This window comes from Panthera tigris, chromosome D4 (genome assembly GCF_018350195.1).
Source record: "Panthera tigris isolate Pti1 chromosome D4, P.tigris_Pti1_mat1.1, whole genome shotgun sequence".
Lineage (NCBI taxonomy): Eukaryota > Metazoa > Chordata > Mammalia > Carnivora > Felidae > Panthera > Panthera tigris.
This window is the reverse complement of record NC_056672.1, coordinates 58,513,762-58,574,709: the sequence shown is the minus strand read 5'-3', so window position 1 is coordinate 58,574,709 and position 60,948 is coordinate 58,513,762. Positions and strand designations below refer to the sequence as shown.

At 47.6% G+C, this 60,948-nt stretch overlaps 3 protein-coding genes across 9 annotated transcripts; 1 reads left to right on the top strand and 2 right to left on the bottom strand.

The window, feature by feature from the left end:
• Positions 1 to 1,275: 1,275 nt before the first annotated feature.
• POLR1E (RNA polymerase I subunit E) lies at positions 1,276 to 16,647 on the bottom strand. The gene is made up of 12 exons (XM_015540733.2): positions 16,471 to 16,647; positions 15,807 to 15,910; positions 14,509 to 14,585; positions 12,739 to 12,824; positions 10,457 to 10,515; positions 9,529 to 9,673; positions 7,597 to 7,704; positions 6,903 to 6,999; positions 4,850 to 4,983; positions 3,878 to 3,959; positions 3,076 to 3,207; positions 1,276 to 1,751 (listed from the first exon to the last, which is right to left on the bottom strand). Exons 1-12 carry the CDS (start codon positions 16,544 to 16,546, stop codon positions 1,592 to 1,594), a joined length of 1,260 nt encoding a protein of 419 aa, XP_015396219.1. The 5' UTR covers positions 16,547 to 16,647; the 3' UTR covers positions 1,276 to 1,591.
• Positions 16,648 to 30,382: 13,735 nt separating this feature from the next.
• ZBTB5 (zinc finger and BTB domain containing 5) lies at positions 30,383 to 44,702 on the top strand. 3 transcript variants are annotated; one of them, XM_042963939.1, is made up of 3 exons: positions 30,383 to 30,465; positions 40,280 to 42,445; positions 44,023 to 44,702. In XM_042963939.1, the coding sequence occupies exon 2, from the start codon at positions 40,284 to 40,286 to the stop codon at positions 42,315 to 42,317; it is 2,034 nt and encodes a 677-aa protein (XP_042819873.1). In that variant the 5' UTR covers positions 30,383 to 30,465; positions 40,280 to 40,283; the 3' UTR covers positions 42,318 to 42,445; positions 44,023 to 44,702. The 3 variants fall into 3 exon arrangements, with proteins under 3 accessions (XP_042819873.1, XP_042819875.1, XP_042819874.1); XM_042963941.1 differs by lacking the exon at positions 30,383 to 30,465 and adding an exon at positions 30,611 to 30,640; XM_042963940.1 differs by lacking the exon at positions 30,383 to 30,465 and adding an exon at positions 31,657 to 31,844.
• GRHPR (glyoxylate and hydroxypyruvate reductase) lies at positions 30,605 to 57,506 on the bottom strand. Of its 5 annotated transcripts, XR_006210437.1 has the most exons (12): positions 57,345 to 57,506; positions 55,619 to 55,749; positions 54,637 to 54,709; positions 53,979 to 54,095; positions 52,173 to 52,261; positions 50,991 to 51,095; positions 50,071 to 50,206; positions 48,320 to 48,450; positions 45,673 to 45,984; positions 45,017 to 45,123; positions 31,493 to 31,632; positions 30,605 to 30,769 (listed from the first exon to the last, which is right to left on the bottom strand). XR_006210437.1 is itself a non-coding variant. In XM_042963942.1 (9 exons), the coding sequence occupies exons 1-9, from the start codon at positions 57,425 to 57,427 to the stop codon at positions 45,863 to 45,865; spliced, it is 987 nt and encodes a 328-aa protein (XP_042819876.1). In that variant the 5' UTR covers positions 57,428 to 57,506; the 3' UTR covers positions 45,642 to 45,862. The 5 variants fall into 5 exon arrangements, 1 of the variants encoding a protein (XP_042819876.1); XR_006210435.1 differs by lacking the exon at positions 30,605 to 30,769 and having other exon boundaries at positions 31,587 to 31,662; XR_006210438.1 differs by lacking the exons at positions 30,605 to 30,769; positions 31,493 to 31,632 and adding an exon at positions 38,628 to 38,712.
• Between the last annotated feature and the right edge of the window lie 3,442 nt (positions 57,507 to 60,948).

Here is a 60,948-nt window from a genome sequence, read left to right as displayed (position 1 = left end):
GGTGTCAAAAATTACACACGGGAGGCACTTGGGTGGTTCAGCTGGTTAAGCATCTGCCTCTTGATTTCGGCTCAGGCCATATCTCAGTTTGTGGGTCTAAGCCCCACAACGGGCTCTGCGTCGACAGTGTAGAGCCTGCTTGGGATTCTCTCTCTGCTTCCCTCTCTGCCCCTCCCCTGCTCGTGCACATGCTCTCTCTCAAAAATAAACTTAAAAAAAATTACACATGGATTTTTGACTGTGTGAGGGGTTGATGCCCCCTAACCCTGGATTATTCAAGGGTCAAATGCTCACAGAAAAAGGAAGCAAAATGGAGGCCAGCTTCTTGATCTTTTGGCTGTTAGTGCTGACAAGTAAAAGGGTGGAAACGGGGGGACTGAAAGCACTGGTGGCTGGACTCAGCATCGCAGTGTCGTCACCAGCCTCCGCAATCCAAGAAGCAGTCTGGGGCGGACGTGGCATCTTGATGCCCAGCTGGCAACCCCAGCGGTGCACTTTTTTAAAATGTTTATTTACTTTGAGAGAGAGAATCCCAAACAGGCTCCATACCATTGCGGGCCTCGATCCCACAAACCGTCTTGATCTGAGCCCAGATCAAGAGTCAGATGGCCTACTAAGCCACTCAGGTGCCCCCCAGCCATGTGTTCTTAAACTCAGCAGAGCCAGGGGCAATCTCCCGATTCCCACCTGTGGAGCCCTTTCACAATTTTATAGCATTCTATCCATGCATCAAATCCTCTTTTTAAAGAGGTCTAGGGGCGCCTGGGTGGCTCAGTCGGTTAAGCGTCCGACTTCAGCTCAGGTCACGATCTCGTGGTCCGTGAGTTCGAGCCCCGCGTCGGGCTCTGGGCTGATGGCTCAGAGCCTGGAGCCTGCTTCCAATTCTGTGTCTCCCTCTCTCTCTGCCCCTCCCCCGTTCATGCTCTGTCTCGGTCTCAAAAATAAATAAACGTTAAAAAAAAAAAAAATTTAAAGAGGTCTAGAACCATTTGTTTTCCGTACTTCACTTTGATTCATCTCTCTCAAAAACGTGCTTTCAGAGCTGACCCCTGCCCTCTGTGGGCCCGAGCCAGGCAGAGTAACCAGCTTTGTCAATCTCTTCCTCTGACCGGCTCCTCTGTTACGGCAGCCTCAAACTAAACCGGCCCCCTTCGGCAACCCCACGACACAGGTGACCCACAGCTACTGGGAAAGCCGGAGGCCTCCTCTTCCAGCCCAGCTGGGCTGCGTGGCCCTTCCAGACTAGGCATCACAGCTCTCTTCACAGCCCTCTTTACTAACACTGATCCATTAGATCTGGCCTAGGGTTCAGCCTGTGAGATCTGTTGGCTCGGACTTCCCCAGGCCCCACCCTCCCACAGGAACCGCCTGCCATTTATAATCACAGCGACACCAGAGGTGAGAGGTGAAGTCCAACATGGCAATCACTTTATCTTTCCACCGAACACAAGCACGACTTGAGATGCTGCTTCTGGCTTCGTACCCACACCAAAGCAAGGCTTCTTTTTCCTTCTCATTTTAAAAATAAAAATGGAAATGAACACAAGTAGTGGCTCCGTGTGGCCAAAATGCTCCATCTGGAAAGCACCCTCTAGGTGATCCTCCTCCGCTTTGACTGGTGGTCCGAGGTCTGGGCTGGAGGCAGCGGGATGGACAGAGTGCCCAGCTTGTGATCCTCCTCCCCGCCAGCTGCCAGAGACACCCTTCTTTTAGAGATCTTCAGCCTCATGGCCCTCGCTATCTCCATCATCCTAAGGAGCAAACACACAGAACAAAAGGGAGGGAGTGTCCTCAGCAGGTCTGCCCTTGGCAGGGGGAGCAGCATTCACACTCCGGCCCGTGAAGACAGAATCCCCAACGGCCACCAGGAGCAGAGCAGAGAAGCAGACAAGATCTGCTCCAGAGCCATCAAAAAGACAAGGTAATGTAATGTAATGTATCTTATTTATTTGTAAAAGATTTTTATTTTTAAGTAACCCCTACACCCAACGTGGGGCTCAAACTTACAACTCTGAGATCAAGAGCTGCACACTCCACTGAGCCAGCCAGGCGCCCCAAGACAATTTCATTTTAATGTGTTGCTATTAGCAAGTATCCATATAGGTGATGGAAAACCAGGTTATCTAGACACAATTAATAACTGTTTACTTCTGATAACCAGGATTGAGCACTTGCTAGAATTTTGCTAGAACTTTACAGGCTCTGAGCATCTTGTTTCTCTTTTATTTTCCACCTCAACGCCTATTAGAATGCCTTTTGTGGACGGCCCTCAGGATAATCCCTCCAGGGACTGCTAGAAGAGCCCAGACAAGGGTATTCTCGCTGGCTCTCCTGGAACACCATCGGGGGCCTTGGATACCAGACGCTCTTAAATCACCCAAAGGTCAGCATATCCCACAGTTCAGGATCCTGGAAAGTTCTGCCTGCTTTGTCCGAATCCTTCCTAGCAAGGCTGGAAAAGGCCCAAGATCACAACTCTGCCAACTCTCCCAGGACCCTCCGAGCCTGTCCCTGTTCCTCAGTAAGGCTGTGGGGTCATAGAAGCCCCAGTGTGATATCCCTGACAAACGGTGGCCTCACCATGTCTGGCAGCCCCTTCCATCCGACTCTGAGGACATTCTTTTTGCTAGGCTGAAATTGGGTTCTCTTACAACTTCCACCCCTGGGCTCCACCCCTCAGGACCATACAGACCCCCTCTCCCCAGTGACAGCAATTCAGAGACTGCTGGGTTATACAGGGACAGAATGCTATGGGAAGGCTCAGGCTCGAAGCCCAACTATTCCCCCCCCTCTTGGTCGTGTGACGCTGGGAGTCACTGACTTCTTTGAACTGAAGATTCTCCCATTGGTTTTTAGGAAAATCACTGAGATCGTGACAGATTTAATACTGTGCGTAGAATAGACAAGGCACTTGGTAATGTCTTGGTTGTGCATCCATTTAATCACTCATTCGCTGACAACTGTCCTCTGGCCCATATCAAATGTCCCCAGGTCCCTTGATGGTGCTTCCTGCTTTCCAGTAGTACCAGAAATACTAAGCACCCTACAGGGAGCTTATTACTCTGTTGCGCTCACCTTCTCTCGCTGAGCTTCAAGTCCCTCTGCAACAGTGTCAGGTCAATCTGGAAGTCGCTTATGTGCAAAGCCAGTATGATTACATACGCGGTGACCTTCGCCTTCATCGAATCCGAAATTAAGTTCCGCAGGCTACAAAATCAGTGGCAGTGAAGGAGAGACAGCGTTAAACTCTAAGATGATTATTCCAGAAGCGGAATAAAAACATCCAAGCCTGTTCTCATGCACACTCATGGTCTTCCCACCTTGGGGAGAAGAAATCTGAGCAACATTCCTTGTCCAGTCAAGGTACCCATGCCTTCACGCACAGTGGGGCAATGAGGCAATCCCAGTGTTCCCTCCGAGTGGGCCACAGCTACACTTTCCCCAGGCACAGCTAGGGCTTCTCAAGGACACGGACCCTCTGAGCGTGTCCCCACTGCTCAGCCGGGAGGCTGGGAAAACAGTCATCCCAAACGCAAAGGGCACTGGCCTGCCCTTTTCTGCAACACTGCCTTTCCATAGAACATTGGTTCTATGAGATATTAGGAAAGGCTCCTTGGAGAAGTGTATGAAGTGAAAGAAGTCTCCAGCTGCAGGACTTCCCAGAGCCTCTAATGTGAACTTCTCCAAGGGGGACAGAGCATGTAATACATAGTGTTTCCTCAACCAATTTGAGGAAGACCCTTGCAAAGGGCAGTGAGTGCTCTCCTCAGCAGTGTCCGTGGACATGGGATCCAACCCATGCGCTCATCCCCACTCTCACTGCCCTCCCCAGCCCGCTTTCTCCAAGGCAGGAGCCCCAGAAGCCAATCCCCCTGACCTGCCGTTGTTGTAGGTCAAGCAGGTGAAGTGCTTCAGCAGTTTGGCGCTGATGATGTGGGGGACCCCAGGTCCCAGGGCACCTACAACACAAAGCTGAGTTTGAGCATGTTTCCAAACCTGCATACCACAGCATCTCCATGAGGAGATGCTGGCCAGCAGTTGGGCCACTGCAATGAATGGAGCCATGTGGTAAGAGAAGCAGGGCCCATGAAACAGAAGAGCCACTTCCCAATGAAAACTGTACACGCCCGAGAGACGTTTGTGATGGGGCAGAGACAGGGAGGAAAACCAGACTCCAATGAGGCCTAAAGATCTAGAATTCATAAGATGTTACAAAGCAAAACAGATAGTGGAGAAAGCCCAAGGAGAGGGAAAGGAGGAGAGACTGAAATGTGAAAATAAGAAGCAGGCAAATCCTGAAAACTGTTACAGACTCTTGGGAGCTCAATCACAGTAACAAGACGGCATCACCTTGTGCCTAAAACCACAGGTGGGTTTCCAGCGCTGGGTGGATGTGGGGCATCCAGCATGGCCCTAGACATGTGACACGTGTTACCAGCGGGAATGGGCTCTCTTCCTTGTCAGTCAGAAATACGCGGACACACATAAACCTGCCATAAGCCGTCATATGAACAAAGCCAGTTTTTCTCCCCAGAGAGCTCACGTTTGCCCAACAGTCCCTTAAAATTTTCATAATTTGACTGGATACTATACTTTGCCCCATGCAGACGAGAAGTAGTGGATGCCAGCTCTGAACAAAGGTACAAGCCAGCCTATCCCCATTTTCAGAAGAGGAGAGAGCTGGGCTGGTCCTTTCAGTCTGCCGGCATGACTACAGGAACCTCACTTTTACACTGTCACAAATAAAGATCGAGACAATCATATCCATTTTCTTCTCTCATTACAGCTAGTCTAACAGACAAGTAACAGGCTACAAATAACTAGAATAAAATGTCTATCATGGACTTACTTTTCCGCTTAATCACTTTTTGTGCTCGAAATTTGATGAGCGTGTCCAGAAACCATATGCATCGGGCCTGGCGGTCTCGGCTCTCCTCATCTGATGGCAAAGACTTCAACGCTTCTATGACAAAGGAGCAGTGGCTAAAACGGGGGAGGAGACAATGGAGGGATGCATGAGACCGGCTCTGTCAGGAGCCATTCATGCTGTCAATGAAAACAGCAGGCATCCTTCACAGCTGATACACACTCAACAGTCGAGGAAGGGCCGTCCTATCAACATTCCTTATAACACAGTGAGCATGGTTTAGTGCCAAGGCAGTAAAGGACTAGACAGTAAATATTTGTGGTTTGTGGGCCATATGGTCTCTGTTCCATGTACTCAAAGCTGCCACTGCAAAAGCAGGCATTAATAATACATAAATGAATGACCATGGCTGTGTTCCAATAAAACTTTATTCACAGACAGCAGGCCAGACTTGGCACACAGGCCGTGGTCTGCCCCATCCTGATGTAGTGGTCTGGAGCACAGGATCTTGAGTTAAAATGCCTGGTTTTGAACCCCTGTCTGCCATTCAGTGGCCTGGGAAAGTTTCTGTACATCTTCTATACATCTCTGTACATCAACTCCACCTAAAAATTTAAGGCAATGATAGTAGCCTCAGAGTAGGGGCTTTCTGTGCATTAAATGAGACAATGCAAGTAAAGTGTATAGAACAGTACTTGGCACATGTAAGAGCTCCATCTATGTTAGCTATTATTTTTATGTACTATTCTACCACTATGAGGATCCTGGACTCAGAGAGATAACGAAGCTCTTTAAGAAAGTGGCCTCGTTTTACAGATAGGAAAACTGAGGCTCAGCGGAGGGAAGATCACACAGATCACACCATACCTTGGGCAGAGCTCAGGGACTTATTTCTTCAAACTCAGCCCAGAGCTCATTCCTGCACCTGCTGCTGAACCACAACTACATTAAGACAACCAAGAACCAGTAATAAACTTTTCTGGAAATGAATCTTTGGAGGGGAAAAAAAGAAAAAAAGCACTTTCAAAACTCAAGGAACTTGGGGCACTGGGTGGCTCAATCGTTTAAGCCTCTGACTCTTGATTTCAGCTCAGGTCATATCTCATGGTTCATGAGTTCAAACCCTGCATCAGGCTCTGCACTGAAAGTGTAGAGCCTGCTTGGGAGTCTCATTCTCTCTCTCTGCCCTTCCCTCCCCTTAAAAAAATCGGAGAACCAACCTAGGGTTTGTAATTTTTTATTTTCTCAAGATAAAATTATTAAAAGGAAAAACTCAAGAGCAAAAAAATTCCACTATCATCAAAAAAAAAAAGCTGCTTTTAAAGGCCCAAGGAGGGTGGAGAGATAATCTGAATTATTTAAAATATACAGTACTTTTTTTTTTTTTTAAGTTTATTTATTTTGAGAGAGAGAGAGAGAGAGCGGGCGAGCATATGTGGCATGAGTTGGGGAGGGGCAGAGAGAGAGAGAGAATCCGAAGCAGGCTCTGCACTCCTGATTTGGGGCTTGAACTCACGAACTGTGAGATCATGACTTGAGCCGAGATTAAGTGTTGGCCACTTAACCGACTGAGCCATCCAGGCACCCTTTAAAATATACAGTATTTAAATACATAAATTTAACTTTAAGTTAAAATGCTCACTCAGCACACCATCACTTCCACTGGCACCTACTTGCAGGCTCGCACTTGGGCCCCACCCCACTGGTGACAATCACTATCAGCATAACACTGGGGACATGGGCCAGCTCTAGTTCCAAGCCCCAGACCACAAGGCCCCACCACCCTCTGCCCAGCCACAGGCTCCAGGTACTCAGAGGCCACCTCTCTCTCCCTTGAATGCCACCCACAGCCTTGGGACAAGAAGCCTGAAGACCCAAACATTTTCAAGAAAACACTGGCTCGTTCACGTTGAAATGCTGAAAAGACATACACCCTCACTGACTGACATCCCTAAAAGTCCGCTTCACCTGACTACTGTCATGTTCTGACATCACTGCCCCAGACACTCCATCCACCCAGGGGGTTGAGGGGTACCTGTTCTCTTCGATCATCTTCAGGATCTCCTCTGATGAGACATTCCTGAAAGCTTCAGATGGGCTTTGAAGAGCTTCATACTCAGCAGGGGAGAGAACTAGTCACAGGTCAAGAACACAATCTGACCAAAATGGCAACATCCAACTGGCTAGCTCATCTCAGAGGGGCCTCGTTTTAGAGATGGGACAGCTGAGGCCCAGATGGGGGAAGATCACATAATACACTGGGGCTGAGCGCAGGGTCTCGGTCCTTCAGACTCCCAGCCCAGAGCCCATTCCCTGCCTGGGCTTTTCTGCCTCCCCGGCTTATCACAAAACTACCGCAGGCATTTTCCCTCTGACTAGACGCACAAGTAGGGAAATTCTATGCTCCAACCCTACCTTTTACAAATCAGTCTGTCTTAGACTTAAGGCATTAGTTGACTTAGAAGTCTTATCCTGACTACTGACAGAGAGTGACCTCAGCACTTTGCTGAGGAATGGGTTTGAATCTCAGAGGCGGAGGGCCAGTCCCACAGCTAGTGAGGAAGCCTAGCTGACTACCCAGCGACAGCGCTGGAGCGAGCGCAAAGGTCTGGATGTAGCTTCCGTGAGCATCACAGGACCACCAACACACCAGAGAGCCTGTCTGCCCACTCATGTATACACGTCCCAACCTGGGAAATAAAGCAGCGTTTCTACTGCAACAAGGATACGGTCTTCAAATTTATACACGTCTTCAGGCTTGGCTGCATCAGCGTGGCAGGGAGGAAGGTACAGGGAGTCATCTTGCAGTTCATCACGGATGGCATCACTGACCAGAGCTTTTTAATAAAGGAAGAGATGGTGTCGGTATCATCCATTTGGCTGCAGGTTCCCCAATACACTATAATTTATGTCCTCAAGATCGTAACTGGCCCGGAAAACTCCTCATTGGAATGCTTCTGCCAATGTGGCCTGACCTCCCCATCAGGCTGACAGCTCCAGCTATCATGACACAAACCTAACCAGGCACTGGAGAAGGTGCACACGGTGTGGTCCCCCTCAAGCGACTTGTAATATAGTTGGGAAAGGCAGGTGTACCGATAAATATTTACAATACAAGAGAAGCTAAAAGTGAGGGATATTCAAAAGAGTCTTTAATGGCTCCAGAAAACTTCCCCACATATTGTGAGTAAAAACAAAAAACCAGAATATAAAACTGTGAACTAGCCTACAAGGATAACCATTAAGAATTAAGTATGCATATAGATGTGGACAGATAGGAATATGGGAAAATTATAATAGTTGGTCTGGAAAAATGATGAGAAACGGGTGAATTATTTTTCTTTTTAGACGTCCTTTGATAGCTGACAGTAAACTCAACAAAAACATTAAAAAATTTACTCATGTAAATGCAACAAAAACATTAAAAAATGTCCTCATGTGGGGCACCTGAGTGCTCAGTCGGTTAAGTGTCCGACTTCGGCTCAGCTCATGATGTCATGGTTCGTGAGTTCGAGCCCTGCGTCAGGCTCTGTGCTGACAGCTCAAAGCCTGGAGCGTGCTTCAGATTTTGTGTCTCTTTCTCTCTGCCTCTTTTTCTCTCTCTCAAAAATAAACATTAAAAAAATATTTTTTTAATTTACTAATGCTTTCAAATAAATGGAGAGACATATTTTTATGTTCCTGGATAAGAAAACATAATATTATAAAGATGATGATTCTCTCCATATTAATCTCAATTGCGTTTTGAGGGAATTTGACAAAATAATTAAGATCACCTGGGGAAAAAGCATGTTACTCTAATGTTTGCAAAAAATAAAAGCAAGGAGTAGGAGGAACTTGCCCTATCAGAAAATAAACCGGATGATGAGGCTACTGAAATCAAAACAGCCTCATGCTGCCACGGGAACAGAATGGACAATGGAACAGAACACAGACAGAATGTGCTAAAGTGAGAAGGAGGACTTTCTAAATCATCTTCTACAAGAAAAGGATGGAGTTGGGGACAGCTGGTTAATCATTTAGAAAATATAAAATTAGGTCTCTACCATATGCCAAAATAAGTCTTAAGCTTTAAATGTAAAAAGTAAAATTATGAAAGTACTGCAAGAAAACATAGGAAAATATTTATATGATCAGAGGGTTTGGAAAGATTTTCTCAAAATTACTAAAATCCCACTCTAATAGAAAAACCGCTCTTATGTAAACCTTCTCTTACGTTCTTATAATGCATTTGAGCAATAAATACATTTTTAAATAATACAATTAAATACTCAAGCTGCTGACGAATTTAGGAACAGAAAAAGGTCCACTGGCACCAAAGTGAAGCCCTGTCTCCAGAGGGTTAATCAGCACCAACATCACCTTGGTCTTTTTCCCCAAAACCTCCCTGTGCCCAGAGCACCCTGCCAGCTGGAACCCTGGCACCAAGGACACGCATACACACATCCATTCCCGTGCCTGTCTCCTCTACTTGACTGGGAGCTCCCCAAGGGCAGATGTTTCTTACTACTTCCAGAGTCTGTTCCCAGGAAAGCACTCAGTGAGAGGAAGGAATCCAGCCTGAATGCCCATTATTTCCATCTGTGGGGCAGGTAAAAGATCTCAAGAGAAGAGAAAGTGGTCTCTATGAGCAGACTCTTACCCAGGTCCCAGCTGCTTACCAGTCACACCCTTTGCATCAATAATATTCTCTGCGGCTTTAGCTACTGCACAATTCAGAGATTCATTGCCAACTCTGTTCATTCTTCTGGAATTCAAAGCCCGCTTCTGTTTGGTGGTTCCAAAGGCTTCAATGCAAGAATCCATCTGTGCAGGGACAAATGTAGTCTGTCTAGGGACAGGTTGGGCACTACTATTCCTGTGTGACTATGGGGAAACCCTCGGCCTTTCTGAGCCATGATTATTACCTCACTTGCAAATTGGGCTGAACCATATGTATCTATCTCCCAGGCTTCTTGTATTAACACATCTGAAGTACTTGCTTTATAAACTGTCAGGGGGTATTTACAAATCAACAGTGTCTCCATTTGTAAAGTAAAAAGACCAGAATTAGGATTGCTAAATCTGTGGCATACAGCTTACTGTTTTCCAGCCCTGTACCCATAGCAGATGTTGCTAATCACTCATTCTTTCCCTCTGAGCCTGAAGACAGCCTCATACCCGCTCTCAACACTGCTCCAGGCAGTACTGAAGATTCAATCAATTGCCATCCTGGGGTGAGATGAGCTTTGCAGAAACCGCCTACCTTGAAAATCTTGAAGTTTACTTTTCTTTTAATGAGAAAGTTTCCAGGCTACAACCAGTATTTTCTGAAACTTGGATTAAATCCAAAACCAAGTATTATGCTACACCTATATCAGCCCAGAGAACCAGTTCCGCACACTGGCACAGAGCAGCGTATAGCTGTCCCACATGGAAGGATGGCTCTGTGAGGCCATGGAGGCCTCTGCAGGTGGCCTTGCCAGAGAACCACAGACTGAATGAGCTGGGAGCAGCCCTATGTTGGGCCAGCTCATTATACTGATGGGAAAACGCAAGGCCTAAAAGGAACGCATTTCGGGTCCCACATCTCAGTTCTGTCACACTTACCTTTTCTCTAAAAGTTTTGGCCTCATTATCTCGTGTCGAGTCACTCTCGACTGATTCATCTATCAAAACACAAAACAAACAAAAACAGAGAGGAAAAAAAAGTGAGCTGTAAGGCCCACAGATTATAATAGTGTTTAATATTTATTTTAACAGCCAATCTCAGAAAAACAGATTTCTTTACTTCAGGATTTCCCAGAGTTTAATATAATGGATCCTGAAAACAATTAGTCTGTGGCTTTAGTACGGTCAGAGGATTTGGAGAATAAATTAAGAAGTCAAATGAGGGGGTCATCTGGTCCAACTGTTCATTTTACAAATAAGGAAAAATGAAGCCTCCAGATGAAATAATTTGCCCCAAGTCTGTTGACCAGGCAGTGGCCAAGATGGGATTAGAAACTAAGTCCTTGGTTCTTTCCAGTAAATAGTTTTGCCCTCCTTATAAAAGACCTAAAAGTAGGTAAGCATAAATGTGAGGTATGTATTACTTACATAAAGCTCTCAAATCTCCCATAAAGTATTTATATATAAGGGGCAGTATAATCTAGTGGACACAGGAGCATAAGCTCTAGAGTGACCTTGCCCGAGTCTCAATCCCAGATCATATATACATACACGACATGATATGGTACTTTATATAGACATAGATAGCAGCATTGTGTCCCTGCCAAGTTGGTTCACTTCTGTGCCAGTTTTGTCATTGATAAAACAACCAGAGGGTTATGTGAAGTAAATGATGTAGTGCACTGAAAGTGCTTAGAACAGTGCCTAGCACACAGGCACTTAATAAATGTTGCATGTGTGTGCATGTATGTGTATACACATACATACGTGTGTATGTGTATATATTTATATATATAATATATATTATGCGTGTATATATATATATATATATATATATATACACTGTCCCAAATAAACCATTATTTACACATTTTTTTACATGTAAAAACAAAAATTTGTTTAATCAGCAAATTAATGAACAATTTCCTTTGCCTCTTGGGAAGTCAGTAGAGCATTTGGAGGATAATCTAAATGCAGTTACATATGTTTGCAAAGCAAGGAATTCTTTTTTTTTTTTTTTTTTTTTTAAGTTTGTTTGTTTATTTTTGAGAGAGAGAAAGAGAGAATCTCAAGCAGGCTCTGCACTGTCAGCACAGAGCCCGATACAGGGCTCAATCTCATGAACTGTGAGATCATGACCTGAGCCAAAGTTGGACACTTAACCTACTGAGCCACCTAGGTGCCCCCAAAGCAAGGAATTCTTAACCTATAGACTATGGATCCCTGAAATTCACAGATGGGTTTCAGGACTCAAATGCCCTTTACAACTGTATGCAAAATCTCATACATATTCTTGTATATTGTGTATGTTTCCAGGAGGTAGGTCCAGGTCCCTCAGATTCTCGAAAGGACTGGCACCGCTGCTCTGCGGGAATGAAGTTGGAACCACTGTCTCTGAAGGTATCTGGCAGATCCACCAAGACCCTAGCAATCCTTCCTCATCTCTACCCTCCTCACCATGGTTCGCAGTATTTAAGATTTAGAGAACAGGAACCCCTTGAGTCTGACCCCCCCAACCTTCTGGAAGATCCCACTCCAGTCTGGAGCATTCTGAGATGCCAAAGCAGAGAAACAGTACAAGTTCTCCCTCTGGATTAGGGTGAAAATGGATCTCCGCCTAAATTAGAAAGCATAAAGGGGCACCTGGGTGGCTCAGTCGGTTAAACATCTGACTCCTGATTTCAGCTCAGGTCATGATATCACAGTTTGTCACGGAGCCCACTTGGGATTCTCTCTCTACCTCTCCATTGTTCTCTCTCTCAAAATAAAATAAATAAATAAATAAACAAATAAATAAATAAATAAATAAATAAAAATGAAAAGTTACTGTCCAACCCATAAGTAACTCCCATCACCTGCTAGAGACCCTAAAACCTCTACTCCAACCAGAACAGTTAAGAGTTTTAAAAAAGGCCTTTGAATGAAAAAAAATATTGGACAGGCCCTCCAATATTCTGCTCCGATCATTGCTCAACTGACTTTAACTAAAATTATTTTCTGATCTCAAATCTGTAAACACTGAAGGGACAGGATCTGTGTCTGTTTTGCTATACCCCCAGCCCCTAACTTGTGCCTGGAACATAGTAGGTCATCAATAAATATTTGCAGAAAGGCACCCTTTTAAAAATAAGTACAAAATACGTTTTACAAATCGACAACTAACTCGTCCAGCAAACCTAAAATATACAGTGTTTTTGTGAGCCTTCATGACTGGGACCTACCTGAAAACAGTGGCTGCATGTTGAACAATTCAGCATCATACACCTCCATCTGGCCGGAGGTCTTGTTCAGGACTCCCACAAAGTGCCTGAATAAAGAAGGAGTAATACCAATGGTAATGGATTATGCAAAAGGTATTGTTTATACAACTTCCTTTTTCCTGCTTAAAAGTACTCAAGGGTCTTTCTGCCCCAATGCACTTGAGGAATACATCACTTGTTGCTGAGTAACCATGATCCCCAAGAGCAGCAATTCTTAGCATGAGAGGGAAAGGAGCGAAGGAAGGAGGGAATTCAAGAGGTGGTTCTGGAAGAAAAAAAAAAATGCTACCAGGTGATTCTGGTAGCCAATCACACTTGTGCTCATTGCTGTAGTGGGAAACTATTTGGAGATATAAGAATCTAGAATTACACTAGAATTTGCTGCACACGTAAATTTTATGGAGGCAAAGACAAGTAAAACCTTGGTAATTATGGGGAGAAGACCAATCTGAACTAGAGAATCTTTGTAAGGGCATGATGTGGTGTTAATGGTTTTAAGTACATACACATTAATCTAGCCTCTAGCAGGGTGGTTTGATGGGGGCTTTGAAAAGGCCTTTTTTGTGCTTCACGGTTGGACACTATCAGAGGAACACTGCCTGTGTTATGCCAGCGCCTGACGGTTATAGTCTGTTCGGGTGAACAATCTTCATTGCACCCGGGGAGAGAGCGGGGGTCAGTGAAGGACAGAGCTGCCCAAAGTCAGTTGATCAGTAGTAGAGCTGGATAGAAACCCTGGAGTCTTTGACACTACCAAATGCTTTTCTTGGAGTTAGTTCCAGGAAAAATTTCTGGCAAGCTTTGGCCTATTGATCACATATTCCAAATAAGTGGAGACGGCTGCCTTTTGGAAACAAGACAATTATAAAGGATACCGCAAATTAATGAGGTGGTCAAAAGGTACTTTCAGTTACAAAATAAATAAGCCCTGGGAATGTAATGTACAGCATGGTGACTGTAGCTAATAATACTATATTGTATATTTAAAAGTTGTTGAGAATAAATCTTAAAAGTTCTGATCATAAGAAAAAAATTCTAACTATGTGTGGTAACAGATGACTATACTTACTGTGGTGACCATTGTGCAATATATACAAATATCTAATCATTATGCTATATACCAAAACTATTATGTTGTATTATATCTCAATTTTTTTAATTATTATTTTTAAGATTTTATTTTATTTTTTAAAAATGTTTATTTATTTAGTCTGGCCAAGGTTTGGGGGGGGGGGCGGTTAGGGAGGGGCAGAGAGAGGGAGAGAGAGAATCCCAGGCAGGCTCTGCACTGTCAGCCCAGAGCCCAGTGTGAGGCTCGATCCCCCGAACCTCAAGATCATGACCTGAGCCAAAATTAAGAGTTGGACACTTAACCAAGTGAGCCACCCAAGCACCCCTAAGATTTTATTTTAAAGTAATCTCTATATTCAATGTGGGACTCAAAATCACAACCCCGAGATCAAGAGTCACACACTCCACTGACTGAGCCAGCCAGGCACCCCTAAAAAATTGTAAATGAATGAGATTTGTTAGGAAATCCAACAAATGTAACTCGTTTTCCCTTCTCAGCATATCCACATGCTGCTGTGAGGACCTCTGGATCTGGGAACAAGGGACATGGTAAACCTCTCCAGATTTCCCCCACTGTCCCTAAAATAAAGAGCAAACACAGTAGTGCCAGGCTCACCACCACTATCTTCCTCCTCCTGCTGTCCCTTCCCCTATCCCTACCTGCACAGAGTGTTGCATTTGAGGGCTCCAGTCCCAAAATTATTTCCCACATAGGAAAGTCTGTCTGTTTCAGCTGCCTAAAATGTAAAGGGAAAAAAACATCACTACAACCAATATTGAAAGGTATTAAGCATCTTGTCTCCCTTTCCCACATTTGTAAAAGCTTTAGAATCCAGAACCAGTGGATTAGAAGCAGAGAGCCTCTGGGAGATGATCTAGTCCCACCGTCCAAGTGAATCTGGGTGTCCCTAGGAGAAAGGCAAGAGGACTTTTGAAAGGGAAGCCCCAGACAGTGCTGGCTTCTATATGGTCTGAAAAGTTCTCAGGGGAATTGCACCACAGGACTTGGGAGAGAGGTCCTGGAGTCCCAGCGCTTAGAGACATGCTACAAAGTGGTTCTGCCAGCAACCTCTGGGCCCAAAGTCCAAGCCCTTCCTGAGCTTCTTGGCCCATTTCTCCCAGGACTATTCCTTATATATTCACAGGACTATGGAAACAGCTGATTCATTCCTCAATCACAGTCAAGCTTTCCTGCTTCCCTGTTTGTCCTTGCCATCCTCTCCACTTGGAATACTAAACCTCAGCTGTCAAACCCTCCTCTATCCTTCAGAGCTCAGCTCCAATGCACTTTCTCCCGGGGAAGGCCTTCTGGCAAGCAGAGACTTCTCTGACTGAGCTCACTCTCCCTCCGCCAGGCTCTGAGCTCGTCTGCTTGTAGAAGTTACTGAACTCAAAACCAGTTCTCATCTCTCTACATCAGTGGTTCTCAACCGAGGGAAATCCTCTTCCGGGGATATCTGGGAATGTTTGATATTCTGACTGTCACAACTACAAGGTGCTACTGGTATCTAGTGGTTAGAGACCAGGGAAGCCGTTGAATGTCCTGCAATGCACAGGATGGGCCAACAACAAAGAATTATCTGGATCCAAATGTCAATGGTGCCAAGGTTGAAAAACCGTGCTCTAGAGTATGAGCTCCCTCAGAGCGGGGCCAGGTCCTACCTAGCTGTTTCCCTTGCAGCTTACAGCATAGGGCCATGTGGGTGTTCAACCAATGCTTGTCAAATGAATCACTGATGTAGAGAAATCAATGAAAGGCCATCACTTCACCAAAAGTACATAACTGAATGGAGCCTGTCCCCACACCCCTGACCTGCTGGGACTCACAGGAGTTCTTCAAAGGCCCGTTTGCTATCCACCACCACCCCTTTCTCCTCCTGCTTTGACCCACATCCACCCGCACTCAAGCGCCTCCAGAGGCCTGCAGAGTGGAGCCAAGTGGCCACTGTAGCACTTACCAGGATCCGCTGACCTCTCTTCCTGGGGTTTGTGGAGTCATTGCTCTTGTACAAGGTAAAGCGCATGTTGCCTGGATTCTGCAGCTGCCCATTGGAGAACTGGACTGTAAGATTGCAGCCCGAGAATGAGATGGAAGTAGAAGGACCCACAGTGTATGCTGGGGAGGACCTGGACTGTCCTTGGGAGGGAGCGACTGAAGGAACGGGGATGGTAAGGAAGCCCAGGTCCTGACCTAAAGGGGGGCTGAAGGAGGTCCTGGTCCAGTTGGGAAGAGATGGAGAAGTGAGGGCAGTGCTGGGGAAGGGCTGTGGTAGAAGGGAATAACTAGGGGAACAGAGCTGAGGAGACCTGGGCCAGAGCTAGAGAGAAAGGGGAATTTCTGCCCAATAGAGAGGAGGAGATGGGGCAGGTGAGTGGGGAGGAGACGACAGGTACAGCTTTGGAGAAGAGGGTGGCTGGGATATCCTCATCCAGAGGAAGTGGTGACAGAAAGATGGTGGGATGGCAGAGGAGCCCAGGCCAAGTCCCAATTAGTGGAGGAGACTAAAGGGGGTCTCGGTCCAGCGGGGAAAGGGGCCCGACAGGGGCGGGAGGACTGTAGAGGCACCCAGACGGAAGGGGAGAGAGCTACGGGGAACTCCGCTCCGGCGCCGCAGTCTTTACCCAGTACTGCTCTATGGCTGTCGTCGGGCTCCCCACAGTACAGCCACCTCGCACTCGACAACACCTCCGCCGCCATCTCGCCAGTCCGGTCGCCAAGGTTAGGCGTTTACACGAACACCCCCGGGCCGTGTTTGCCACTCCACATGCGACAGCAGGGCGACAGGACGGAAGAGGCGTGGCCTCACCCGCCCCGCCCCGCGCGTGCGGAGCCGGCGTGGCTCCTCCCCCCCGGCACAGCCCCCTACTCGCTCTTCCCGGGAATGCGAAGGCGCCGTTCCCGCCCACTCTTCGCCCCGCCCCGGAGAGGCGGGACTTCTGCCCACTACAGGCACCAGTCCTCTTTGCTGAACTAGCGCTCTGCCTGCGCGTTGAGGTTTGTGTGGGACTAGGAATTGCCAGAGCCGAAGGGCCAAAGAAGCTCCTGTAAGCGTGGACCCAAAGAAGGGCATTTTTGAAGGGCAAGAAGTCAGGTCGTCTCGTCTGTTATCCAAGTTGCTTTCTTTCAAGATTCCACAAACGAGGTCACTAATCGTCCCAATAGTTTTTGCAGCAGAAAGAACCTGTCGGAAAACACAGGTTGCATTTAGTTGCCATAGCCCTTTAGTTTCCTTCAACCCAGAACAGTCCCTCACTCTGACTATAAACTTTAAATTTTAAAGATTACAGGCCAGTTATTTTGTGGAATGCCCCTCAATCTGGATTTGTCTAATGTTTCCAAGTGATTAGTTACAGGTTATGCATCTTTGGCAGGAATATTACAGATACGATGCTGTTCTTCTCACTGTATTCTATTAAGTGGCACACAATTTCGATTTGTCTCATTACTGGTTATAGTAACTTTGACCACTTAAACCGCTTACAGGTTTCTCTGCTATAAAGGTATTCTTTTCCTTTTATTATTTCACTTTGTGCCTGCCCCTTATTTTGTGGGCAGGTATTTAGAAACTAAGTAAAAATCCTGTGCATCACACTACCAATTTATTCATTTATTTATTTGCATCAGTCTGGACTTGTAGATTCCTATCTTATTCATTAGATTAGAATCTGCTACTATCATTTATTTTCAGGTTCAAATTATATCAGATTGGGCCAATGGGAACCCCATTAGGCCAGTTTCTGTGTTCTAGTAACACGTCCACATCATTTTTTTTTTAACATGTCCTTACTTTCTGGCACAAAATATTTCAGCTTATCTTGTAGTTTCCCTGCCCCAGCCCTGGAATCACTCATTTCTCCAAAGAGTTCTGGTTTCTTTTGGTAGGGAATGGTATTTAGAAACCAAGATCTATGTAGCAGGTATGGACTGCTTTGGGGATGTCACTGCTCCCAGGCCTCAATGAACTGAATTAGGGAATAGATGTAAATAAACACACTTTTACAACTAAAAGTGATTTATTTCTAAAATTTAGAATTTCCAAATCCATATATATTGAAAGCCATCAGATCATACTGACCTCTAATTCCAATTCAGCACCTCAGGGTTTATTCTGATTTTCCTTCCTCCCATATTTGTAACTTCCTTCCCTGGCAGTGAGAAACCTGGTTCCCACTAGCCTTAATATATTAATTATTTGATCAGCACCTCCTGTAGTATATCTCCTATCACTACCACCACTACCGTCACCTGACATGGAGGCCTATTACCCCATTCAGGTTCCAACACCTTAAACCAAGCCTTAGTCCCTATGTGGATACTGTATTAGTTCAGGGTTCTCCAGAGAAACAGAATCAGTAGGAGATCTGTATCTATCTATATATTTAGAGAGAGAGAGAGAGAGAGAGAGGTTTATTATTATGAGTAATTGGCTCACACAATTATGAAAGCTGAGAAGTTCCACAATTTGCCATCTGTAAGCTGGCAGGAAAGCTGATGGTGTAAGTCTGAATGCCTGAGAACTAGGGAAGACAATGTTGTAACTCCAAGTCCAATGGCCAAAGATGAGATGTCCCTGCTTACAGAGCAGGCAAGAAAAAAAAAATGGGCAAACTCCTTCCTCTACCTTTTGATCTATTCAGACCCTCAAGGGATTAGATGATGCTCATGCATATTGGGGAGTGCAAGCTACTTTACTGAATCCACTAATTAAAGTGTTAATCTCATCCAGAAATACCCTCATAAACACACACAGAAATAATGTTTAATCTGGGCACCTAGAAGCCAGTCAAGTTGACACATGAAATTAACCATTATAGGCGCCCTCCTTTCTCTGCTCAGGCTCTGACAACCCTCACCAGGTTGTCCCTCTGCCCAGATGCCCTTCTCGCCCTGCTTGGGCTCAGTTTGTACCAGGCCACACTTTCACATGGATAACCTTCTCACTGCAAGCTCCCCTTCCTTCTGGGTGGAAAGCTACCTTGCGTGACCCCACCGGCTTTTGGATTGAGTCATTTAGGAAAAGAAAAGGAAAAAGGGAGAGAAAGGAGCTTAAATGCCTAATTATTTGCCTCTCTCCCCTACTGGAGACAGACTTATTTGAGGCTAACAATAAACAAGTTGGGGGTTAAACAATAAACAGATTTATGTTTACCACTGTGTTTCCAGCTCCTGGAGCAGTGCCTGGCACAGTAGACCCTCAATAACTGTTGAATGAATGAGTGACATAGCAAGGAATGAATCCAAACCATCACTAACCCTAGGGACCTTGGTACTGGAGCTCAACGATGATTGCTAATGTTGCTTAAAATTAACTGGTGATTTTTACAGATTCTCTGTAAATGTTGATCAGTTGAATGAAAATATGAACAGTTAAGTCAAAGTTAAGGGGTGACAAAGAAGACAGCATGGCTACAAAGAGTTAATTGTATTTTTTAAATGTTTGTTTATTTTTGAGAGAGAGAGAGAGAGACAAAAACAGAGCATGAGTCAGAGAGGGGGCAGAGAGAGAGGCAGACACAGAATCTGAAGCAGGCTCCAGGCTACAAGCTGTCAGCACAGAGCCCAATGTGGGGTTTGAACCCACGAACTGTGAGATCATGACCTGTGCCGAAGTCGGACTTAACTGATCGAGCCACCCAGGATCATCAATTGTATTTCTTGAGAGGTGTCCTGACCCCTCCTGATAAAAGGACCTATGTATAGCCTTGCTACTCAAAGTGTGGTCCTTGGGCCAGTAGCATCAATGTTATCTGGGACCTCATTAGCAGTGCAGAATCTCTAGCCCTACCAGATCTGAATCAGGGGCACCTGGGTGGCTCAGTTGGTTGAACGACTGACTTTGGCTCAGGTCATGATCTCACAGTTCGTGAGTTCGAGTCCCGCATCGGGCTCTGTGCTGACAGCTCAGAGCCTGGAGCTTGCTTCGGAGTCTGTGTCTCCCCCTCTCTCTGCCCCTCCCCTGCTCGTGCTCTGTGTCTCTCTGTCTCTCAATAATAAATAAACATTAAAAAAAACTCTTTAAAAAAAATCTTCTGAATCAGAATCTGCACTTTAACAAGATCCCTGGGTAATTAGTGTGCACTTCAAAGTTGGGAAGCGCTGTTGAAAAAAACTGTTTCCCTTTTAGGTACATCTTTACTAGTGAGACCAAGTCTGTGAAAGTCCTCTGAATTGACTGCTTTCTAGCTGAAAGAATGAAGAAAGCACACATGGATTGAGAGCAAAGACTCCCAGAATTACCACAGTTAAGAATTCAAAGCGACAGAGTTCTATTTTGGGACACAAAGTGCCAATGGAAGGGTGATTGGAAGGGGGCTGTAGTATACCCCTATGTTGTTTAATTATTTAACAATGATTCAAAACACGTGTGCACCATATATGTACAAATATATATGTACATAACTTGGATCAGGCAAGATGGAGGGAGCCCTACTCAGGCAGTGACCAAAATGCAAAAAGCTACAAAGACCTCTTCTAAATTAGAATCCCAGGCTACATTTACCATAAAATGCTTGTCTACAAGCTTAGTTTGGAAATTCAGAGACTTCTGGAATTCTCTCTTCGCATCGTTTTTCAGGAGAGGGAATGCATATTTAGAGAATAAGGAAAGGATAGGGTTAGGGGGTGGTGTTGGAGGGAGTTAGAGTCCTCTTTTCCTTGAGTAACATCTCCATCTGCTGGCGGTCTGGGATATGGCTAATGAAGACCTGAAAGAATGCTTGCGGCAACTCACCACCTACTCCCCAAATGGTCTCTTCTGCCTCACCTTTTCTCTTCCTTCCTTCCACCTCTGCCTCTCTTTTTCCTTCCTTTCTCTCTTTTTCTGTAAGTCTCACTCTCCTGTTCACCATTCTGTACTTCCTTTCCCTTCCATTATATCCCTGATGCAGACTTTGTATTCTGTAGATGTGGATCACTCATTCCTTACGAGGCAGAATTCACCTAGGACAGGTTTTTCCTCATATGAAGCTGAATCTAACTTCTGTAGCTCCCCCCGTTATTCTATTTCTGCTCTCGGGCCACACAGAACATGACAAACTTCTCTGCCCTGAGCCCTTCAGACGCTTGAATACTCTGACCAAGCTTTCCATTTATCTGCTTTTTTTTTCTCAGCAATTCCCTCCAGCCCCTCAGCTATGTCACACACGAAATCTTCCAGTAGCCACTGCTGGACACATGCCAATACATCCAGATCCCTCATACACTGTGGGACTCCACATGGATGAATAGTCCAGTTCTGGGCTGGGTAGCACAGAAAGGGTCCATCACTTCCCTTAGGATACATGCCATGCCTCTCCTAATGAAACCAATATGTGCATTTATTCTAAGCATCTTCGGGGAGCCCGGGTAGCTCAGTCAGTTAGGTGTCCGACTTCAGCTCAGGTCATGATCTCACACTCCATGAGTTCGAGCCCCGCGTTAGCCTCTGTGCTGGCAGCTTAGAGCCTGGAGCCTGCTTCAGGTTCTATGTCTCCCTCTCTCTTTGCCCTCTCCCACTCACACTCTCTCTCTCTCTCACTCTCTTGAAAATAAATAAGCATTAAAAGAAAAAGACTCTAAGCATCTTAAACTGTTCAGTAAGCTTATTTGGAGTTAAAAATAAACCAAAAATTCTTGACTTTGCTTCTGCTAAGTCCCATCATACCTGCAATTATTTAATATTTTATTTTATTTTAGAGAGAGAGAAAGAGAAAGCATGCATGAAAGTTGGGGAGACAGGTAGAGGAAGAAAGAGAGAGAATCTCAAGCAGGCTCCACGCTCAGTGCAGAGCCTGACACAGAGCTTGATCCCAGAATCCCGGGATCATGACCTAAGCCAAAATCAAGAGTTGGATGCTCAACCGACTGAACTACCCAGGCGCCCCCAAACCTGCAATTTTTAAATAACAGCAATTCAGAGCTTTGTATGAAGTCTTGTTAAATTTAATCGTGTTAAAATCAGTCTGTTCAGTTATTTCAAATTTTCTCATTATATATTTTTTAAATTATTAAACTAATACATATGTGATGTACAATACTGGGGGGGGGGGAATACGAAGAATGCAATTATAGTAACTCACCATCCCTTCCCCACATAAGGCAAGCATTATTAACATTCTGATTTATTTCTTTCTAGATTTTTCTCTGTGTATATGTATACATATATGATTGGTATTGTATTCAATTCTGTATCCTCCTTTAAAAATTTTTATAACATTATCTTGGATGTATTTTCTCAAAAACATATGATAATCCATTGAATGCTGTCACAGAGTTTACCTCTAGTTGAACATTTACACAATTCCCATTTCATTTCAGTGAACTTTTTTTTTTACTATGGTAAAGAAGCTTTATTATGGCTTTGCATGTAATGAACAAAGAATAAACATTATTTTCAATTCCCATGGGGTTTAAATTTTTATTTAAAAATTTTTTTCTTTTTAAATTGTCTTAATTGAAGTATAGTTGACATAAAATGTTAATTTCAGGTGTTGAAACTTTAAAGCATAAAATTATCTGCTTTTTGGATGACTTCTTTTGGATGGAGTCATAGGATTTGAATTAATTGATCCAAAAGCATGAGCACTGGAAAAAACTTAAAAAAATTTTTTAATGTTTATTTATTTTTGAGAGAGAGGCAGAGCATGAGTAGGGGAGGAGAAGAGAGCTAGGGAGGCACAGAATCTGAAGCAGGTTCCAGGCTCTGAGCTGTCAGCACAGGCCTCAACGCGGGGCTCTACTTCATAAACCGTGAGATCATGACCTGAGCCAAAGTTGGAAACTCAACTGACTGAGCCACTCAGACTCCCCCCTAAAAGATTCTTAATACACACGGTCAAATTTTGCTCCAAACATTTTTCAGATCTTTTAAAATCTTCATTCTGTCTTCTAATACTCCCAAGGCACTTTGGGAGAGAACAGTGAAAATATATGATCCTTACCCTTAGGACTTAACTTCCTAGGAGGAACACAAAAATGGAAAGAAAATCAACTCAAGGGTGGATACTGTTAAAAGTCTTTGGAACTTCTCTTTTTAGTTCTGTCATATTGCCTTCGTTATGAAGCTTTGTTACTAGGATCATATTCATTCAGTCTTGTTACTTCTTGATGTGTTAACCCTTTTATCGTTCAAATTGTCCTTCTTTATTTGATATCTTGTCCCGAAGTCCACTTCAGCTGACATTAATATAGTCACTCCACCTTTCTTTTTTTTTTTTATTTTATTTTTTAAAATTTACATCCAAATTAGTTAGCATATAGTGCAATGATTTCAGGAGTAGATTCCTTAGTGCCCCTTACCCATTTAGCCCATCCCCTCTCCCACAACCCCTCCTGTAACCCTCAGTTTGTTCTCCATATTTATGAGTCTCTTCTGTTTTGACCCCCTCCCTGTTTTTATATTATTTTTGCTTCCCTTCCCTTATGTTCATCTGTTTTGTCTCTTAAAGTCTTCATATGAGTGAACTCATATGATTTTTGTCTTTCTCTGACTAATTTCACTTAGCATAATAGCCTCCAGTTCCATCCACGTAGTTGCAAATGGCAAGATTTCATTGTTTTTGATTGCTGAGTAACACTCCATTGTGTGTGTGTGTGTGTGTGTATATATATATATATATATATATATATATATACATATATATCTCACATCTTCTTTATCCATTCATCCATTGATGGACATTTGGGCTCTTTCCATACTTTGGCTATTGTCGATAGTGCTGCTATAAACATGGGGGTGCATGTGTCCCTTCAAAACAGCACACCTGTATCCCGTGGGTAGATGCCTAGTAGTGCAATTGCTGGGTCGTAGGGTAGTTCTATTTTTAGTTTTTTGAGGAACCTCCATACTGTTTTCCAGAGTGACTGTACCAGCTTGCATTCCCATAGTCACTCCAGCTTTCTTATGAGAGGTGTTTGCAGGATTTAGTTTTTTCTATCCTTTTTATTCTTAACCTATTTGTGTCTTTATAACAGGTTTTTTCTTTATAGACATGTTCCATGTTTTCTTCTTTTATAGATTATTTTTTAAAAGTTTTTAGTGTTTATTTATTTGAGAGAGAGAGAGAGAGAGAGAGAGAGAGAGAGAGAAAGAATGAACTGGGGGAGGCAGAGAGAGAGGGAGACACAGAATCTGAAGCAGGCTCCAGGCTCTGAGCTGTCAGCACAGAGCCAGACATGGGTCTCAAACACATGAACTGTGAGATCATTACCTGAGCTGAAGCTGGATGCTTAACCAACTGAACCACCCAGGCACCCTGGTTGTTGAGTTTTAGTTCTTTATATTCTGGATATTCGTCCTTTATCAGATATCTGATTTGCAAATATTTTCTCCTATTCTGTGGGCTGCCTGTTTATTCTGTTGATATTGTGTCTGATGAACATTTCTTAATTTTCTCCAAGTCCAGTTTGTCTATTTTTCCTTTTATTGTTGCCAAATCCAATGTCATGAAGATTTTGTCCTATTCCTATGTTTTCTATTAATAGTTTTGTAGTTTTAGGTGTTACATTTAGGTCTTTGATCAATTTTGAGTTAATTTTTGTATATGGTGTTAAGTAAGGGCCCAAATCATTATTTGGCATATGGATATTCAGTTTTCCAAGCACCATTTATTGAAAAGACTGTCCTTTCCCCATTGAATGCTCTTGAGATTCTTGTTAGAAATCATTTGACCATATATGTATGGGGTTTTTCTGGGCTTTCTATTCCATTCCGTTGGTCTACACATTTGTCTTTATGCTAGTACCACACTGTTTTGATTACTGTGGCTTTATAGTAAGTTTTAAAATCAGGAAACGTGAGTTCTCCATCTTTGTTCTTCTTTTACAAGATAGTTTGGCTGTGTGGGGTCCCTTGAGATTCCATATTATTTTTAGGATGGGTTTTTCTATTTCTGCAAAACAATATCATTAGGAATTCTGATAGTGATTTCATCGAATCTGTGCATTGCTGTGGGTGGTGTTGACATCTTATCAATATTGTCTTCCAATCCATGAACATGGAATGGGTTTCTATTTATGTCTTCTTTAATTTCTTTTAGTAATGTTTTGTCATTTTCATTGTACAAGTCGTTCCATTCCTTGGTTAATTTGAAAGTATTTAATCTTTAGATGTTATTGTAAATGGAATTGTTTTCATAACTTCCTTTGGAGATTGTTCATTGTTAATGTACAAAAATGCAACTGATTTTTGCATGCTGACTTTGTACCCTGGTACTTTGCTGAATTCATTTATTAGCTCTAACAGGTTTTTTTGTTTGTGTGGAATACTTAGGATTTTTTGCATGTAAGATCCTATCATGTGGGAATGGAGAGATAATACCTCTTCCTTTCCAATTTGGATGCCTTTTCTTTCTTTCTTTCCTAATTGCTCTAGCTGGAAACTCTACTATTATGTTGGAAAGAAGTTGTGAGGGGCACCTGGTGGCTCAGTTGATTGAGCAGCCAGTTTTGGCTCAGGTCATGATCCTGCAGTTTGTGGGTTTGAGCCCCATATCCAGCTTTATGCTTGCAGCTCAGAGCCTGGAGCCCGCTTCAGATTCTGTGTCTCCCTTCTCTCTGCCCCTCCCCCTCCTCCTGCTCTGTCTCCCTCTCAAAAATTAAAAATTTTAAAAATTAAACAAAAATAAGAATAGAAGTTGTGAAAGTGGGTATCCTTATCTTATTCCTGATCTTAAGAGGAAAGAGTAAGTCTTTCACTATTGAGTGTGTTTGCTGTGGGTTTTCATTATGTTGAGGTAGTTTCCTTCTATTCCTAGTTTTTTTGGTGTTTTTGAAAGGGTGTTGAATTTTGTCAAATATTTTGTCTGCATCAGTTGAAATGACCAGGTGGGTTTTTTCCCTTCCTTTCAAAGTGGTGTATTATATAGATTAATTTTTGTATATTGAACTATACTTGCTTCCAGGAATAAATCCTACTTGTCATGGTATATAATCCTTTTGATATGCTGCTGAATGCAGTTTGCTAGTATTTTAAGTTTTTTTCTTATTAAATGTTTATTTATTTTTGAGAGAGAGAGAGAGAGAGAGAGAGAGAGAGAGAGAGAATGCATGGGCACACAAGGGAAGGGCAGAGAGAGAGAGAGAGAGAGAGAGAGAGACAAGGATCCAAAGCAGGCTCTACACTGTCAGCAAAGAGCCCAGCTTGAAGTCATGAACCGTGAGATCATGACCTGAGCCAAAGTTGAACGCTTAACCGACTAAGCCACTCAGGTGCCCCTTGCTAGTATTTTGTTAAGAATATTTTCATCAATCTTCATAAGGGATATGGATCTGTAGTTTTCTTTTCCTATAGTTCCTTTGTCTATCTTTGGTATCAGCAAAATGATACAGAAAGAAAAGAATGAAGAATGAAGTGTAGGAATTGTTAGGAAGTTAGGAAGTATTTCCTCTTCTCCAATTTTTTGGACAAGATTGAGAAAGATTTAAATCTTTAAATGTTTGGTAGAATTCACCAGTGAAGTCATCAGGTCCGGGATTTTATTTGGCAGATTTCTGATTACTGATTTAATCTTCTTGCTAGTTAAAGGTCTCTTCAGATTTTTCTATTTCTTTGTGATTTAGTGTTTCTTTGTGATTTAGTGTAGGTTTTGTATCTGCAGGAATTTGTCCATTTCATCTAGGCTACGTAATTTGTTGGCATAGAATTGTTCACAGTAGTCTCTTATAATCCTTATTATTTCTGCAGAATTAGTAATGTGATGTCATTTTCATTTCTGATTTCAGTAATTTTAGTCTTAACTTTTTTATTAATTCACGTAGCTGAAAGTTTGTCAATTTTGTTGATCTTTTCAAAGAACCAATTTTTGGTTTTGTTAATTTCCCTATTGTTTTCTATTCTCCGTTTCATTTATCTCTGTTCTACCCTTTTATTAGTTTTTTCCTTCAGCAGTTTTGAATTTATTCTTTCTAGTTATTAAGTTCTAAAATTAGTTTGTTAATTTGAAATCTTTGGTTTTTTTAACGTTTATTTTTTGAGAGACAGAGAGACAGAGCATGAGCAGGGGAGGAGCAGAGAGAGGGGGAGACACAGAATCTGAAGCAGGCTACAGGCTCTGAGCTGTCAGCACAGAGCCTGACATGGGGCTCGAACCCACAAACTGTGAGATCATGACCTGAGCCGAAGTCGGATGCTTAACCGACTGAGCCACCCAGGTGCCCCTTGTTTTTTAATGTAAACATTTTTAGCTATAAATTTTCCTCTTAGCACTGTTTTTGCTGTGTCCCAAAGGTTTTGATCTGTTTTCATTTTCATTCATGTTTAAGTATTTTCTAATTTCCTTTGCAATTTCTAATTTGATCCATTGGTTACTTAAGCGTACATTGTTTAATTTCCACAAAATTTAAAATTTTCCAGTTTTACTTGTTATTGATTTCTAACATCATCTCATTGTGGTCAGAGAAGATACTTTCTATAATATGTATCTTTTAAAATTTACTGAGACTTATCTGGTCTAACATACAGTCTACACTGGAAAATGTCCCAAGTGCACTTGAGAAGAATGTGTGCTGTTTTTGTTGAGTACAGTGTTCTGGACATGTCTATTAGATCTGGTTGGTTCATTGTGTTAATTCCTCTATTTCTTGACTTCTGTCTGGTTGTTCTCTCCATTATTGAGAATGGGATATTGTAGTCTCCAACTACTATGGTAAAACTGTTTCTCCCTCCAATTCTGTCAGTTTTTGCTTCAAATCCTCAGTAAGTTGCTTCTGCTGGAGGAGAAAAGACTTGCAACAATGGGGGAAGGGGGGGGTCATGGGGCAACAACAGGTGCCTGTCTCTTCATCTGCACCTATGTAATCAAAAGCAGCAGTCAGCAATCCCAAATATATTTGGAGGACAGAGTCCATTTTTGCCCATCCTGGCCCCCATAAGCTGGTAGAAGGGGCTCCAGGAACCAGTGCACAGCTGCCTGCCACGTGGCTGAGGAGTGAGGGATGGGTAGCTTCTACTGTGCTAAGAGCTAAAACTGACCAAAATTTACTGCAATTTACGATCCAAGCCTTCCTCTAGAGGTTGCAAGCCTTCAATAGACCTTAGTTCCAAAACAGTTGCACCAGTCAGATTCTGCCAGTGCAATTATTGTCTGGGTGAGGAGACAGATTCTTGGTGCTCCCTTCTCTGCCATCTTCCCCAAATCCTCTCTCCAAATTTTTTTCTTACACAATAAAGCATTATTAAATACATTAGTAATTGTTAGGGCTATGGCTGCCTTGTAATTGTTTTCCAGAGTTTTCCTGGCTAATCTTGCAATATTATCTTCCCTTGCGAGTCTTAGAATCAAATGTCTAGTTTCAAAAGGAATCTTATTGATACTTTTATTGGGAAATTTACATCTTAATTTAGGAAGAATGTTGTCAATGATTTAAAAACCATAACTAAAACTCCTGGTTTTCATAAGTGCTATTAAAATAATAAAGCTTATCATAAAAGTTAAATTAACACATAAGTATATACAGACTAAAAATCAAGAAGGCCCTCTTAAAACATTTCCTTATCACCTACTCCATTTACTTAAGTAACTACTGTGAACAGTTTGATAGTATCCTTTGGTACTTAGCCATACATTTACAAGCTTTCCTGTACCTCCACATGCAGGTTTTTATTAATTTTGTTTTATATGTATTGGGATCAGAGATAAAGGAACAGTAATATATACACATCAATTTTTTGTAATCCTCTGTAGATGCACATTCAGATTGTTTCCTTTTTTTCTTCTACTAACAAATTTGTAATCAAAAACCTCATATATATTTCTAACTTTGTGTATTTCAGAATCATTTCTAGAAAGAAGTGCCAGCTAAAAGGGAATGAATGAATATTTAAAATTTTGAGAGATACTACTGAGTTATCTTCAAAGAGAGCATCAATGATATTCCCAGCAACAATATAGGAAGGGGCCTTTTCACACTTTCGTAAGTAATGAATATATAAATCTTTTAAACTTTTTCCCAGTTTGTAAATCTGAGATACCTAGCTCACAACATTTTTGTAAGGATCATGTATATGAAAGGAACTCTCACATTGCCTCACATTCACATGGAATATGAATTCACATTCACATGGAATATGAATTCCATATATACAGTTTTACCGCCGAATCTGCAGTTAAATATGTGTAAGGGCTATAAAACGTCAGGTAATCTTAACAGAATTTACCATCAGATTTCATTGAGGCCTTAAAGAAATAAATCCAAAGGGCAACTTTTCCAACCTGTAACGTCGGAATGGATGGATCGGCTGTAATGATATTTGGGTATTAAGTTCTGAAGAAGTGGGGTGTTCCATTTTAGATCTCTCCCTACCCCCACCCCAAAAAACCCAGCGGCGATCCCCTGCCTGCCTTGGTCTCCGGAGCCACGCAGAGCTCCTGGACAGCTCCCGCCGGAAGGCCCCTCACGGGCTCGCTGGTCTCCTCTTCACCCGAGAAGGAAGGCTTCCTTCCAGCCCAGGGCCCGGTGCCCCTGGGAGGCTGCTCGGTTCTCCATCCGAGCATGCACCTGGGAGCTCGGGATCCGCCCCGGAGCCTGCTCTTTTCTGACAGCGTCTCACGTACACCCGCGAGCCTTCCACGTGGGTTTTGGCGGCGGCAGGCTGATGCGACCTAGAGCACTGAGTACGGCAGCGCGAAGGGCGAGTCGGGCCCGGGACCCCTGCCGGACTCCTCGGGCGCCCGCGCTAGGAGACGCCGCCGCCGGGACTGGACGTGGGGCCGCACCGCACCCAACTGCTGTCGGACAGACAGTATTTTTGGTGTGCAGCGTTTTTAGCCTGGATTTGGCTTCATTCAACCCACACAGACTCTTGGAATGTTATTTTATTTTTCCCCAAGTCTACAAGATGGGAACTCAACCTCCGGCCCCCTGCGGGTGTGTGTGAACTCCGGGAAGAGCACTCACTTCGGAGAGGGAGCCGGGGGTCACGGAAGGGCGCGCCGCCGCGAGAGCGGAGAAATTCTTCGGGTCCAGCCAATGGTGGGACACCGTCCCGGCGGGCTCGCCCCGTAGCTCGCGCAGACCTCAGAGAGCCGCGACTGTGATTGGCACGATTAGGCGGAAAACCCGCTCACCTCCACCACAGCGGCTCTCGATTGGCTGCAGCACAAAGTCTCTTTTCTACAGTCCAAACCTAGAGCCGCTTAGTGCTAAATCCCGCCTTAAAAGGCGTTTGATAACAGTTTTACGTGTTGTAAGGAAAATGGTGATTGGTCACTAGCGCTCACGGATTCAGTCGGTAGTAAACACAGCGAGCTCCTGGGGCCGTCGATTGGTCGGTGTTCCGGGGGGGGCCGAGTAAATTCCTTCGGATTCCGCGCGCCGGCTGGCTGCACTTCTGCTCCGGCCCCGCCCCCTCCCATTCTGATTGGCTGCAGCTCGGTCGGAGGGAGGAGGAATGGAGCGGAGTAGGCTCCCTCGCGGGCGTCACTTCCGTTTACTGTCCACCGCTGCCGTGGTGTTCTCAGAGTGCGGCGGCGAAAGGACTGAAGGAGCTGGGGGACGAGAGGCGGGGTGGGCGGAAGGGGGAGGAAATCCCATCGCGGAGACGCCGGGCTGGACGTTCCCACCTCCTCCGACACTGTCAGGTCGGATCGGAGAAGGGTCACCGCCTCCTCCAGCGAGCAGGGGGGCGGAGCCCGGCTCAGGTGAGGCGACCCTGTCAGCACCAGCGGTAGTGGGGCTCGCGGGCGCGCTCACGTGGAGACCGTTGAGCTCCTGGAGGGCTGGGCTGTCGGCGCGAGTCCGCTCGAGCCTAGGCGTCGGGGCGCGCGCAGACGCGTACCGGTGACCCCCGCCTACCCTGCCCGTCTTTCTGAAGGGGTATTGTTACCCTCCGGAGCGGAGGGGCCAGGCGGGTGGGAGGCGGGTCCTTCTGCGCAGGCGTCCCCCAGGTCCCGACGCCAGGCTGTCTGTCTGCCGGGTGGGGCGGGGGCTCTTGCCCCCACGACTCTGCGGGCAGGCGACGTTGGTTACTGGGATGGGGTGGGAAAGGCCTAGGACCTATAGCCTGGCGGGTTAGCAAAGGATCTGCCGCCCTACGGGTTGGGGTCGGGTGGCTTCGATGCCCCCTTCCTGGGTCTGTGAGCGTCGAGGTTTCCTTTCACCAGAGCAAGGCCAAGGCGTTCTGGAATCGGGGACCGGCGGTTGACCCTGGAGGGGTGGAGCTAGTCTTTTGGAATGTCCCCGCTGGTTATCGAAGGACTAAACTGATTATGGGCATTTACTGAATACCCATTACTTCCAGGCTTCATGTTGGGAGCTGGGGTGGGGGGGGGGGGGCGGTGCAGTGGTAAGAACTGCTGTTGCCCCTCTTCCCCTTGTTTGGAGGACAGCTTCGTACATAAATGCTAACATCAGGCAGTGAATTAAGGAGGGGTGGAGAGTTAGGTTTTTACCTTACAAAAAAAGAAAAAAAAAAGTCAGCCCGCATTCTGGCCTGCTGGAGGGTACTGTAAGAAGCTAAGTCCTTTATAGGAGACAAATCCTAAATTTATTCGGAGGAAATTTTTTAGGGAAAAAAACAGTAAAGCCTTGATTACTAAGTAAAAGGCTCGGGTTCTGGGTAATTTGAATGAATAGAAGAAACCCCTCACCTTCGAGAATTGAAACAAAACTTCTTACAAAATATGTTAATATACTTTTCAGTTATAGTAAGTAGAAGATGTTACTTACATTGGGATCTGTAGAGGATGCTTTGCCTTTATCATTGATGATTTGTTATCCTTGTATGGACTGTTGTGCCTTAGATAATTAAAAAGGTGTGCTGGACGCCTAGTAGTCTTCTGGAGAATTTGCTCGTCATTTGCCAAAGTCTTAAGATTTCCACAGAGAGGGTGGTTGGCCTCAAGCCAAAAGAGCAGAGGTGGAGGGAAGAAACCAGGTGGAGAAAGAGGAAAGAATGTTAAGAACAGCCACTAAACCAAAGGAAGGCTTCCTTCCCACTGTTGCTCTAACCCTCACTGGAAATCTTAGCAAACTTGGGAAGACTGGCCTGGCCACCACTGACAGCTTGGTGACCTGCCAGGTAAGACTAGCTGGTTGGGGACCTATTCTGGGCCCGTGCGTTTTACTGAATAAATGAACCAGGACTTTTTAAGAGTTCTGAAATCAACTTGTTTGTTGTTTTTTTTTTTTTTTTTGATTTGCCTTTTTTCTCCTAAAAATTGTGTTAAGACGTAGTTAGCTGGGGATGCTGGCAAGCTCTATTCTGGTTAATTGAGGTATTTCTAGCAAAATTCTGAACGTGATAAGATTTGGAAGAAAAACATCTTAGAGTAGGGTGTTTCCTAAATTTAGAGGTCAGTGCTCTCAAAAGAGACTTTGTTGTAAGACTGTCACGAGAAGTTGAAGTCATTTTTAAAAACCACTTTGATACAAAATGCATGTAAATGTTTTAATATTAAAAGTACTGAGTATGAATTATACTAGAGTTCTTCAGTGTGGGTAAGACTTAAAAATATCTTCTGTACAGTGAGATATGACAAAGTTTGTTGTAGGGCTGACACAGAATCTTGAATCTGCCTCATCTTTTCCTTAGAAAGGGAAAAGAAAAATTTAAGATATTTGAATCAATACTGTTCTCCTCTGTCAGTTTGAAGCGTAGGTTTTTCTTTTGCTGTACTTACCATTTCTCAAATATGGACATTGTCTACTAGAGCCAGATTTTGCTAGTGTAGCAGGTGGGACGGAATGGGACATGACACTGCACCTTTTGTCTAAGTATGAAGCGAACTTCTCATATGCTAGAAGACCAGCTGTTTGAGCAAACTGCTGCCCTTAGAGTTGTTTACAGCATTTTCATCACTGAGCAGTGACGTTTGATCTCAGGGTCCAGTTGTGGGGGGTGCCTTTCATTTGATTAGTTATACACATATTTGCTAAAGGCTTTGATTTATCTTTCGTGCAGCTCAAACATATTAGGAATTGTGTGGGAGTACTGACTTCATTGTAATAAAATAGGCATGCTGTCCTGTGCCCTGGAAGGAAGTCACCGTGCACAGCTCACATCAAGGGGCTCCACCCCTCCATCTCTTTGAGGGCCGAGAATCTACATAAACTACTTGGAATTCTTCTGCACAGGAGATTTGACTCTTCTCTCCCCAGTATTTATGTGTTTGTGTATATCAGTATGGACCTATGGATATTTATTGTATACATTTGGGGTATAGTCCAGTACTGTTTTATCTTTTTGCTAAATTGTTCCACCTTTGGCCTTTGGGAGTTCTTTCTCCTGTTGGTCCTGCGTCCCATTCACATACATTATCGTGTTTGTTTGTTTGAAGCATTTCCTTACTTTCTGACACTGTAAGATACTGCAGGCTTATGTATTTTCTTTTTTTTTTTTTTTTTTTTAATTTTTTTTTTCAACGTTTATTTATTTTTGGGACAGAGAGAGGCAGAGCATGAACGGGGGAGGGACAGAGAGAGAGGGAGACACAGAATCGGAAACAGGCTCCAGGCTCTGAGCCATCAGCCCAGAGCCCGACGCGGGGCTCGAACTCACGGACCGTGAGATCGTGACCTGGCTGAAGTCGGACGCTTAACCGACTGCGCCACCCAGGCGCCCCTGTATTTTCTGCCTCAGTCCTAGAATCAGCCATTTTCCCAAAGAGCACTAGTTCCTTTTGTTAGAAAATGGTATTTGAATTTTTTAAAAATGTTTATTTGTGTGTGTGTGTGTGTGTGTGTGTGTGTGTGTGTGTGTGTGTGAGAGACAGAGAGAGAGAGAGAGAGAGAGAGAGAGAGAGAGAGAGAGAGAGAGAGACAGACACCATGAGCAGGGGAAGGGCAGAGAGAGAGGGAGGCACAGAATCTGAAGCAGGCTCCAGGCTCCGAGCTCTCAGCACAGAGCCTGACTGACGTGGGGCTCGAACTCACGAGCTACGAGATCATGACCTGGGCCAAAGCTGGACGCTCAACTGACTGAGCTACCCAGGTGCCCTTGGAAAATGGTATTTGAAACCAAGTTGTGGGCACCAGGGTGGTATTGATATACATTTTTTTTGTAATCTCTTTAATGTCTACTTTAAAAGAACACAGGTGTATTCTCATTCCTGCTTTTGTATTCAATTTGTTATGATACACTCTTTTTTAAAAAAAATTTTGGGGCGCCTGGGTGGCTCAGTCAGTTGAGCGTCCGACTTCAGCTCAGGTCATGATCTCACACTCCATGAGTTCGAGCCCCGTGTCGGGTTCTGTGCTGACAGCTCAGAGCCTGGAGCCTGCTTCAGATTCTGTGTCTCCCTCTCTCTCTACTCCTCCCCTGCTCATGCTCTGTCTCTCCCTGTCTCAAAAATAAATGAAAACATTTAAAAAAAATTTTTTTAATGTTTTAATGTTTATTTATTTTTGAGAGAGACAGACAGACAGAACATGAGTGGGGGAGGGGCAGAAAGAGAGGGAGACACAGAATCTGAAGCAGGCTCCAGGCTCTGAGTTGTCAGCACAGAGCCTGACGCGGGGCTCGAACTCACGAACCATGAGATCATGACCTGAGCCAAAGTCAGATGTTTAACTGACTGAGCCACCCAGGCACCCCTGTTGTGATATCATCTTGATTAAAGTATACCAAGAAAAATCCAGCATCACAGATATGTATTTGGAAAAGGGAGGAGTATTTTAGTAGCTTTTTCAGATAACTTTGGATAGTCTTTTCTGATACTATAACAAAACTCAGCAAATGGTATTTTCTTAAGTGGTTGGTTAGTTGCAATGTGTCATCTGAAACTGTATCAACAAAGTTCGTATTCTGTTACACTGAAATACATTAGTTTGTGTCTTGCACTGTGAACGCATTTCTTTATCCATACCTTATTTTTTAACATCACGGTTTATAACATTGGTCATTTGGGAAACACTGATTCACTGAGTTATGCAGATCTTCCAAATATTGATACATTTAGTATACAATATTTAAAAAATCACATTCCATTAGTACCACCAATGATCTCATTGGGTTTGAGCATTGGGAAGCTGTCAAACTCATGGTGACCAATACAAATTTTCCAAAATTCTAATTCTTACCTGAAAGCTCAAATTTTATCATAGGCAATAAATACTGTTTTCTTTGAAATGACAGGCTCATTTCATTCATTTTCAAGAGAATGAGTGGTAAATACTCAAGTCTGAGAACCGTAGTTTGTCAGTCATTGTTCTCCCAAGTTACAATGGTGTTCCATGAAAAAAGCAATTAGTTCAGCTTACAATTTGAAAGTTGCACGAGTATTTTTCCTTCAGACAACATTGCGTGGCAGTATGCAGCACAATGACTTCAAGTGTACTTTTCATTTCATCTCACATAATATTTAAAAAGACGTGTGTTCAAGAATTGAAACTAACAATAATGAAGGCAAGGGGAGATCCAGTCCCCTGTAGAGCCTGCATTTTGTAGTAGTGGCTGCGTTCAGCGCACACACAGCATCCTGGCCAGATTGATCCTGCTGCCCAGTTCCAGCTCAGGTGTCCAGCCTTCCCATCAACTCTTTCAGCAGCTTACTTTTATGCTTAGGTTAGCTAGAAACAGTTTCTGTTGCTACAACCAAGAACCCTGACTGGTACTGTGCTCAAGCTTTAAAAAACAATTAAAATATTTTTGGGTGCCTGGCTGGCTCAGTTGAGCATCTGACTCTTGATTTCAGCTCAGGTCATGATCTCAGGGTCATGAGATGGAGTCCGTCCGTGTCTGGGCTCCTCTCTGGGCATGGAGCCTGCTTAAGATTCTCTCTCTCAAAAAAAAAAAAAAAAAAAAAGAAGAAGAAGAAAGAAAAGAAAAAAACTTCTCTCCCTCTGCCCCTCCCTGCACTCTTGCACGCCAGCATGCTCTTTCTTTCTCAAAACAAACAAACAAACAAACAATTTTTTACAAAAGTCACCTGAAAAGTGATGATAGTCTTTGGTTCAAAATTGTATGCCTCTTTTTTAACTTTTCGGACCATGTGTGGTGATCATTAACATCAGTTTTGAGCATTCACGATCTAATACTTGCCATACTAGCCTTACCTACTTACTCTCCAGCCAGAATAGATACACTGCTTCCCCCCACCTCAAACCTCTTCCACTTTTACCTCCATCTGGAATGCATTTTGCATCTCATTTTATCCAAATGCAGACCTGTGCCTAGCTCTGTTGTCAGGGCCACCAAGAAGCTGGAAATAACCTTTGCCTTCTCCGAATTACCAAGCACAGTTATCTCTCTGGTGGCACTTAATGCTTTCTGCTTTGTTATATGGTTATTTGTATATGTCTTGTTTCCACCAAGCACCTTTGACAGTTAGGACTATGCCATACAGACCTCCACAGCACTTAACCTTGAACGAAGCAAGCACTTCAGAACACTGGATGAATGAATCTGTATACCAAATACACAAGTGCCTTCACGGGCTATTGTGATCTCAGGTTGTATAGCCCCTCGAGGACATGTCTCCAAGTTGCCGGACCTCTTTTGTCCCTTAGTGGGTCAGCTGTCTTTTTTTGCAGCTGTCAATGTGCAGCCGCCGCTTGCCCTCATTCTAGAATTGCTGTTGCTCGTCTTCAATCATTAGGAAACTAGAAAAACTTGAATTTTGCTTATTTAAAACAAAAGACTATGTATGTGAGCTCTTGAGGGACTTTCCTATGAGGAAATCTTTCATACGCAGGCTTTGATCTTTATTTTGGATATTCTGAGACTTTCTGGTTTTTGGCTGATTTTAGAGACCAGACTCTCAGGAAAATGGCTGTTGGGTAATACAGTGTCATATTTTATCTATATACAGTCAGAGCTCATTCAAAAGATAATTTATGGTGCTGTACATCAGGCACTTTGGGAGGGAGAAAATGCAGTCCCTGCCCTCAAAAAGCTGTCTTAGTAGAAAGAGCATTTTGAGTTTGTGCTAGGCATGTAAGTAGGGCATGAATACCTTTTCTTACTCAAACGGAATCATGAAGTTCTAGGTCAGCTAATCCCCAGGAACTGTGAACTGGAAAACAAGGTGGCAGAGCAGGGAGAGCTGGGGGGTAGGGTAAGATGGTGAGGGCTCTGGCTTTAGCTTGAGTTCCCCAGTCATGCTCACTTTTGGTCATTGATAGATGCGCTTTTTAATAGACCTGACCTGTCCAGTTCCGAAACCAGCCCCGAAAGAGCAGAAACAGATTATGAAATCAGTCCTGATGACAGATTGGGTTCTGGGGTTAACCCTGGGCACCTGTGTGCCCACCTGGTCCCTAGCCTTTCCCTACTTCCACTTAGTCAAATCAAGTGGAAGCGGGTTGAATGTTCTAGGACGCCAGGACTTGGAGCCCTGTCAAAATCCTAGACCGCTTGTCTGGGACCTTGCCTAGTTTTATTCTCTTACATTTATTTTTGTCTGTATCATCTTTAAAAGTGGAGGACAAGTTCTGTTTGGTTATTTTTCCAGATTAGGGATATTGAACAGTTAAGAATTCCTTAGAATGTCAAGACACTTCCTGCAGGTGGCAACTTGTGTGCAGGTCCTGCCTGGCGCACAGGCAGCAGGTCCCTTGATAGGGTGGCAGATGATATCTGAGTGTGGGTGTACTTTGCTTTATGAACTAAGTATATTATCGAAAAGCATGCAGGTAGGTCAATACAGAAGTCAAATAGTTTAAAATGTGCTATTAATGGGTTTGTTCTCCTAGAACACAAATGAACTTTTTTATTAGTCTAAGTAAAGCATTATTAGGAAAGTAAATCTATTGAGAAAACAGTCAGCTCTTGACTATTCATGTTAATGTAACAAGCAGTGGTGTAAGTGTATTTTCTTAATGATATTTAGTTTGGAAATTACTAAAAATCTGTTCCTGCAGATAACAAATACTGTGCTGTACACTTGCTGTCCGTCAGTTACAAATTGGTAGATCACTTGCTGTATCTCCTCCAACTATATAGACTCATATTGTCACATTTTAAAATCTTTTAGAGGCCTGAAGCTGTTTTCCTTGGTTTCAAGGCTTCAGTCAGCTTTTGCTAAAACACTACCTTCTCAGCATGAGCTCTTTTTATCACTTTTACACTGGGCCTCTTGAGTTTGCTAGAGCTGCCTGAGAGCTTTGAATAACCATGATCTTGATTCATGATTCTCTTCTATCAGAGCTGAGAGTAACAACTTTTATGTCTCCCAGACTGAATTTTTAAAATACCCCTTCTAGATCCAAAAATGTTTTCAGATAGCCATGTTATTTAGGTTTTTCGAAATTATGATTTAAACCTCATGTTTAACTATGTGACAGATCCAACATAAACTAGGTTAAGATAGAGGGGGAATTCATTGGCTTACGAAGTAGGAAGCCCTAGGGTGATGCCCCCTACAGTCACGGCTGGTTCCCAGGGTCTTAATGTGATCAGGACATTGTTTTTGGTGTTGGCTTCCTTCTCAGACAGGCAAAAATGGCCACCATCAGTGCTAGACTTACATCTACCTTATGACTTGCAAGCTGAGTTCAGAGAATGCCAGGGCGACTCTAATTGGCATGGCTTGAGTCACATACCTGTAAGTCATGGGGAGTGGCCAGATCTCCCTGGATTATCTGTCCACTCTTGGAACTCAGAGGTTTAGGGCAGTCTGATCTGCACCATATGCACTAAGAATGGATGAAAAAGTGATTTCCCCCAAAGTAGGCAGACAAAAAAAAAAAAAAGTTTCTTGAGCTAGGATTTGAATGTTGATTTGTGAGATGTTAACAAGTTTCACATTGTTCCAGTTATTTGTTGCCATGTAACAATTCACTCTGCAAACTCACTGGCTTGAAACAACAAAAATCATTTTATTATCTCTGACAGTTCTAGAGATTGGCTGGGCTCAGCTCTGGGGCTGAAGTCACTTTGAAGGCATCCTCACTGTGGGAGCAGGTGCCAACCTGCTAGACTTTAGCTAGGCTTCTTCGCAGCATGGCGGCTGGGTTCCAAGAGCAAGCCAGAAAGAACAGGGGAAAGATATGTTGCCTTTTGTGACCCAGCTCACAAGTCACACAGTGCAATTTCTGCCATAGTCATAGACTTGCCTGGCTTCAGGGGGAGTGAACACAGACCCCACCTCTTGATGAGAGGAGGGTCAGTGTCACATTGTAAGAAAGCATGCAAGACGGGAGAGCTTCATGTGGCCAGCCATCTTGGAAAATACAATCTGTTGTATACATTGCCTTACTTAAAGTGACTAGTTTTTATAAAAAACATGAAGTATAAAATAGGTTTGGGGTGCCCTTATGTTGACAGGCTCACTTTGTTGCCCAGTGTACCTGTATTATCACTAAGGAGCGCTCTGGCTTTCTTTCCACTCTCATTTCCTATTTTTAAATGATCTCAACCCACTTTATGTATAGTCATGTTTGGTGGAAAAATCAGCAACCAGCCTGTCGCTATAGAAGTAAAAAACAGAAAGACCCTTCCTCTTTGCTTCCCTGGCACAGTCAAGGGTAGGAGGTGGGTGGGTCCCTAAGCTCAGCATCTAAAAGCTCTCCCTAGAACTAACAGTGTATGATTTTTTTTATTGACTAGACTTCCAGCCAGTCCTCCTGTCTTGGCATCCCCTTCAGTCTGCTTCCCCTGGCACTCGTGAAGCCAGTTCCTGAGCCTTTGGGGAGGTAGGGGGCTTATATAGAAGTCAGGTTGTTTTGTCCATTGCTAGTTTAGGATTTAGCTCTCTGGGCTTGTTGAGTCAGCGCTCATTCATTTTTCTGCTTACCAGCTTCCAAAATGCCACTGATACTTCTTTCCCATTCTTCTTGTCCTTGTGGGTTTATACCTTTTAAACAGCAAATCCAGGGGTGCCTGGGTGGCTCAGTTGGTTAAGCATCTGAGCCCTGCGTCGGGCTCTGTGCTGACAGCTCAGAGCCTGGGGCCTGCTTCAGATTCGTGTTCCCCCCTCTCTCTGCCTCTCCCCTGTTCTCTGTCTCGGTCTCTCTCAAGAATAAACAAAAATTAAAAAAAAAAAAATTTAAACAGCAAATCCAAAAACTTTAGTGTCCGTTTAATGGGGTTTCAGCAGTGAGTGGGGGTAAATGCATGTGTGCGATCTATCACCGTCTATAGCTGGAAATCTTACCCACTCATACCGATTTGCCCCTTGACTTCCTTAAGATTGCTGAAAGACTGGAATTTCTTGGGAGCTTATTCTTTGTCCTTAGGGAATGCAGAATTCGAATTAACTTCTGCCGGATAGATATTCCGTCACTTACACACTGGGTCCTAAGTGTTACAAGGGTCAGTCCTATGAAGAGTGAAGGGGAGCCTATAAATAGCCAGTAGCTGGTCCCACGTGTACATGTGTCCAGGACCGTTAGCTGAATGGGCATTTGCTCCTCATTGGACAGGTTTTTAGTCTGTGTGCCCATGATCAGAAATATCAAAAGCTTTAAAAGGCCCAAGCTGGGCCATGCACATCTCTTTTCATCACACCCTCTGTGCTCTGACTTTGATTTCAGCTTTTCTAAGTCTTAACTCTTTCTTTGTTTTTTTTTCTGTAGGATCATGGATTTTCCTGGACACTTTGAACAGATCTTCCAGCAACTGAACTACCAGAGACTTCACGGTCAGCTCTGTGACTGTGTCATTGTAGTGGGGAATAGACATTTTAAAGCCCACCGCTCTGTACTGGCAGCATGCAGCACGCATTTCCGAGCCCTGTTCTCCGTGGCAGAGGGAGATCAGACCATGAACATGATCCAGCTGGATAGCGAGGTAGTGACAGCGGAGGCCTTTGCTGCACTGATTGACATGATGTACACCTCCACCCTCATGCTGGGGGAGAGCAACGTTATGGATGTCTTATTGGCAGCCTCTCACCTGCATTTGAACTCTGTCGTTAAGGCATGTAAACATTACTTAACGACAAGGACGCTGCCCATGTCTCCCCCCAGTGAGTGCGTCCAGGAGCAGAGTGCCCGCATGCAGCGCTCCTTTATGCTGCAGCAGCTGGGGCTGAGCATCGTGAGCTCGGCCCTCAATTCCAGCCAGAGTGGCGAGGAGCAGCCAGCCCCCCTGAGCTCGTCGATGCGCAGCAACCTGGACCAGCGGACACCCTTCCCCATAAGACGCCTTCATAAACGCAAGCAGTCTGCAGAGGAGCGGGCCAGACAGCGCCTCCGACCCACCATGGAGGAGGCCGCCATCGCTGACGTTACGCCAGAGAACGGGCCGTCAGGGGTCCACTCTCGGGAGGAGTTCTTCTCACCAGACTCCCTGAAAATGGTGGATAACCCTAAGGCTGACGGAATGACCGACAACCAGGAAGATAGTGCCATCATGTTTGACCAGTCTTTCGGTGCTCAAGAAGATGCCCAGGTGCCCAGCCAGTCTGACAACAGTGCCAGCAACATGGCCCAGTTGTCTATGGCCTCTCGTGCAACTCAGGTGGAGACCAGTTTTGAGCAGGAAGCCGCGACCGAGAAAAGTGGTTTTCAGTGTGAAAATCCTGAGGTTGGCCTTGGTGACAAGGAACACATGAGAGTGGTGGTTAAATCTGAGCCCCTGAGCTCTCCTGAGCCTCAGGATGAAGTGAGTGACGTGACCTCACAAGCAGAAGGCAGCGAATCTGTGGAAGTGGAAGGGGTTGTGGTCAGTGCCGAGAAGATAGACCTCAGCCCTGAAAGTAGCGATCGGAGTTTCTCGGATCCCCAGTCTAGCACTGACAGGGTAGGTGACATCCATATTTTGGAAGTCACAAATAACCTAGAACATAAATCGACTTTTAGCATCTCGAATTTTCTTAACAAGAGCAGAGGCAGTAACTTTAGTGCAAATCAGAACAATGATGATAACATCCCAAACACCACCAGTGACTGCAGGTTGGAGGGCGAGGCCCCTTATTTGTTGAGTCCAGAGGCTGGGCCTGCTGGCGGGCCCTCCTCGGCCCCTGGCTCTCACGTGGAGAACCCATTCAGTGAGCCTGCGGACTCCCACTTCGTCAGGCCTATGCAGGAAGTGATGGGCCTGCCATGTGTGCAGACTTCAGGCTACCAAGGAGGAGAACAGTTTGGGATGGATTTTTCCAGGTCCGGTTTGGGCCTCCACTCCTCCTTCTCCAGGGTCATGATGGGCTCCCCAAGAGGAGGAGCCAGTAACTTTCCGTACTACCGACGCATAGCTCCCAAAATGCCGGTTGTAACTTCTGTCAGGAGCTCCCAGATCCCAGAAAACTCTGCCGGTTCCCAGCTAATGATGAATGCGGCCACGTCCTCCTTTGAGAACGGCCATCCTTCGCAGCCTGGCCCTCCGCAGCTGACCAGGGCATCTGCTGACGTTCTGTCAAAGTGCAAGAAGGCCTTGTCAGAGCACAACGTCTTGGTCGTAGAGGGGGCTCGCAAGTACGCCTGCAAAATCTGCTGCAAGACTTTTCTGACCTTGACAGATTGCAAGAAGCACATCCGTGTTCACACAGGTGAAAAACCCTACGCCTGCCTCAAGTGCGGCAAGAGGTTCAGTCAGTCCAGCCACCTGTATAAACATTCAAAGACCACCTGCCTGCGCTGGCAGAGCAGCAACCTGCCCAGCACTTTGCTCTAACCCCGACCTCCTGAGATCACGCCGACGCCAGCCGCGGGACCGAGGCCATCATCTCCTCTGGTTGGTGGTTCACGCCGTCGGGGCGGAGGCTTCAGGCCGCCCAGTGGCTCCGCAGATTCCTGTGGCTGGTACGTGGGGAGCGAGTACGTGTAGCACGCGTGCTGCTGCATTTCCGAACGAAATGCACACTTTTGGAGAGGGACGTGGTCCCTGAAACCAAGTTCTTCCTTAGGGTTGAGTAATTCAGTCAGAAAGTAGTTTGTAATTGATGGTGTGAAAAGTGGCACATTTAAAAATTAAGAATTCAAGTGCAAAAAAATTTTTTTAGCAATTTTTGTAAAACTCTGTGAAGCATTTAATTAAATTTCCTATATCCTCTGAGGGGAATATTATATATCTGTACGGTGATGCAAAATGCACTTACGTGTAACCAGTGGCGATCTCGTGCCTGTCTGAAAGGAAGGCCCTTGAGGACACGCCTGTCCGCCACGAATGCTTTAAAGTGTATCATGAGCTAGTCCTAGGCCTCAGAAAGTACTGTATTTTAAATTTCCGTCTCATTTGCAGTCACAGACACTGCACTTTGATGGTGCTGACACTGGGTCCAGAGCGAGCGTTCTCCGGACCGTTAGGTGTACATACTTTTGAAAACATCACTGCTGGATAGATGTTTGAACAATTTTTCCTGCTTTTCAAAGCAGAGCTGTAAATGGAGTATGTACTTGTAGGGAGTGACAAGTGAGGTATTGTTTCTGTATGTGCTGTTTTAGTGGGGTCTTAACCAACTTGTGTCACATATGTTACAGCTCCATGTTTGGAAGTCAGAAAAGAGCTGGTGTTTGTCTTTGTTTTAATGGTGTGGAGTCCTGTTTTGTGGGATCTTTCATGGCGCATTTACCCTGCGCTCCATCCAGGCTTCGGGGGCCGGGCCAGCCTGACACATCTCACCCAGCGACAAGCCCATTCTCTGCTTCGCTTCTTCACACTCTCTTGCCCCGTGTGGCATCTTTCCCAGGCCTACGTTACTGTTTTTGTTGCAGACTAACCAAAAATGATGTTAACCCCCTCCACCGTGGGTTTTATTACTTTTATATACTGTAGTTTTAAAGTGTAGACCTGAGCTTTTACTGTTGTTTCCCCCACCCAATACTGAATGTTTAAAATCCAAACGTAGCAGTGTTCCCAGATAACTCTTTTCCAGACTCTGTAAGAGAGCTGGGCAGCCCAGAGCATGGCAGTCACCAAGCAGCACCAGACACTGAGGAGACATCTGGGCCACTGCCCGGGGCCTCTCTGGGCCCCAGGGCCTCGCTTTCCCAGCCCCTCCTGCGCTGTCAGGGCTGCTGCTGGCACCTGTGTTAGGTCGAGCCCTGGCTTCTATGCCTCGAGGGGGACGTGCCTCTGTAGAGCTCATGAAGTCAGTGTAATTCATGCACGAACAGGAGTTCAGTTTTTACACAGCTCTTTTAGAGACACCAAACCATTGTGCATAATCGAGAGAAATCCTTCCTTTGTTTAGCAAGCTAAGTACGTGTAGCCTGAAACAATCGGCATGGGTTTTCTCCTCTGAATCTAGCGTGTGCAGTTACACACCTGTCTGTGGATAAAATCCTAACGTTCAGAGTCGGGCTCAGCATCGACCTGTGAACTGAGCCCCAGGGAGAAAAGCCAAAAGAGAAACTTCTGTGATTCCTCTCCTTTCCAGATGTGGGAAAGAGACCGTCGGAGGATAGGGGATCACGTGTGTGTGGCTTTTGTCAGCGGTCTTGATGTGAGGAGGCTCTACATCTACCCCTCTACTTGACGTGGGGACCGGTGTCTTGTGAGGACATTAACCTTGGGAGGCAGGTAGGTCAAGGTGGAGCACAAGAGAGGCCCTGCCTAGGCCCAGGGAGAGGAACCGGTAGCAATGGGGAGAGCAGTGCCAGCCTCCTTTCCCTTCCAGCTTGAGGAGGAGGTGCCAGGAGGCTGCGCCCTCACCTCAGCTCAGGCTTAAGTGGACTTTGCTTTAGGGCCTGTCTCTGACACAGCGGCTGGAGCCCTGTCTCTCCACTGCTAGATGGAATCTGGAATCTCTCATCTACCTCTTAGTCGGTTTCTATGTGTGAGAAGCAAGCTTTTGGGCCAGTGTCCTCATACATGCTGTAGAACTTAGAAAATAATTCAGAGGTTCCCTGTAAAACCAGTCTCAGGGTTCCTATGATCCGAAGTTTCTACCTGAATTATAACTGGTATTGGGTACCTGGATTTTGATTGGTTAGCCTTAATTAGAGCCTGGCGTAATCATTTCTGGTGATCAAATCATAAAGTTCTTTCAGGGCACCCCTGTCAGTGGTGCTATGCTGGTCAAAATTTGAGATTTTGAAATAAAAAATTTGTCACATACATGCCTCTAACTAAACGTGTTCTTTTTCTTCACTTAGGTTACTAAGGTTGACACAAGACAGGGAAGTAGTATGGCTTTCTCTGCTAACGCTGCCTTGACCGGTACTTTTTGAATAAAAAACCCAAACCTCCTACCAAACACTCCTCACGCGGTCACTCACAATTATCGGTCACTCCCCTCAGTTCAGTCCCTCTGCGCTCCCTGCACTCTGCCCGTCTTGGAGGCGAGGACATGCGTGAGGCTTTGTTCTCCGCACACCCTGCCCTCCTCTTAGCCAGCCTGCTTAATCCTGTGCTTTCTGCCGCTCCCTTACCTGCCTCCCAGGGTGAAAGCTCCGTGTGCCAGTTTGGCTTGGCGGGGAAGAGCCGGAACCTGATTCCTCCAGCAGGAGCGGGGCTGTGGCCATGCAGGGGGCCTGGCCTCAGGAGGAATAAGCAAGGTGGTGATCAGAAAAAGGGCATCCACCTGGGGGTGGGGATGGCGGGGGGGGGGGGGGGGGGGTGGGGGGGTGGGGGGGTGGGGGGGGGGGAGATGGACAAAGGGAGCAAAGTGTGAAGGTGCTGACACTCATTTTAAAATAAAAATTAAATGCACCTACCTCCAATTATTCTTGACCCTAAATTTAGAGTGCTGTGACCTCACCCAGTTCTCCTTGCCATGTATATTGGCTTTGATGGTCTAGGTATCGGCCTGAAGTGCCATGATCACTGCTGGGCTCTGGCTGTCCCACCCTCAGTGAGGGACAAGCAAAGGAGCTGAGCAGGAGATGAGGGGTAAGGTGTTGTGGAAAGGTTCTAATAACTCACATGTGGCGGTGGGGGGGGGGGGGTGGTGAGGGCTGGGGGCGGGGCGGAACCCACAGGTCACTAGATGTCCTGATTTTAGAAAGGGAAGCAGGTGCTCTGGTTAGCTTCTCCCAGTTACAGGACCACACAGTGTCTCAGACCATCATTTAATAGGATCACATACTTTTGGCTCAGACGATTCCAATCACGAAAGTGGCAAGCCCGTGTGTCAGCCCTGGTCTTCATTCCGCAGGATCGGAACAGATCAGACTTTCTCCCTTGGCTCCCGTCCTGTGGGCCCAAATGAAGCCTACGCCCACTGACAGACTCCAAGGGCACCGCTGGCCTCCTGACCCTCCGGGACTCCTGTCTGGCTACAGCTTGAGTTCACTGGGCATCGGCTCCCCTCTCAGTCCAGCCAGCAAGTTGTTAGCTGCCAACAGGGACATGGTGTTTCGGGTTCCGTAGGTGGCACTGCCAATGTGGGGTAGGATCACTGGAAAGGAGCAGAGGAGAGGGAGGTAAGAAGGGTGTTTCAAGAGCCTTAAAGCGGGCTCTGCTTTCCCTACCAGGGGTTGCCAGTGAGAAGAATAGAGAGGACCTGCCTTAGTGGTCTTTGATTTGCCTACTCTCACGTGCTGCACTCCCGTGGGGCTGTCGGAGTAACGGTATAGGGACTCGAGGCTACAGAAACCCAGATGCGAGGGTGGCAAGAGATGTGTATCCTAAATTTGAGGATGTTGAACCCAGAAGGGGTCTTGGAGCCTATCCAGACCCAGCCCTTCAGATATCAGATGGTGAAACGAGGTGCCAATTCAGCTTGGGGGTTTCAGCACTGGCCATCCACACCTGTGCCCCTGAACGTGGTGCCACACGGTTTCTCATGTACACAACTAACTAGAAGAGGAAATGGTGCACAGACCGGCTCCCTCTGGCCCCACCCACTGCAGAGCAAGTGAGGTCACTTGTCCTCAAAGAATGCCTTTCAAAAGCAGCACCCAGGGCACTGAACTGAACTCCCGGGCCTTGCGGGGATGGGACAGTCTCAGCTGTGGGCAACAGCCCAGATATGACAGCCAACGTTCCTCCTTTTAGCCTGGAGTGGATGCCGGGGCCAGGTTTCCAAGGGCTACGATAATGAGAGCATTCCCTGTGGGGAAGCAGCTAAGAACCTTCTCTTTGGGTTCCCATTCCAGAATGTAAATAAAGGACAGGGACTGGCTTAGACCCCACGGTTCTGTATTAGTCTGGAGACAGAATCCACGCCAGCTACCTGGACAGAACCTACTATAAAGAACGTTAACCAGGTATAAGGGAACTGGAGAGGCTAAAAAGAGAACACTGAGGCAGCAGTTCTCAAAGCGTGGTTCCCATTTTTTTTTTAATATACACCCACAATTCAATTTGACTTTTAAAGATACTGATACACAGAAACAACAAGCAAGATGGGGAAGGGTGAAGAATCAAGGCTAAGGAACAAAAGTAACATGAGATCTCTAAAGACTTCAGCGGGTATGCAGGATTGGATTATTTTGGTTCTTAGAAAGCAAAATCTAACTCAAGCTAATGTAAGTGGAGATCAGATTTTTCAAGAGGACTGGAGAGATCATGGAACATGTAGAAAACCCTATGGTCAGCAAAAATCAAGGAGACGGACATGGAGAAAGCCCAGCTGAAATCTTCTCTTTTATGTTTCTAGAGATCATTGCACCGACTCCTGTCGAGTTTTCAAAGGCTCGGAAAGGAATGTTGCACGGGCTGAGCTTATGCACTAGTTGACTGAGATGAAGGACAACCAGAAGACGGACTTTTATCAAAACGCACACATGTGTCTTTCACATTTTAGATGTGCATGCAATGTAACTTTTAAAAATCCTTAACTCCTGTTTTGAGCCTCCATTCAAAGGAGCACTGGTGTGGGAGCACATGAGAAGCACGTATTTTCAGGCCCTACCCCAGACCTCCTGGAGCAGAAGCCCTTGGCCCAGCACCCTGTGCTCGGTCAGTCCCTTCAGGTGACTGAGGAATGTAGAGATTTAAGAACCACCGCACCAAGGTATCCCAGACGGCAACCTGCAGAAGCCTTGACCTCCCTGGGCTGGGTGACAGGGAGAGGGTGGGACCGTGTAAAACTTAGGACGCTGAAGGAAGGGCCCCTCTAGCCCTGCCACTCAACCTCTGTGGCCTGCGTCTCTGAGGCAGTGCAGCGGCTAAGCCGATGCTGGGAAGACTGCAAGCCAGATTCGCTGGCCACCGCAAGGACGGCTGCCGCTGGCCAGGAAGCGTTGCCACGTGCTGCTAGCAGAGACAGACACGCGGGAAGGCAGGAGGAAGCCAGGTCCTGCCACCTCCCGGCTGGCAGGCCCAGCAGAAACGGGGTGTGCGGCGTTCCAGCCGCCGCATCACGAAAGCGGAATATCCAAGGGTAGGTTTGGAGCCGAGAGACTGGCACGAGTTACAAATATCAGAATTGCAATTACGTTTTCAGTTTCTCACCTTTGCACTGGTCACGGCAGTGTATAGTAACAGGTCTTACCCACGCAAGCTATGGATGGAAGACACGCAGTCACACCCTTCTTTTCAACAAGTCCACCCCCCACCCCACCACCTAGACTCACTCCTTTAGGGACAGAGACCTAGATGCACATGCCCAAGAGGCCCTCCCCTCGTCACTATGTGCCAGTGTCACCAGCAGCATAAAACACGTGGTCCGGGGCGTGTCCCTCTGCGCTCGGTACTGCTCACGGCGGCTTTGCACGCAGCACCTCCAGACCACCCCTATCTCTCCTGGGGTCCTACGTGACTTCGCATCGGGAAATTGCCGTTCTCACCACAGTTCTTCAGAGTCAGGAGAGGGTGGTTTGTCGGCAGCGGTTCTGGGGTCGTCACATCCAGTCCAGCAGCGGCAATCTGCCCGCCAGCCAAGGCCTGATACAAGTCGTCCTGGTTCACCACGTCTCCCCTGCGAATGACAGTGGTGACGTGGGTGCCCCGGAGCTTCCTCCACCCAGGCCTCCTTTATGGCAGAACCACCCACAGGACACATTTTCCCACTGACCAGGCACCCTCGGCACCGACGTTTAAAGGAGGAAGCCTGACAAGACACTTCCTTACAGTAAGTCTCTGCAGTACTACTGAGAGGCCCAGGCCTATCCCTTTGCAGCCGTGTGACCTCGGGCAAGCGTGTCACGCTCCTCTGGAAGACAGGGAGAGCACAGCCATCCCCAGGTGTGCGTACTGACCCATCGCTGCAGGGACAGGGCCCGGCATCAGCATTCCTGTGGGGCCCCGTCCAGGTGTTTGTGATCTGGCTGGCCCCCGGAGCGCCCACTGAGAACCACTGCAGCATGCTCGTGGGCACATGCCTACTGCGGGCAGAGACGCAAGGATACTCCTCACTACATCCACCCATGCGGGCAGCCTCCCCCCCGTGACCGGGCCACCGAAGTAAAGAAATTGTGGGCTAGACGCTTAGACTGCACACGAAGCAGTGTCCGTGCAGTAAGAAAGAACGCAGCCCCCCGCGTGGTATTGGGTATGTGCAGGTGCTCAGTGAATGGAAGCTGGGACGCTGTCAGCCATCAGCATGAGCCCTGTGTTCCTGCAGGTCCCGCTCCCCTCCAGGTCACCTCCTTTGTGGCTGAACGTTAAGAATTACAGGGGCCTCTGCAGTGGGGAGCCCTGAGGGGGCCTCACGAAAGCCCTCCCTTTGCCTTTATTTGCCTCCAAACTGACTTAAGCGGGTTCATTTAAAAAAAAAAATTTTTTTTTTAACGTTTATTTATTTTTGAGACAGATAGAGACAGAGCATGAGCAGGGGAGGGGCAGAGAGAGAGGGAGACACAGAATCTGAAACAGGCTCCAGGCTCTGAGCTGTCAGCACAGAGCCCGACGCAGGGCTCAAACTCACGGACCGTGAGATCATGACCTGAGCCGAAGTTGGACGCTTAACTGACCGAGCCACCCAGGCGCCCCTGACTTAAGCAGGTTCAAAGGGCACCATCTGGGAAGGGGATGGAGTGACAGAGAGGGAAGGTCTGCCCCCACATGCCCAGTGGCCTGAAGGCACCCTGGGGACACTGTGACGAACCACAATAAACTGGGTCTGGGTCTATGTTCCCAAGCACAAAGGTTCAAACCGTCACTGCCTCAGACGGGCAGACCTAGGCTCCGTGTTGTGGGTGATCAGCCTCTGAAGGGCTGTTAAGATCGTTACGTCCAACTCTTTGTGGTAGAGAACACGGGCTGCCCAAGGGTACCTAGTTCCTCGCCGCTATCAGGCCTCCACTCTCTGAACCAACACCACCCGTGCCCAGCCCTGAGCAAGGCTCGGGGTGCTGCTGGGAACCAGGCATGCCAGGCCTGCTCCGACCAGCATGCTGTTCTTCCTCCCAGCCTGGGGCACTCTCTTGTGGCCTTTACTTACTTCTGAGTGGCTGGTGGGTTGGTTCATGGAGTGGCAAGCTGCACCTGTGGTCTCATCGACAGCCTACGGGGAGGAAAACCTTGGATCACAGCAGCAGGGGCAGCCCCTCTCCAGGCTCGCTCGGCGCCCCAGAGAGGTTAGACGGCCCCGGCATACCTGCTGATGTTGACAAACACGGCTGTCTTTTTCATCTGCTGGAAGAAGTCCTTGTTGCAGAGTCCCTTGGTTGCAGGCGTTAAGGAGCAGGCCACAATGATGAAATCGGACTCGGCGGCCAGCTTGGGGGTGGACACTGGGGGAGAGCAGGGCTCCATCAGACACCGGGTCCCAGGGTGGAGACAGCAGAAGGGTGGGAGACCAGAACTGGTCCTCGCTTCCTTCTCCAGAATTGGGAACTCCCAAGAAGCTTCCTGAAGGCCTTGTCTCTACCTGAACACCTCTGATAACTGTATAAAGTCGACAGCCACTGGTGGGATCCTGGTGTATTACAGCATTCATCCAGCCCCTGGTCTCACAGATGGGGAAACTGAGGCCAGAGAGGGGCAGGAGCTTGTCGAGGTCACACAGTGGGACCTGGGTGCCTCTGGCTTTTACCACCTTCAAGGCCCAGTGTGCCAAGGGGGTGAGGAATGGCTAAAATCCAACTGCCCTCTGTTCACCGAGCTATGTACCTGCCAAGGGGCTGCATCCACCGGACACAGGCTGGGGGACGGGGCTCACCAGTTTATTAAGAAAACGTGAGTGAGAGTTCCCAGCAATTCCTTACATCTGTCACCATCCTGCTGCTTGGCCCAGACATGGCCAGTGGTGACAAGGAACTCTGAAAGTGTTCCTGGAGAGTTCTGGCATGAAGAGAACTCACTGTGTGGCCCGGATAAGTCCCTGTGCTCTCTCACCAGGCCTGTGTCCAGAGGCAAGCAGATCAGATAGCACCTGAGGGACACCGCAGGCCCTAGACACACCTGGAGCTCCCATACTCTGCCCCCAAAATGCTGCCACTACAGGAACAGACAGACCCCCCCCCCCCCCCAGACGGGTGCAGATAGGGCTCCTATGGAAACCAAGGCTATACTTACCAAACTCGGCCTGGAATTCTGCTGCTTCCTGAGGCCGGGGCTGGCGCCCTGTGTATAGAAATTTCTGGATGCCGAATGGCTTCAGACGTCGAGCGATGGCCTGACCTGGAGGCAAAGAGTGTCCTGGCTTGTCCCCAACCCCTGAGAGGGCAGGAGCAGCACCCAACAGCTCCAGAGCCAGGGAGCCCCTGGGAGGTTGGCCCTTTCATCAGCTCCCCACATGAACTGGTCCTGCCCCATGAACCAGCCCCCAGCCAGCCCACACTGCCCCCAGGGGGACAGAGATCTGGAGGCAGCCCCACAGCTCCTCTGAGGCTGTGGCTGGCTTATGCTGTCCTCACATGGTCCTGGTCCCCTGCTAACCTTCCCTGAGAACTGGACCTGGCATCCCAGGAGTGGCCTGAGCGGTCCCCTCCCTTCCTCTGGACCCCTGCTTCTGTTAACATAGCCCAAGACCTCTTATGACTTCTCGGTGGCACCGCCCAACCGCCAAATCGCCCCAAATCTTTAAGACATCTTTACATGAGCTGCTACTTGGGCTGCTGGATTTTCAGAATCAGAAAGTGCCCCAAAGTTGGTGGGTTCTTCCAACTCCATCCTCACCCTCACCTCTGTGCCAGGCAGATGCCAGAGAACCAGTGACAGCTGCCTGTCTGGCTGAGCACAAGCCTTCATGCCAGATTTCTCTAAGCAGGAGCCACTGGAAGAAAACAGCTCTGTCGCGTCTGCAGACTCACAGGTAAAGCTCGGCCCACTGGACCGTCTGGTTCCTGAGTTAAAGCTTTATGAGTCAAATGCCTTCCAGACAGGCCTGGGGGAGCGCGAGCTGTCCCACAAGAAACCCTCCTAGAGGCCCCAACCCCTCCGTCGTCGTCATTGTCACCTTCATCTGTTCTGCATGGAGCTGTCATCGTACAGAAGCCTGACGCTTACAGCTTGCTTCTATCACCTAGCGAGTTCTTAACAAACTCCTGTTTTTGTTTCTTCTGTTTTTTGTTTTTGCCTGTGTTTTACAAAACTGTGTCTGTTCATTAGATGTTCCTTCTGAATGCAAAGTGCGCTGGGAACAGCCAGTTATGGCCACCCTTTCCAAAGGACTGTCAACTTCTAGACACAGGGCGCCAAAGACTCAAACCAAGCCAAGGTTGCTGGAGTGGACAAGTGGGTAGGTGGGAACCTCACCTATGCGCCCCAGCCCGATGATGCCGACAATGCTCTGCGTGAGTCCATAGCCACACATCCACAGGGGCTTCCACGAGGTCCAGCCACCGCTGTGAGGAGAGGAGGGGTCGGTAAGAGGACCCCACCTTGGGCAAACATGAGGGCTCACTGTGAACTCACAGACCCAGAACCCCAAGGGGGAGAAGATCCTTCTCTCCAGGTCAAAGGACACACAGTAGCATGAATTACACCCATAGCCACTCAGCACTTTGGATAAGCAGCCGAAAAGACTCTTTCTTTAAAGCCACTGGGGGTGGGGCACCTGGGTGGCTCAGTCGGTTAAGCGTCCGGCTTCAGCTCAGGTCATGATCTCACAGTTCGTGGGTTCGAGCCCCACATCGGGCTCTACGCTGACAGCCCAGAGCCTGGAGCCTGCCTCCAATTCTGTGTCTTCCCCTCCCTCTGCCCCTCCCCTGCTTATGTACTTGTGTGCGTGCATGCTCTCTCTCTCAAAACTAAACATTAAAAATTTTTAAAAAAGATAAAGCCACTGGGGACACAGAATCCAAGGCCTGGAAGGGGTCTTAGAAGTCCTTGTCCCATTTTTCAGATGGAGAAACTGAGACCAGAAAGGATGCCCCAAGGTCATCCAGCCAGGGCAGAGGTAGAAGCAGCAGGTTGCAAATTCGGGAGCTGGATTCCAAAACCAGAATTCTCAGCACCCCAGGGAAGCAACACAAAATAAAGCCATAGCCGCTCCCCGCCCTTGCCCTGGGTGGACAGGGGGATGGCGCCTGCCTTGAGCCACTTCTGATAAGATGTCGACTCCCTGGATAGGAGGGTGAGCAGGATGTGAGCGGGATGTGAGCGGGACGTGCAGCACTGTGTCTCCTCAGCCACCTGCTGCCCCTGCCCCAGCTGCACCCCTGGGGCCCTGCGTCTGCATGCCTGCTGGCCTCCCTGCAGCTGGAATGCCTGCCCCAACTCTGGACACGCAGACACAAGTCCCTGACCCGAAACCTTCAGGCCAGGGTTTTGAACTTTCAGTTTTCAGAAAGGCTGTCTGGTGCATGTGCAACATTCTACACAACACCCTCAGCTCACGATCAAACACATCGGTGTATCTGCAGCAAAACATAATGAGTGTTGCAGCGCCTGGGTGGCTCAGTCGGTTAAGCGTCTGACCCTGGATTTCAGCTCAGGTCGTGATCTCATGGTTCGTGAGACCAAGCCCTGCGTCCGGCCCTGTGCTGACAGTGTGGAGCCTGCTTAGGATTTTCTCTCTCCCTCTCTGCCCCTCCACTGCTTGTGCTCTCTCTCTCAAAATAAATAAACTTAAAAAAATTAAAAAAAAATAAAAACATGAATGTTTACACGGAGTGAGAGAAATAAAAATCATTAACAGCCTCCTGTCATGTCCAGTCAGGTTTTGCTACCAAAAGGCTTATGAAATAACCTCCAGCTTCAGAGCTTTTGGGAGTCCTGCATCACGAGCAAGGATGGTGGACCTGTCCCTCTAAGTGCTCAAGAGGACGCCACTTCTTGTGTGAAGCCTCTGATCCACACCCCTGCCCCTATTCCTCGCCAACCAGGCACAGCTGATCTGTCCCTCCCTTATCCTCCCCTCTCACGATTTCCCTTCCGTGCCACGATTCCCCCACATTTCTCTTCAGCTCTGCCCTGTACTTCAGGGTGTTGGCTGAGTCTGTCCCCCCCGGTAGATGGGACACAGCTGGGGGCGGGGACCACATCGGGGCCTGGGTGACACTGGGTGCTTAGGAACCAGCTCCTGAGCAGAGCCAACTTTCCCCTTAGGGGTTCACTCACTTCCTCACTTCCTCGATGGCTTCTGGCAAGCGGCGACAGGTGGTGAGCAGCAGGGAGACGGCGAGTTCTGCTGTGGCGTCTGTCAGGACATCTGGGGTGTAGCCCACGCGGATGCCACTATGAAGCAAAGATCTGGTGGCAACACAGGCCTCAAGCACCTTCACCAGTTTCTACCTCTGGGGCATCTCCAAATTGCTGCTCTGCTCCCTTTCTGTGCTGCCCACCGGGAAGCTCTGAGTCGTAAACGGGCCCTCAGGAACGGTCAGCCCTCCTTCCCCTGGTCTCCCACTGGGGGAGGGACACGAAGATGGAAGATCAGGGCCCAGAGTCTGGGGCAGATAACTACTTGGCCTTTCCGAATCTCCTCGTCTCAAGAGGGAAGGAAGAATACCAGCCTCTTCTACTGCAAGGGGTTGTAGTGAGGGTCAAAAACCACACTGAGTAAGAAAGGGTGCTACCTCGCGGATGTTACCTGCCGTTCCTGACCATTCGGGCTTATCGTAACTGACCCGTGCTCCGTGACAGATTTTATCGTCGGCCACCTCATATCCCCACCGAAGGGTTGGAGGGATATGAGCAAATAAATATTCTGCTCCCCTTCCGGCTCTGGGGGTCAGCCCTCACCCCGGCCCCCGCCAAATGTGCAAGCTGCGTTTACCGCTTCTTGATTTCGTCCAAAGCCAGGTGGTCAACGCCCACGGACATTGTGCTGATGACTTTGAGATTGGCTCCTGTTGTGCAGAAAAAGCATCATCTATATCTTTCCTCACGGGATTCAAAGCCACAACACTGGAGATATCACAGGGCCATCTGCTTATTATTATTTTCTTAGGATAAGAGGAAAGGCTGACATCTCGGTTCCTTACCTAAAATTCTGAACAGTCTTACTCAACAGATTTGACAATCCTCCTTGACTGCTCAGTGGTGGCTCAGGGACGTGAAGCGGCCTGCCCCAGTCACAAGCTGCCACGTGGCAGAGCTGGGGTTTACCCAGGGGCTTCTGACACGAAGGCCTCCACTCTTACCCACTGGACTGTTCCCCCAATGAATCCTCCAGTCTCCACTGACCACACCTGGGCCCTGCTGTGGACACTTCTGAGGCATCCACTGAGAAGTGGCTGCGGTGTGACCCTCTCACACCCTCTCCATAGGGCACCAGAGAGCTGCAGGGAAAGGCTGGGGCACGGACTGACTCACCACTGATTCGTGAGGGCCTCCTCCCATCCAACAGCCTCTGAGTCTGAACCTTTCCTCAAAACAACTACATAGGCTGACATTTACCTGGCCCAGGGCTGAGACCTGTGTCTGGGGTTAACACATCCTGGGCACCTGCTGGAGCTTGGCACTGAGACGGTACCTCCCACAGGATACAAATGAGCCCAGAAGGGACAGGGCCTTTCTCGAGATCGTAAAGCAAGGCTGTGGCAGGGCTAGATGAGGGCCCTGAGTCCCAGCCAGGAGAGGAGCAATGCCTGGGCCAGAGGGAGCCACACACAACGGTTCCCTCTGGCCTAGCACAGCAGCGAATGCCTTCAGAACTCAGAGAGGTGGCTGCAGACCTGTGTGGGAAGCCAGCCGCAGCAGATCGGGTGCCCTGCGGGGCCAACACACCCTTGGAATCCTCCCCAGAGTGCACACACCTGCGGCATCCAGGAGCCTCTTGTCCACGCGGTCAGTGAGGAGACAGAGTAGGCCGTGGGCCCCGGCCACACCTCGCTCCAGCTCCTTGTCGGGGATTGGCTCATCCGAGTCCCAGTGCTCCACCTGGCAGCTGAAGACCAAAGAAAGGCCTCTCAGAAGCAGGGGAGCCCCCAGAGGCCCCCAGGCTCCCAAAGGCCTCCCAGGGCTGCGGCTCCCTTTCAAAGAGCCTTCTGCTCGCTCTGGCCTCGGGCTGCCTGGGGCTGGCCGAGGAGAGTCAGGGTCAGGTGTGTGGCGCCCTCAGAACTGTCTCCAAAGGGTGGCTGAGGGTAAAGGGCTGTCACAGAGTAGAGGCCACCAAGGGCTGACAAGAGCCTAGACTGAAAGGAGAAAGTCACGGGGACAGCTCTCAGCTCAAAGCAGGGAAGAGCTTTATCACCCTCACCGGCCTCTTGGCGAGGCGGGGGTGGGGTGGGCCGGCACCACGTGAGGCTTGAACGTCCTGTCCTGGGAATCCATGCAGCGGAAAAGTCTCCTACTTGTACTCTGCCAGGAAGGACAAGAGCAAAGCGATGCAGCGCGGAGGGGTTTTAGGGCACACTCCCACGGCAGCTCGTGGGCCGTGGATGTGTTCCCAGTGGTGCTACCCAGCCTCCCAGTCCTTGCCATTTAATTCGGTGCAGCCATCAAGTATGGCAAGACATGGGAGGGCTGCTGGCACCTCCCAGAACACCCTGCTGCCAGGCCAAGCCCCGGCATAGCCCACCTTTCACCCTCCTCTCCATGGGCATGGCACCCAGTGCTGAGCTGTGCGGTCTACGGCCATTACCACCATTGTTGCTTCTGCCTCCCCCCATTCCTGCTCAGTGCTGGGTCCTTGACAGGTCCCCAGCAAAGCTTTTGTTGCACTGAACAAAATAAATAAATCTCATTTTCACATGTCACTGGGTCCCACCTTCTCCCTGCCTGACACTGGCAGGGCAGACCTGTATGACGGAGTACAGTAAGGCAGAGCTGAGTTCAAATCCCAGCTCACCGCACCAGAGCAGTGTGACTTTGGGTGAGGCACTTAACCTCTCCCAGTTTTCTTATCTGTAAAACAGGAATTACAGTACCAACTCCACAGTGTTGCAAGGATTGAGTTTATGCATAGGAAACACCTGAAAAACTGGCATGCAATCTTCAATTTAAGGGTCAGGAAAGGCCTCTGCCAACTGTCCAAAGAGACCAGGCCAGTGACTGCTAAGGTCCCTGACCCTGCTAGGGTCAAGTTTCAACAGCCTGGATCTTGCGTCACAGGCGGCCTCCCCTCTCCCCAGGCCTTTCCCTTCACCCGCACTGCACGTGCATGGGAATTGCAGGGTCTAGCGTCACTGCAACAGGCTCAGACAAGGCTAGGCCGTAGAGAACTTTTTTTAAGCCTCCCCAAACTCCACGACCGGCCCCGCCCGGCACAGCTTGGGAAGTCCGGCAAGCGCAGGGTCCTAGCTCCCCCTGGCCCCTGCCCCCCCGCCCCCCCGCCCCCGGTCCTCCGCACCAAATACAAGTGGGGGGTCAGGAGGCCGCCCCAAGCCCGCCCGGGCGCGCCTAGAGACGCTGAGTCACCCTGGGTGCGGGGTGCTGGAGATCCGCGGGGGGGGAGGTCCCGGGCTCCGCAGCCCCTTCCCTGACACCACCCCCAGCCCCGGCCCGGGGACTCTGCGTGCCGCGGGGGCTCGGGGTTCTTACTCTGCGGCGCGGGCGAGAGCGGCCCAGCCCTCGGGGGGGATCCTGCGGGTGACGAACACCTTCATGAGTCTCACTGGGTTCATCCACCTAGCAGCCGCGCGACGCTGACCGGGACCGCCGGACCGCGGGACCGCCGGACGGAAGCGGGACTTGACGAGAGACGGGGCGGGGCCTCGGAGGGGGCGGGGTGGGGCGGGGCCTGGGCGGGCGGGCGAGGGAGATACAGGGAGGTAGGAGGAGTCGGGGTAGAGGACTCTGGAGGGGTGAGGTGGGGGAGATTGCACAGCGAGCAGGGGTGAGAGAAGGGACCCGATGGGCCGCCAGTGGGGGCTGTGCGTGTTCAGGGAGTGGCAGTGACAGTGTGACTTTTTATGGGGTGTAACTGTGGGCCCCCAAGTATGAGCCTCGTGAAACTGTGTGCGCGTGACCAAGCCCTGGTGGTACTGGGACTTGTTCTGGCGGGCCTTGGTGCTTGGTCCCCAGGGCCTCCCTCTGAGCACTCACTGCGGCAGAGGCCCAGGGACTGGAAGGTGTGTCTGGAGTTGGGAGTTGGGGTGGGTAAAGGGGCATCCAGGGGAGAGTCCTGTGTGAGTGTGTGTGCATGTCTGTCAGGATGCCTATAGCTGTCGGAGTGTGTCTGTCCCGAGAGGGAGATGCAGTCAGGGACCATCCTGATTCCCAGAGCCTGACTGTCCTTGCTAGGTCTCTTCCATTATGGTCACACTGTTCCAGGCAGAGGCCTTTGGTCACAGATGAGCTCTGATCCAGGCCTGTGTCTTCTATACTCGGGAGGCTGGACCAGGGCAGTGTGAGTCCAGGCATGGCCTCTTTAAAACCTGGTTCATTTCCCCATAGGAAATCCACAGTTGTGAGGGGGAGTTTAATTGGTCATGGGCCACCTGGCAGGCCGGACAACTGCTGACTGGCAAGCTGAGTCCTCTTGGTCAGCTCACATCATCTTTCTAAGCCTCAGTATCTTCAGCTACAAAATGGGGTAACAAGCACTTACCTTTGAGGGTTACTGTGACCATTAAACAAGCACCGTTTGCATGGCGCCTGGGCCGTGTTAGGTGTCCATCGCGTACTGAGGCTGTGGAGGGGAGAGGTGAGGAGCTCAGGCTCTGAAGCCTGGGCTTAAATCCCAGCTCTGCCACCCACTAGCCACAAGTCATTAAACTTCTGTGTGCTTCAGCTTCCTCGTCTGTGAGATGGGGTTAATAGTCGTGCTACCTCATGGCTCCTCGAAGAGATGAACCACGTGTGCCAATGTTACCACAGCATGTAACACATGTGGCGGGTGCCTGACAAATAGTAACACGTCCAGGGAAACCCACACCCTGGTGCCCTGAGGCTGGTAGTTAGTTGGTCAGAACTGTAGCTGCAGAAGCCAGACTTAGGACAAGTGGAGGGGGGCGCCGGGCCTAGGAGCACCCAGAGGACAAAAGCCCCGCCTGGCAGTCTCTTCCCCGCCAGTTTTACCTGAATCCATTTCTGCCCCCTCAGGGCCCAGATAGGAAACAGAGACAGGCACAGAGAGGTCACGTGTCCAGCTTGGGGTCACACAGCAAATCACCGGAAAGGCCAGAGTTGGCCCCCTGCGTCATCTGGATCCCTGACCATCTCCCTAAGTAACACATTAATGAATGTCTTACCCCAGAGACCATTATCTGCACTGCTAGGCCACCCCAAGGACAATTTCTAAAACACTTCAAACATTGACACAACAAGGTGTTTTTCTGTCCGCAGACCAGGCCCTCTGGGCGACAGCACAGCCTGTTAATCAATGATGGCACCTGAGCCCAGCTCCTCCTCCACACCAGGACGGGCGGGGACACTGCCTGCGCACCAGGGGAAGGAGGGGGCATGACACCTGAACGGGCCCCCTCCCCCGAGGGAGAGCACCCAGCTGACACTCAGTCAGTGTTACTGGGTGGTGGGTGTGAGCCAGAACACAGAGCCGCTGAAGGTCCCTGAGGGGGGAACCAGTGAAGTGGCAGAGAGAGGAAGGATCTGAGCGGGAGAAGGTTTCACTGGGGAAAACTAATTGTGTAACAAGTAGCTAATATCGGTGGGGTTCTTATTAAGTTCCGGTCACTGGACGTGGTAGATCACTAATTTAAACGTTGCAACACCCTGTGCGGCATACCGTCACTCTCCCCACTTCACAGATGAGGAAGTCGAGGGCAAGAACGGTGAAATCATTGGCTTAATGTCATACAGCTACTAGGAGGCTGGGCTTGGATTCAAGACCCAGCATCCCAACTCCAGACCCAGGCTGTTAACCACTGTGCCAGCCTGATGGGAGTAGCGAGGGTGTCTTAATCTGTTAGGTCTGCTGTAACAAAATGCTATATACTGGGTGGCCTAAATGGCATTTATTTCATACAGTTCTAGAGGCTGGAAGCTCAAGGTCAAGGCACAGGCAGGTTTACTGTCTGGTGAGGGCTTCTTAATTCATAGATGGCCATCTTCTTGCCGCGTCCTCACTCGGTGGGAGAGGCAATGGAGCTGTCTGGGGTCTTTCTTAAAAGGGCACTGATCTCGGGGCGCCTGGGTGGCTCAGTCGGTTGGGCGTCCGACTTCAGCTCAGGTCACGATCTCGCGGTCCGTGGGTTCGAGCCCCGCGTCGGGCTCTGGGCTGATGGCTCGGAGCCTGGAGCCTGCTTCGGATTCTGTGTCTCCCTCTCTCTGCCCCTTCTCTGCTCATGCTCTGTCTCTGTCTCTCAAAGATGAATAAACGTTAAAAAAAAAAAAAATTTTTTTTTAAAAAAAGGGCACTGATCCCATTCATGAGGGCTCCACTCTCATGGCCTAATCCTCCCAAAGGCCTCACCTCCTAATACCATCACATTGAGCATGAGGATTTCAAAATATAAATGGGGTGGAGGGACACAAACATTCAGTCTCTAACAGAAGGTAAAGGGGGCGAGTGGGGAGCTACATCTAAGGTATTGGCTTAGGGGGACTCTTGGAGATGGCTGTCACTTTGATGGATATCCAGGAGGAGGTGTAAGGGTTGGGGAGGGGAGACAGAGGTAGCTACATTCAGGAGAGCTCCCTTGGAAGAGCCCAGGAGGGAGGTGGAGTCTGAAGGTCAGGGAGAGGTGGGGGCTGGAGCCATAGTTTCAGAGTCACCAGCATGGGATGTAGCCTAGGGGACACCTGGGCAACAGAGAGGCAGGGCCACAGTTCTGTCAGGGAGACTGAGATTTAGAGCACACCGAAGTTCAAAATGATAGTAACAAAAGGAGTTTTTGTAGGGCTTTTATGATTTCACTTTTACATTTAAATCTTGAATCCATTTGGGGGAACCCGGGTGGCTCAGTCGGTTAAGCGTCTGACTTCGGCTCAGGTCATGATCTCCCGGTTTGTGGGTTCGAGCCCTTGTGTCCAGGCTCTGTGTTGACAGCTCAGAGCCTGCTTTGGATTCTGTGTCTCCCTCTCTCCCGGCCCCTCTGCTGCTCGCACTCTCTCTCTCAAAAATAAATAAACATTAAAAAAACTCTTGAATCCCTTTGGAACGTGTTGGAACATTTGCATATGGTTTGAGGAGGGCCTCACCTGAATGTTCTCAGATGGTTAACCAGTTACTCAAGCACTATTT

Coding starts and splice junctions, on each gene's coding strand:
- ZBTB5 (XM_042963939.1), top strand. CDS start 40,284: ATGGATTTTCCTGGACACTTTGAACAGATCTTCCAGCAACTGAACTAC.
- POLR1E (XM_015540733.2), bottom strand. CDS start 16,546: ATGGCGGCGGAGGTGTTGTCGAGTGCGAGGTGGCTGTACTGTGGGGAG. Junction 14,586..15,806: donor AGAGAGGTCAGCGGATCCTG/GTAAGTGCTACA, acceptor TTTACATTTTAG/GCAGCTGAAACAGACAGACT. Junction 1,752..3,075: donor TTGAAGCTCAGCGAGAGAAG/GTGAGCGCAACA, acceptor TTTGCTCCTTAG/GATGATGGAGATAGCGAGGG.
- GRHPR (XM_042963942.1), bottom strand. CDS start 57,427: ATGAACCCAGTGAGACTCATGAAGGTGTTCGTCACCCGCAGGATCCCC. Junction 52,262..53,978: donor GCCATCGAGGAAGTGAGGAA/GTGAGTGAACCC, acceptor CTCTCCTCACAG/CGGTGGCTGGACCTCGTGGA. Junction 51,096..52,172: donor CATCGGGCTGGGGCGCATAG/GTGAGGTTCCCA, acceptor CTTTGCCTCCAG/GTCAGGCCATCGCTCGACGT.